Below are 72089 nucleotides of genomic sequence, written 5' to 3' on the forward strand. Positions count from 1 at the left end.
TTAAAACCATACATATAGACATAATCTGAATTCCCAACTACTGACTGGTTTGCAGTTGAACATTCGCGAATAATCGACTGGAAATGGTCGAAAATCCGACTGGCAAATATACGATAAACGGTAATTTTATACAGTGTTTGTCGCAAAGATACATATGTGTAGATGCATAAAGAAACATTGTGCGATTAATTTTCCCATATGTGACCTTTAAAACCATACATATAGACATAATCTGAATCCCCAACTACTGACTGGTTTGCAGTTGAACATTCGCGAATAACCGACTGGAAATGGTCGAATATCCGACTGGCGAATATACGAATAAAAGTAAATGAAAACAGTGTTTGTCGCAAAGATACATATGTGTACATGCATAAAGAAACATTTGGCGATTAATTTTCCCATATGTGACCTTTAAAACCATACATATAGACATAATCTGAATCCCCAACTACTGACTGGTTTGCAGTTGAACATTCGCGAATAATCGACTGGAAATGGTCGAATATCCGACTGGCAAATATACGAATAAAAGTAAATAAAAACAGTGTTTGTCGCAAAGAAACATATGTGTAGATGCATAAAGAAACATTTTGCGATTAATTTTCCCACATGTGACCTTTAAAACCATACATAAAGACATAAACTGAATCCCCAACTACTGACTGGTTTGCAGTTGAACATTCGCGAATAATCGACTGGAAATGGTCGAATATCCGACTGGCGAATATACGAATGAAAGTGAATTAAAACAGTGTTTGTCGAATCCCCAACTGGCAACTAGCAGGTAGTTGAATATTTGAATACCCAACTGGCAACTGGTAAGTAGTTGATTATTCGAATCCCCAACTACCAACTACCAACTACCTTCCAACTTTACCGTCATAATATAAACCACTTTCATCCTGTCACCCGCATACGAATAAGTCTAATAACAAGGTGCCGTGTAAATTCTGGCTAATTAGGATAGTTGCCCACATGACGTTTATGTACAGTCAGTTTGCCATGTGACCGCGAAAACGGTCTTCTATTCTAAGCTGAAATGTCAGAGAGGAAAGGCACACAAATAATTCAAAACTGAATCAATACACCGCCAACAACCGTTCTTAAGAATCACTTGCCAAAAAAGTTCCATCATTCTGCATGACAATGACACTGGCAAAGACACTAGCGAATAAAATCGGCCAGACAATCTAAATGTGCCCTTTCCCCACCCACAAATACTGAAAATGTGCAGCATTTAACGATAGCTTATTCCATTCCTGTGGTGAATGACCAAATCTCACAGCACAAATAAGTTCTCTCTTTGCCGCTGCAATTCTTAACATTATATTCTTTAACATCAAAATGAAATAAATATTTTGAACAAGAAGCGACTGTTTGTGAGCTTGAACCGTTGTTGACTGTGCAATCATTATTAATCAGTTGAAATGTCTTTGTTTTGTGCTGATTTTCATTTTTCTGTTTGCTACATATTCTATTAATGATTAGTATTTAAGTTGTAATACAATTTAATCATAATTCACGAATGGCTATACTTTTAATATTAAACTCCCTTTTATGTAGTGCAATAAAATATGTTGTGTGTCTGTTTTTACTTAAAGGACATCAACAGCATGTTGTACATTACTCTGCATGAGTCAATAAAACAAAATAATACTGCCACTCTTTAATTTTATGAAACTACAGCAGAACTGCTAGTTATATACAATAGACGAAATGCTTCAAATTTACACATCAGGCTAGAAGCATACGTTTACAGGTAATATACACTAAATAAGAAAAACACTGCTTCATAAAGCAATAACGACATACTATACTTACATCAAAACATATTAAGAATTAAATTTACAATTTATAATCAAGCGAAAAAACAAAGTTATGTGCATTTTCGTCCTGTGCGTACATACGTCTTAATTGTCTCATTCGATCCTTCAAAAAGTCATTCTCGTCAGTGTCGCCCACGTGCACAAGATGGCTGTTGTTATGACGACAGTTTTCCTGCTATAGCGGTTGTGATAAAAAATATATATATTTGAACCTTTTGTAATGAAAATCAACAAACAACAATTAGTTACCACAATTCAACCTGTTTAAGTCATACAGACAAAATTAATAACATAATAATAACGTCAAAACTATAGTATCAAGAACTGCAAAAATAATTAACTGTGAACTTCTTTCGAGGCATAAGGAACATGTCACCGACAATCAGAGACATACACTAAATGAAAGACAGATCACACGAATGATATGATATCGTGTATCAATGCATGTTAAGGTTACAGGCTTATGGCCAAAGAACGGTGAATGAAATCATACGCTTCTTTAAGCTACACGTCACAACTCGTTAACCATTTGTCAATAAAGAAAATTTAAATTTGTGCTATGTATATGCATGAACCTCAATATATGGCTATTACTTACCCCAGCCATTGGGTTATGAATTAGTCTGAATCAGTAGCAAGACCCTTGTTTGGTAGCAATCCATCGTGGCTTAGTGTATACCTTGAACCTAGTACACCACATAGGATATGTCCATCAAAATGTCCTAGTTTGGGAATTTTAACACACATTTTACTATTTCAGCCAATGCTATTTCATGACACCATTTTATGGCATTTTTAAAAACTGCCCAATTTTCATTCAAAGCTTTTTGTTTGTTTTCCCTTCACTTATACGAATTCGTTCGACATGGCTTAAGATTTTGCAACATTGAACTAGGACAGTATATAGTTATACGTCTGTTTAATTGCGTTAAGCTAAAAAAATAAGTTTAGAAGTATATTTACGATTATAAATACTGGCATAAATATATTTCAGAGGCACAAAATCATTACAGATGGTTCATTACTTTGTTTAGGGTCTCTATTGATGGAAATGGTAAATGAGTGTTTACCATGTTGACCAACGCCTCATTAACACCGGCTACGTACGCGGTATTTTATCAACAATCAGGAGTTAAGGAACAGCCAAAATGCAAATGTAAGTCTGATGGATCGAAGCACAAACTAGATTATAAAACATCACGTTTATGTTGTTGTTGTTGTTTGACAGATTTTAGTTCAATACGCATTTGTGCATTCAAACGCATAAGTACGACACGATAATAATTAGCTTTTGGTGCCCGAAATAATCCAATCAAGAATGCTTGTTGCTTTGCATTGATTCCTTCAATCTTAAGAACGCTGCTTGTGAATTAAGGTCACTGTTACTTCAAAACCTTGATCTAAATATAATAGGTATCATTAAGAGCCACAAGACAATTATTTTGGATAGTCTTTAACATAAACAAAATCGCTGATAAAATATCACTTCGTAAAATTTGCTGAATTCCTTATCACACCATAACATATCGCAAAGGACCAACGTGTTATTAATGTTTTAGCCGTAACTTTAATTTCTTTAAATATGGTGTATTCCTTGATTACATTCAATGCGCTTGTTTATAGTCTTAAAAACCAGGATGACCATTCTCTATCCTGGACATACTGCAATAATGTCTTGAAGAGTAACAAAAATTTGGCCTCTTCTTTCCCTACCGCCGAGAGACCATTTCATGAAAAAGGCATGACATATCTAGCCTTCCCCACCCATTTTTGAAATGATATTTGTTTTGGTTGGCACTTAAAATAATGAATTGTGTCAGGTAATTTGTAACAACATGTGAATGAATAGCAGTTTTTTTTTTACCTTGTGTATTTTGTACTCCAATAATATACGCAATCATAAGTAATTGTCACTTAGTTTGTGCTTATTGCGCGTCAATTTACGAACACTGTTTGATGCAAAGTTAAACGGCTATTACTTATAAAAAAATCAGGCAGTACCGTGTTAAGCCTGGTTCCAATTTCAAATAAATTCGAGTTTGAGGCGATAAGGAACAACAAGTTATTCCAGTTCGAATCTATATGGGTTACCATATGAAGCATACCCACCGTTAAGAAAATAAGTGTAGGAGTATTTTATAAACCATAAAATGATTTAAGGGAAAATAATTGACTTTAATTTTAATTTTGTCCATATCAACGCATGTCAACAAACTGAACGGCTGATTTAACTAAAACGATGAACGGGAATGGTGCAGAAGGGGTGTCCGAGTAAACGCAAACGTGACATTTGACATACTGATCTCAAAACCAATACGGGTATCTGCTTATCATGACCTACCTTCTTCCACGTCTGAAGACCATAAGACTAGTTAACAGAATCTGGGATATCTGTTGTCCTACAAAATTCGTACTTGAAGCGATGTGGAACTTAACTAAACCACGTACATTTTACACAGTATAAAACTAATAAAAATAGTATAAAACCGTAGCGTACCAGGTAAAAAAGACGCACCTAAATTGTATTAAACAAATTATTTTATATCCGAGGGCGGACTTAAACAAATTAATCGTTCACTATTTTCATTCAAATTAATTCACGTTATCGATCGATTCACTACTATACAACCAATCCATTGCAATTGTCTGGAATGTGCTTAAATTGGCAAATAAAGTGGTGAAGTAAAAACATGTTTAAGCTGTCTTATGTTTTCAAGTTATTGCACTAAAAATTGGCAGATTTGGTGAAAATAAAGTAAAAGCCATACGGAATTGTATTCAACACAACAGGAACTTCACGAATCAACATGGTTTATTTCATTAATACAAAGTATTTTGATATCGTCATTTCATTCACCCAACAATAGCAACCTCTGGATCACTCCATCCCCTGTAAAATAATAGAAGAAACCTTCTTTTTTTCGGCCATTTTTTTGTTATATGGTGAATGGTGAAGTAGAATAAATAGATGATTAATATTAGTTTCAGTGTGAGATCGTACTATAGTTAACCGAGTGAGTTCCAAAAGCTATATTTCTCGAGTGATTTCGCCAGGAGTGAAATATAACATTTTGTATTAGGCAAAATATATTGCGATCACCCCTCTAAAAGAAAAAATGTTTGTTTTTTTTAAATATGCCCAAAAGGATATAAAATGACAGAAAGGTATATTTCTTTCATTTCACTTTGAAAATAAATTTGAAATTATGTCCATGTCATGTGCGCGCTGACGTTTGATTTTGAAGTGGGCATAGAGTTGGCTAACATGTCAAACAGTAAACACAGTATAAATATTGTTTCCCTGTTTGAAATAATATATTTATTTCACTGATCTCTATCAATCACTTGAAACAAATAATAAATATCGGCTCCATCTTACACTGAAACCAACATTTTGTTTTCTTTTATAATATGCCTTAAATGAATATAAAATTGCAAAGGGCTTTCAGAAGAGCGCGCACAATTGCTTACGAATTTTACGTCATTTTGGAAATTATGTGTTTGAAAATATGATGCAGCACTATGCGCACTGACGTTGGATTTTGAAGTGAGAGCCGGCTAAATTTCCAAACAGTGTAAAGTATAGAGGCTAATTGTTTCTTTTTAGTGTAAGAGCGTAATATATTTCACTGTGTGAGCACCAAAAGCTTTATTTCATTAGTGGCAATACCACGAGTAAAATAGTTACTTTTGATGTTTACGAGGTGAAATAAATAGAGGGCAATTGTTTGTCTCAGTGTAAGATCGTAATTTAATTCACCAAATGATCAGCACCGAAAGCTCTAGTTCGCGAGTTATGTAGCCACGAGTGAAATATTAACTTTTGGTGTTCACGAAGTGATTTATTATTGCGATCTTACACTGAAACTACCATTTTTTTCTTTTTATAATATGCGTGACAAGGATATAAAATGAAAGTAAATTGTTTTGTTGTTTTTTTCAGAAAAGCGCACCAAATTGTATGTGAACGTTACGTCATTTCATACATGAAATTGAAATTGAAACATTGTGTCCAAGCTTAGTGCGCGCTGACGTTTGGGTTAGAATTCAGAGCATGGTTACATTCAAAACCAACAAAAATATCAAACAGTTATGTCACTGTTCAAATGTTCAAAACACTGAAATATCATTTGGAATTCACTGATAAATCTCCATGGATGAAACAATTCAAATATTTGAAACTTAATCAAAATATACATTTCACTTAACTAATCAATATCATCAAATTATCAGAAAACATATAATAGAGAGGGCTATCTGAAGGAAAGATTTTATGTAGAAGTATTTATCTATTTGCTCTACTCAAAACCAACAAGAATTAAAATAATAAACAGAAGAGACTAAATAAGTTCTAAAACGTTAATAATGCGTTGTCATTCAAACAAATTTAAATAGTTAGGAATATAAATATAATTTAATCGGATTATTTATTCTAGTCTATAAAACTAAAAGATAATATTGATTTAGTTTTGTCAGTTAGTTGATCACCTAAGTTCATGCACCGTGAACAAATACAAACCCAAAGATCTACTGAAAGATGTAATATTTCATATCTTATAAGAAATGATATTTTTGTTAATAAAAAAACAAAAACATTAAGAATCATTTGGCGTTTGCTTGTTTTGAGATGAAAAATGAATGTCGTAAAAAATACAAATTAATTCAATATTCAATATCTCTCGTATGACGAAATATCAAAGCAGACATGGCTCTTTAGATACTCACGGCATCTCGCACAAGGGTGCAACTCTGTTACTGCATTCATAATCAGCCCATGTATAGTCGTAATTCCTAGCAAAGATGACACAATCTTCTGTGCTGTGTGCTTGTTCTGAAGGGTTAAAGTCTGAAATGTATGCATATACATTTGATAAATGTGTAAATGTGTAATGAGGTTGATGACTGCTGAATAGCTTCGGACAGTCTATCAGATTTAGGCTTGAACAAAGCAAGTTTAAACGGTAACTTTGATAATAAAATTGCTAAATTACATCTAAGTTCTTCAAGAATAGTCGAAGGTTTGATGGCAGTTGATAACAGTTGTGGATTTTAAAGATCATGGAGAAGAAACATTTCGTGTACGTCTACAAGTGATCAATTTATTTGAGACTGAGAGCCGAGTCATCTAAGGAATGTTTCCAAAGCGCCTTGTCGATCTTAATGTCACATTTAAAAACGTTTGATGTATGTCGCAGTAAATTTATGTTCGAATGATATTTGCTCGTAGTAACAGCCATGATGAAATGTACAAATTCATTGGGAAAGTGTTTGTATGGGTGTCATTGAGCCTTTACAATCAGTGAGAGATGTTATAAGTAACTGGGTTAGTAGGTGACCCGATATGGGATATACGATGCAAAGGAAACCATATCGGGTGAGAGCGAACCTCGAACACGAATATGGTTTCCTGCGCCCAGTAACGTATATATTACGTCGACAACCTATTAAAATGTTTAAATGTTTCATTTATCCATCGGAATATTTATGGGAGTCGGAAAATAGACGCCATGCTGGTACGATATAAATTTGATGACCAAATATGCAAAAATATGGGGTCACCACGTGACTAGTCCTGGACCAATGGCGTTGCGTCATTTATGCTGGAGGCGTGATATATTTAAATCAAACGACTTCAACTCAAGTTGCAAATTTTGTGACGAGTTTAGATGCTAACCGATATATTTAGTATATTGTTCTCACTTGACGCTTGCCTCCCTTAGTTAGTATTATTCATTTCTGTCTGATCATACATATAGATTTCTACGGATGGGTGTATTGTGGTGAATTTAGTAGGTAAACACAAATGTTAGGTTGAACGCATTGGTTTACAGCAGTTACGATTAATGTGGTTTTGATTGATCGATTAGTTGTGTGAACAAATGCGGTAGAAACGGACAGTTAAGATCCGCCTTTTAAGACGGATGCTTTCACCAATTTTATATTTAAACTACTATTATAAGAATTTAACATATCAGATAAGCCTATATTTAAATGATTCCCAGTTGTAACTCGGTTTGACGTGATGAGATTTTGCTACAATTATGTTGCATATATTGACGAAAATAAAGTACCCAAATCACTATTCCTTATTCTACAGATCCAATGTTTGATCCAATAATTTATTTACCAATGATAACCTGAGCTTTTATAAATACTCGGTTCAGCTCAATATAATGTCAGTCAAGCGCTGGCGGGTCGTCTAAGCGGTAGTCTGGAAAGAAATGTCCGACATTTCACATCGCTGGGACGAAAGTGGCATTGACTTGTGAAGCAACTATTCTTAGTTCTCACACTGTGGCTTTTGGGTATATCCTTTCTATTGGCGTTAATGGCTAAAGTTTATTATGGAAGGAACTATGGACAATTTACATCGCTAGGACTAAAGTGACACTCACATTTTAAGTAATAATTTATTGTAGCTATCTAATCTCGCATGTGTGTTGGTGTTGGGAGTCAGTCCCTGAATACATAATTGGTCCTTAGACGACGGTTTTGTGCTAAAATCAAAATGTTCAGCGTCGGAAGCTAGTCCCTGTACATTTCAGGTGTTAATATGTTGCTGTTCCTACGAACTATTCATTGCCAAGGCCAACGTGTTTTCAGAATTCTTCGAAGTACTGTATTTAAGACTTTTTAGACTGAAAATTAATCTAAGAGGCGTAAATGCATATTGAGTTTTGGTCTTCGTTCCACGTCCATCGAGATAAAATAGGCGTTTAGATGATGAAAAGTCCTATCAGTGTTGATTCAAAGGGGCAGTTACTGTAACTATTGAATTGATGTGCTTGAGGGTTACTGGTCTGCACCTCTTGTTTGGGAATGTAGGTTTTGGGCTGTGAAGGGACACTCAAGAAAAGCATATTGGTTTGAGAACTTTGCAAAATCCTTAACGATAAACAGGTGTTCAGTTTAAGGAAGTTCCTAACGTAACAGGGGGCTATGAAGCAGTCACTTTAACTGTTGAAGTTATGAATTTATAGGTTTGGACCTCGTGTTTAAAAAGGTAGGATTTTGTAAGTAAGTGTCAGTTAAGATACTTCTTGAACTTTTTTTTTTGAGATTTGCTAGAGTTTGAAGTTGTGTTAAATCTGCCCAGAAGGGCAATTTAATGTATTTTATTGGAGCATTTGGAGTTTACATATTTTTTTTGTTCATGACTTGATTGATCTTTTTGCCAATCATTGGTTTCTAAGGTCAAGAATTTAAAGGTAAATTAAAAAAACAACAACACTTTGTTGTTTTCCGGTAATCATCGAGTAGAAGAACAGGTACTGTCTCTTATAATATACATATGATGGCGTGAAAATTGAAAAATAATCAGACGATTTTCAACTGATAAGCATTTATAACACACAATCTGCTTTCATCATAATACTTGTTTATACATGTAATCAGAGTTCCAACTGCATAATAACCCAGTTTTATTCACTCATTTATTGAAATGTTTTAATCCTTCATTATCCACTTATTTTTAATCAACCGTAATGACAAATTCAATATATTAGCAAATTTTAAAGTGACACTCTTATACAAAATAAATACATACGCATGTATAACAAACACAGATTTTGATTGATAAGCCTGTAACTGCTTACTAAAAATGCATTTTTGAAAAACATTTATTACTGATAACACGATTGTATTGGGAGAAAGAGTGCATCTTTAAGGCTCATATACAATTCAAAAGTACGCGGGAAAATTTTCGACATATAATATAGCTTATATTTAAAGCACAATACTACAAAACGGAAAAAACAGTTTTTTAAAAGGTTGCTCATTTTGTACGAGGGAAAATTATATATGTATTTGTTCAAAATACATTTACATACAACGTAGTAGTCCTTTAACATTTCGAATTCATGTTTGAGACAAAAATGTTAGTCCATATCATACTAAGAGAATAATGTGGCCTTTCGTGAACATATTTTGTTATTGAAAACATTCGGTTACTTACACACGTCACAAAAACATAACGCGGGCCTCGGCAAATGATTCACCCTATTCATTGGTATACTATCCTTCCATATTAAAATTATAGATATATCATTGCAACGTACTTAGGAATGGCGCCGTCGTATCTGTGTCAGACCACACCCAATGTCCCTCCGTTAACTCGTCCGTCAATCCCATCCAGAAGTGAGAGGCTGTTGAAGTATTAATTATAAATACATTAGTTTGAGCTTTTGGTATGTAACAGTGTTAGAAATGTAATGGAAAATACAGGGATTAAACCAGTAGACATTCAAATGACTTAGACTATGTTTAGAGACACAAGTTTTACGGCTAACATAAACTTAAAGAGATACTCACGTCAGACTAAACACACATAGATATTGATATCTATATATACATGTCTATTTTTTTTTTTAAATCCGGTGACAATACAATGTTTATTGGACGGAAGTTTCTTGCATGACGGACATGCAGTTCCGAGTTTTGCCAGGCCTTGAAATTTATCTCATACCCATCACGGATTCAACGACTCACATGAATCTACGTGCCATTTCAAAATCGTGTTTTCATGGATTATGATACTAAATTGAAAATACGTCATGGCTTTGGTGTCAATAAACAACTTTTGGTATGCAAGAAAAAGTATCGTTCACGTATATGCGGGGCGGATTGAAATATTTCCGCCCCTATGACACACTTAGAGGCCGAACTCGGCAAGCCTCGGATTTTTCAATTCTCCCTGTATACATGTGAAAGATACTTATAATCTACATCAACATTCTTTCAATACGTACGTCTCAATTGCCTCAGTCGATCCTTCAGAAAGTCATTCTCATCAGAGTTGTTCACGTGCACAAGATGGCTGCTATGATGACGACAGTATTCCTGAAATGGCCGATGTGAAATAAAATTTCAGAATCAAAATCGGCACACAGAAGAAATAATAACGAACATTATAAGGCAAATATCCATATTGTAACTTCCAAATAGCCGATTGGCGATCATTTTTCGAAATGGCCGCAAAAGACTACCGAAACTTAAAAGAAAGTATCAAGCAACTGCATTTAAATTATGTTTTAACCATTTATTATCCGAATCATGTTATATACTTAATTGGGTTTAACATGTCGATGCAGAAAATAAGGAAAGGAAGATATGTATTTATAAATATATACATAAACATTCATTTAAGTCTAGAACATACCTCAGCCGTTGTAAAATCCATTGGGGTTTCAATATGTCCAAACCAGTAGCAAGAACCCCGGTTTGCCAGCCATCCGTCGGGGCATAACGTGAATGTTCTTCCTGGTAAAATGACAAAAACCAAAATTAGTTGTCCGCACAGAATTGCTAAATCGGCAATTATTTTCTCAATTTTTACTATTTCACTCAATAGTATTTTACAACATCATTGAATGGCCTTTTAAACAAATCCCCACTATTTATTGAAAGCTATGTGTGTATCCATCTATTACCCAATGCATACGATTTTGAACTGGCCTATGATTTTGCGACCTTGACCTTGGATGACCGTGCAAGAACGCATAGCGGTCGAGACGGATGCACATTTATACACCGAACAAGACGTGATACAGATTGTCAGAAAAGCGTCATATCGTAATATTCCTATTATTATATGTCTCAATTGATTATTGTCATGTTTACATGCACCGCCTTTAGTTTTAACCAATTAAACAGCACTAAGAATTTACATGACATTTCTCGGAAAACCAATGTCATCAATCGTATTTAAGTTATTGATTCAGTGCATTTCCTTGAACACAAATTGGCATAAATATTGAACATATTCGAAATCATTTCTTTAGAAAATATAGTACTTTGCTGATTTTTGTTCATGATTACTGAGCCTATATTTTACATTCTTATATACCAGAATGAAGATGCTATGCATACCAGATTTATCATTATCAAACCTCTGATAAATGAGAATGATATTATATAAAGAAACTTGCATAAACACCAGTCTATAAAAAGTAGCACTCAACACATACTACTTAATGCTAATACGGGTTTTGAAAACGACAGTAGTTCGATCGGGATTTGACATTTAGCGAATGACAATTGTTGTATTGATCTTCGACCACTTTGTTGTAGTATCTAGTATTCTATGGTGCCTTTAACCGCCCAGATATATTTTAGATAAAACGGAACTGGAGCATATTTAATTAGTGAAAAAATCAACTTAGTGCAGAAAAAGGCTTTTTTTCAAAATAAATTTGGTATAAAGAAAGCTAAGAATGTTTTTTATACCAAATATATTCAAATAACCAAGAAAATATAAAAATAAATCCGTTGTCAAATAGAGGGTATTCAAAATATTGAGTGTTAAAAATTCAGCGCCTCATTGTGGTCTTTAGTCACTACCGTTACTAGTTCATTTAAATAAATCTTAAGGAGATGAACCCGAAAATGCAAAGGTCTTAAATATGTATAAACATAAAACACATTTCAAAATCTAGCCACCCCCTGCGCCTTTTTATGGCTTGTTTTATTTACACTGTAACAATATGTTATTGGTTAAAGTAGTTCGTAACAATATTTGGATGTAGATCACTTACCTTGTGTATTCTGCACTCCAATATAACATGCAATTATAAGTAATTGCCACATAGTAGGTGCTTATTTATTGTCAGTTTACGTACAATGTTTGATGTGAGTGTTGAACAACCGTTACTGATAAAAGAAATCAGACCTGTGGTTAAGGCTTCAAATTAGTACGCGATTTAAGGCGATAAGGAACCACATGGCATGTCAAAATGATTCTACATGTGGTGTAAAAGATTGTAGGTTAAAGGTCATTGAACTAAAACAATTAATTACAAATTAACTCCAATTCTGAAGCAAGTATAGTAATAAGAAAACAAGTGTTAAGGGTGTTTTACAAACCGTAAACTGATTCAATGTAATTGATTGTAGGTGTTTGTTTTGACATTAATGGTTGCGTGCTATATATATCTTTATCAACGGGGATGAATAAATAAAAAATGAGCTTTTTGTGTGCGAGACCTTTGTAACCAAACATAATTCAGTTTTAATGTATTATTCAGCCTCTATATTGTTTCTAAAAGTGACTTATACAGCTGTTATGATGGAGTTCGCAGCATTCGTCTGTCGATATGCAAATATGGTATCATTTTAAACAATAATGTTTTTGCCAGAGTGGTCCAATTGTATAGCATCTGGGTAGGTAGCAAACGAAAACATGCATATTGATGTTATGCTTTACTAATGCTTTATTTGTTGTCTGTTGTCGTTTTGATGTGTACGTTTTTTATACGGCATCATATTGTTTTGTTAACAGTGTACTAAATTTACAGACATAGAGGTGTATGTACATTCTGTTTCAATGTTTCGATTTATTTCAGTACAACCTAGAACTTAAATATACTTTAATACATTTTATCCGTATATCAAAATATAATTATTTTGTTTAGAAAGCTATAATTTCAAGCAATCATTTAAATTTGGAATGATGCTACTACTTAATAATACGATGCCTTCTATTTTTGCTGTATCCTATGACGAATGAATTATTTATAACGGTTTTTAAATATTTATCATTTCAAGGCATGCAGCCCTGATTTAATTAATCCAGGACCACTTAAAGAACTGGCAGATGTATTACCTGAACCACCTTCTTATTTCTACAACAAGTCAGTGGTCAACTTGTACCTTTCCTTCGTCTTGGATACTTTCAAATGCTGCACCAATCTTTAAAAACTCATATCCATCAATTTCTCCGACCTGTTATCCACGTAAATAAGCTATTTACCGCTGCGGTGTTAAAGCATTTACCTAATTGACCTAATTGGCAAGCTAGACTCACTAACACTGGTAGCAATGTTAATAGGTATTGGATTTTTTTATTTACTTCATTGAATCTGTTGTATATATTAAGTGATTGAATAATGCATTTACTAGTTTCACACAATGGTTCAGTTTACGGATTGTATTGTTTTCCTTAACAACATCGTTGTTCAGTTAAACTGCGGTCGCTCGAGGCCGCCGGAACCGAGCTTAACCTCGAGTGATCCCATGTTTTGAATTCCTGTGATATTTTCTAAAATATTAAGCTATATTTTCTATGATTGAATACATGCATTTAGGAGGACATTTAACAAGTTTTTTATTGTTTTTACTTGTTGTATTAAGTTTTTGTAATCAAAATGACCATAAGAAAGGTTTTATCATTTTATTTTCAAATGTTACAGTATTTTGTGGATCTCATCCGATAGGTTCAGTTTCTCCAGGACTGAAATGTAATCATTCAAAGCGTCATGAGTGATTTATTGCAAACATATTTGAATATCTCACGTGTCTGTGTTAATCCAAATACCTTAGTTCGAAACAGATCCCCACCCAAAAGAATTGATCTACAACAATAAACACTCAATGTATGATGCCGCTGACTCGGTTAATTAACTTGTTCCATTTGTTGCAACACAGTCTACGTCCCTAGTAATCCCTGAAGCGGTATTCTTTTAAATTTCAAATAGTCATTACTCACGTTGATGACTCTAGCTTAACGTTTAATATCTGTTTAGCGTTCACCTAGTGTATGTAGCCTCATCGTAAATAGTATGGCTTTTATCCTTGTCACCACCAGCACCTTTTATTTAAGTATTAAAGGGGTTCTTTTTAATTTCTCTTCGCCTTTATATACATCACTCAACGGCTTTAAAATGCTATGCTCTACACTAAATGGTATTGTTGACGGGAGGCCGGCTATGCAATGCAATCAATGCAAGCAATGAGCATCGGCATACTTTAACAACCATAAAACAAACACAACTGATTCAAAGACGAACCTCGCTTCACATATCGGGTAGATGCTAGACATGTCACAGGGAAAGTCCCCCCAGTGGAAGTCAACACCCTTCTCCAGAGCCACACAATCTTCCGAACCTCCACCCGGCTGGTTGTATGCCCAGTCTTAAATAAGAATTATCATTTCTTAGTAATTGGAAAAAAACAAGAACATCTAGATTCTTGTCCCAACCCTTATGACCACCGCACACATGTTCGAAAACGTTAAATATATGTGATAGATAAAATCGGCATTGGCAAGACGATTTTAAAATTGAGGAAACTGCGCCGACATTAAACGTAACAGACGTTTATATTTAGAATTATTTGCCAGCCCGCTCTATACTTTTCAAAACCCGGATGCATTTCGAAAAAAAAAATATGATTTTGACCAATGGTGCATGTACTATCTTTAAGAGTGCTACCTGTGTTTACGCCTATACATTAGTTAACTTAACCATTCAGTAAGTAAGGAGCGGATATATTACAACGCTTTTCACTGATACCGAAAGCTATTTATTGAACGTTGTCCTTGACAAAATGTTACAAAACAGTTGTTTTAACGAATTTTCTATTTATTACAAATTATCTATAATGATATGCATTCGCCCGGGCAAAACATTTGAGAAAAAAAACATATATACATAGAATTCAATCAAGTGTAAAACGTATTACTAAAATAAAAAGCTGTGTCATAACTCATCATTTGCAACACACCAGTGACGTTTCAGAATAATGGTATAGTTAAGATAGCACTGAATCATGTTTCCAACCTGTGAATGTTGCTTCTTCTCCATTTTCGCTCCAAAGATAGTGTCCCTCAGCTAACTCATCGGTGAGACCGATCCACCAATAATGTGCTGTAATATCAGAACCAAATGATTATTTATGAAAAAAACTGTTTGACCTATTCATATACATTGGTCAAGACAGCCATCAACAAAACAAATGTATATCATATTCACTGGGGTTTTGTCAAAAACATGATCTAATTATAGAATGTCATTCTATTGATGAATGCAATGGTTTTCCGGGTGGTTTAGTTTACTCCTCATATTCGTATTGGTTTGCAAATACAACGGAAAAAAATCACTTCAAAATATCTTTTCGGTTTTGTTCCTAGTTTTTTGTTATCACCACATTGTTTGTACGTGAAGTTAAACGGGAACAAATCTATTAAAATTTCCGCAATCAAAATGGCTGCCTACAAAAAAAAAACGCTTGTTTAATAGTTATCGAGAAACTGACAGCGAAAAAGAGAAAAACAAACTAATTTTTACAACTTATTAAATTGATATAAACATTTCTTCTTTCACATGACCAATTTTCAACAATGTCACATATCATTGTATTAGTATCTAAAAGGTATACGTACAATTCATCTCCATGATGGTTCCTTATGAAGTCGTTTTCTAGTGAGGTTTCTTTGTGCACAAGGCGTCCGCCTTTTTGTTGACAATAGTGCTGAAGTGAGCAATTGATTAATCGGGTACAGTACCTAATGTGAAAACATAAGAGTGTATACTCAGTTGACATGATAATATTCATATCATTCTACTGTTAAGCATAGCCAAAGGCAAATGTCAATAAGGAGGCTCTCAAATTACTTAATTAACGGTCGTTTACCAATTGGGCCATTTTATCAAAGTGACAAAATTTAGTGACTCTATATGAAATATTACTTAAGATATTTAGAACTCATTTAAAGCATGTAAGCCTCGATATTGAATGTTTGTAGCGAGTAAAAAGACAAATATGATTTAATGATCAGTATGTAGCGATGTTATCTTTTTTTTAAAGTTTCTTTACGTGAGAAAAAATCAAAAGAAACAACAACAAAGGGAAGCAATTTTTCAATAAATCAACTATTCAGATTGTCCTTCATGCGGTTCTAGAATCCAATATGGCCGCTTATCTATATATTTATATTATCTTAAAATTGTTATGTTTTGCAACTAGTTAGTAAATTAGGGTCATGATCCAATACCCTTTTGCATGTTTTTTTCTCAGATGACAGTATACTTCGTAATACAAATGGCTGCCTTAGCCTAGGTCATTGCAAAGTCACAGTTAGAACTCGTTGCAACGAGAGTTATTTGTGTAAACCTGGGCCTCAGTGAAGTCGGACGGTCTGTGACCAAAGTGGTAACAGGATCCATGGAATACCAGGTAGTCATCTCTGCAGCCAGTGGCTGCAGCAACTGTATAACGTGTAAGAATCTTCATTATCAGCTTTATTGGAAATGAAAAAGTGATTTTTTCAAAGAAGTAAAATGGCAATTAATGGCACAATGGCCGGTGCATTGTTATTGTTTTTTACCACTTTCTTATATTGTAAAAAACATATTTGTGCATAGTTTTTGAAATAGTTAAGAGTTACAACTTATCGCATTAATCATATGTCTATTTTAAATATTTGGATACATTTTAAGTTTGGTTACATAACAAAATCAGTTTATGTGTCTTATTATTACACAACATTTGTTTCTATTTTATAAGAAATGTTACCTGCAAAAAGATGTAAAAGTAACAACATCGACATTGTGATCCCTCTCATGGCATCGGTGTTTTAAAATATTCATATAGAACAACAGACATATGTGTCACTGATAAGATATATGGGCCTTTGTGAAATAATTAAGATTGTAGTGTGTTTCTAAATTTAAACATTGTGAAGTCGTGCAAAACAATAAGAGTACATACAATGCCTACCAGTTGTTCATACCACTCAGAAAAATCTCAAAAAAATATTTCTATGCTTGAGAGAATGCAAATTAGGAATACATTCAACACGTTTTACTTTTTTATTGGTATTATTTTATATTTGTAACCCAAAATAAACATATTGAATGGACAAGAAATATGATTTTATACTCTTTTCAGTATCAAATGTTACAGTTTTTCGTATATCTCATCCGATAAGTTCGATTTCTCCAGGACTGAAATGTAAACATTCATGAGCATTGTATTGCAAGCATATTTGAATATTTCAAATGTAAGCGTAAGACAGCAACCATGTTTTATAAAACACAGCGCAAAATGTCAATCAATACTTCAACAAAACACCATTACTTATTAATGCAAACACCTTTGTTTTATTTGACTTCAAAACGATCATCCCAAAAACAAAAACAATAAAAACTTATGTTTGATACAGTCAACTCGTTTCATAACTTTTTAGTATCAGTTGTTGCAACGTAGTCAACGTCCCTAGCAACATCGCAAGCGATATTCCATTAAATTTGAAATAGTCACTACTCACGCTGATGGCTCTAGTTTTACGTTTAATGTTTGTTTGGGTTATACATTGTGCATTTAAAAAGATCCATCGCTGATTGTTTGGCTACTATATGCTTTTTCCCACCTGCACCTTTCATTTAAGTTTATAAGTGGGGTTCTTTTAAATTTCTCTTCGGCTTTTTATATACATCACCCAACAGTGAGGGTAGTTCCCTCCTTTAGCCTTTGAAATGTTATTCTATACACTAAATGGGGATGTGGACGAAAGTCAGGCCTTGCAATGCATACAATAGGCATTGGGAGACCTTAACAATCCTAAAACAACACAAATATTAAATCCTTTATGAATATAGTACATTTAGTACATAATAGGTCACCTTTCTAATTTAGGCGAAACGTCAAAGTATGGCGCGACGTGGTACATCGCCGCCCACGTAAATTTGACGTGATTACTGTGACGTCATTTTGTCACCCTTTACATGTATGTAATGACTAGTTCAAATCATTGTCAGAAACGCTTTTAACATGGATGTCCGGAAATGCTTATAGATGGTATGTTGAAATGAAAACATTTATTTTAATACTAAATTAAATAAACCTTTACGATTAAACGATATTAGTTAAGATTAAAATATAATATTTTAATACTAATTTGTATATTAATGATAATTATATCATTAAAATGAAGACTATTTGTTTACATAAATATTCGTTAGTTTCATGATTTATCTGAATAATTGTTGTATTGTTTGTTATGCATTGTATTATTCATTCTGTTTTAGAGAACCGTCGTTTACGTCTTTTACAACCTGATTAAATGAAAAAAGAACAGACGCATACTCAATTTATCCGTCAGTCCCAACGCCTGTTAAAACAACTGATCCTCAAAAACAAACCTCGCTTCGCATATCGGATAGATGCTAGACCTGGCACAGGGAAAGTCCCCCCAGTGAAAGTCAATAGTCTTTTCCAGAGCCACACAGTCTTCTGAACCTCCCTGTGGCTGATTGTATGCCCAATCTTCAAGAAAGATAATAGTTTCTTAGTAATTCGCTAAAACAATGAGAAAATTGAGATGCTTGTCCCAACCCTTATGACCACCGCATACATTTTCGAAAACTCGGTCAAAACGTTAAATATGCGTGATTCATAAAATCGGCATTGGCAAGGAAGATTTTGAAAATCGAGGGAAATCAAGGGAAATGCGCCGAAATTTTACGTAACGAACGTATATATTTAAAAATATTTACCAGCACGCCCTATACTTTTCAAAACCCGGATGCATTTCTAAAACTTATTTTCCGAAACCCAAAGTGTGCTTGTACTATGTTTAAACGTGTTACCTATGTTAACGTCTATATATTCATTTATATATCGGAACGGTAACAATTAGGTGGACCTTAACCGTTCAGTAACTAAGAAGCAGATACATTGCAACGTTATTCACTGATACCGATACCGAGCACACCAGTTACGTTTCAGAATAATGTTATTGTTCAGAAAGCACTGAATCATGTTTCCAACCTGTGAATGTTGCTTCTTTTCCATTTTCGCTCCAAAGATAGTGTCCCTCAGCTAACTCATCGGTGAGCCCGATCCACCAATCATGTGCTGTAATATCAGAACCAAATGATTATTTATGAACACATTAGATGACCTATAAATAAACAGTCTCTGTTTTGTCCAGACAGCCATCGACGAAAAAAATATATATCATATTCACTGCGGTTTTCTCATGAACATGATCTAAATATAGAATGTCATTCTATTGATGAATTCAATCTTTTTTCCTGGTTGGTTCATAGTTTACTCCTTATATTTTATTGGTTTGCAAATACAACGGAAACCAATCACTTTAACGTACTTTTATCGGTTTTGTTAATAATTTTTCATCACCGTCTTGTTTGTACGTTAAGTTAAACGTGAACCAATCTATTGAAATTTCCGGAATCAAAATGGCTGCCTATAGTAAAACACTTGTTTAATAGTGATCGAGCCTTTGACAGCGAAAAGAGGAAAAAAAAACTAATTTCTACAACGTATAAAAAAATAAAAACATTTCTTCTTCCACATGACTCATTTTCAACAACGTCACATATCATTGTATTAGTATCTAAGTATACGTACAATTCATCTCCATGACATGGTTCCTTATGAAGTCGTTTTCTAGTGAGGTTTCTATGTGCACAAGGCGTCCGCCTTTTTGTTGGCAATAGTGCTGAAGTAGGTAATTAATCGGGTACAGTACATAACGTAAAACATATGAGTGTATACTCAGTTACCATGATAATATACATATCATGATCATTCTACTGTTAAGCATATTCAAAGACAAACGTCACTTTAGAGGTTCTTAAATTACCTCAAAAACGGTCGTATTAGCAAATGAGCCATTATATGAAAGTGACTGCATATGAAATATCACTTAACCTATTTAGAACTCATGTAGTTATGCCTTGATATTGAATGTTTATAGCGAGTAAAAAGACAAATATGATTTAATGATCAGTATGTATAGTTGTTGTCTTCTTTGAATTTCTTTACGTGAGAAAAAAACACACAAAAAGACATCAACAAAGGGAAACAACTTTTTATCAAATTAACTATTCAGATTGTTTTTCATGCGGTTATAAAATCCAATACTGCCCCTTATATATGTATAAAAAACAAGGACTTCATTATCTTAGAAATGCAATTAGTTAATAATGTAATACCCTGTTGCATGTTTTTTGGAACTCGTCGCAATATTAGGTATTAATGTATACCTGGGCCTCAGTGAAGTCGGACGGTCTGTGACCAAAGTGGTAACAGGACCCATGGAATACCAGGTAGTCATCCCCGCAGTCAGTGGCAGCCGCAACTGCATTAAAGGTTCATGTCTTGATATGTTCCATTTCGCATTTGGAACAACTCTTTCAACTTTCGCGGGTGTTTACTGACGGCGTTTAATGTCTTGTGGCGGATTTGGCTGCCAGATAATTCACCAGCATATAAACGAATCGATGTCCAATGTTACAAGTCATCACAAAATACAGCTGTGTTTTTATGCTGCATGAACCTTCTGCGTTGTTCTGTCATAGTGTTGTAGTGGTTTTAGTCCCCGCATGCAGACCAAACAGGAGGCGCAGGTGCAATTACTACTTCCAGCGTAACCTCTTATAATATGTTCTTTTTTGTATTTTTTTAAATATTTTATGAAATAATTAGTACGTGTTACAACATATCACATGTTGTTTTTTTTTGTCATTTTTTATTTAAATATATCTTTATATGATTACATTATATGGCAGCTTATGTGCCTAAAAAGCAATATAACACATGTTTTTCTATCTAATAAGAAATGTTACCTGCAAACAGATGTATAAGTAACAGCATCGACATTGTGATCCCTCTCATGCCACTTGTATGGTAAAATGTTCATATAAAGAAACAGTCATAAATGTCACTGATAAGACATATGCACCTTTGTGAAATCATTTACATCGTAGTATGTTTCCAAATTTAATCATATTGAAGTCTTGCAAATATAAATAACAGAACATGAGTCATGAGTCTAATTTTCCCACTCAATGTCAGGAAAATGAATTTTTAAATGTTTCAAAATATCTTTAATGTTACTAAGTTTGATAAAAGGTGTTTGCTTTACACTGTAAAACAGATTATTTGTGACAAATTCAGTATGTTTTATCATTTAGCATTTTTACAACAAAACTAATACATTGTTTGTTTAGTCCGAATCAAAGTCGGGGAAAGTAACAAGATAATATTTTAAATACTATTTACATTTTTTTAACAAAAGCGTCACTGTTTTCAACAACATATCATCATAATAATCGTATCGATCGTTATAACGGCTATCTCCGGCAAGCTTCGTCATATAATTTCGATAATGACTGAGATGTTCCGATTGTAAATGCATCAGCCATATCAACAATTTGCAAGTGACCTCTGTATGTCAATATCGAGAATGCACAATATGAGAAATTAACCAAACTTTTCTAGGTATAGACATCACCACACCCCATATCACATTTGATACCAATTGTTTCCGGCTTCTGTGAAAGAAAACGCGTCCTAAATATACTTACATATTTAAAGTTGTTGTGAGGCCTAAGTAATATTGAATAGTATACCAACTAACTGGGCTAGTTACTGTTTATATAAAATGCTTCACATTATCAAAATCAATTACGGCTAACTGATGATTAACTGAAATCGATGTATTTAAAAACTGGAGAAATACTGCATGACTTCTCACTGGATAAAATATAACGTTTAACACTTAATAAGGTCGAAGGAAATAGTTTGGCTGCTCGGTTAGTTAAGTTTACGCTAATGTATTTCAGATCGATTGTGAAAATAGCTAGACACTGGTTTAAGTCATTCGCGAATCTGCACTGGTGTCCTTTTTGAGATACTAAGAAAATGTAACCCTGGTGGGGTTATTGTCATACACTAGATTTAAAATGGGTGCCTATTTGTCCCTGTAGTTTCGCTGTATTCTTCTTCTGATGAATGTTGTTAATTTTGTTTATGAAAACATGAATGTTTTACTCATTGTGAAATGTGATAATGTCTATGTCAGGTAATATATCTCGACCGAAATCCACGTAACTGGGTTTTCCCATGCAGGTAGAAATAAAAGGTGAATTTCGAGCTATTGAAATTCATGTAACAGACCAATGCTATTGAGTACTGTTTCTGAAGTGACGTGGGTACATTAAAACTATATAATTTTGTTTGTAACGGAGGATTAGCTTGGGAAAACCAGAATATCTATAATTCCGGGCTTAAACTAGTTGGGAAATATCCAATAAAGCGGTTACTTCCCTTTTCTGTATATATATATATATATATATAGTGTCACATATTACGTGATGGTGATCAAACACAGGTGACCGAATAAGTTTGCTTTCAAAATCTCATTTTTTTTTATAATTATTGGCTTTCAAATTAATATTATTAACTACTTAGACATGAGAGCATCGATATTTTTAAGGATTAAAGGTATACAATCATGATTACAGCTTTTCACTTTTTAAGAAATTTTATTTGATCTCATTTATTATATTTCTTAAAAAAGAAAAGCTATAATCAATCTAAAACAAATGTGTACATGAGATCACTGCATGCGTAGCTCTGAAATAGCCAACCAGTTTTTTCGGTCATACATTCGTCGAAGTGTCATGCTGTCCATTCCATTGGTGTTGTGATTCGACCGGTAAAGTCTCTCTTCTTTCATGGTTCGAAACAGCTCTTGGAAAATTTATGTCCCAAATATATACATGCTTATAATGTAATTGTGTTCTGTCTCCGTCCTGCATTAGAGAAAAAAACACTGCTGGTATATACACATAATATGATTACATGTATACTTAACAACGATTACTCCATGGACTTGCAAGATGGGCAATATCTAAGACTGGTGTTTACTAAGGGTAGTGGATTTTTTTTATAAATCAAGTACGCAGGTACATGAACAACTTTATATAAATAAACTTTTTTGTTTATCTCTTCTTCAAAATTTTAAAGCTGCGCTCTCACAGATATACAGTTTTTACAACTTTAAAAAAAATTGGAATGAACAAGTTTTTGCGTGATATCTGCAAACCAATCATTTAACACTGCTGACAAAAGGTCAGATCGCAGATTTTCCGTTCGAAAATAAAGGTTTCATGGCTTAACGCGTTACTAACGGTTTAAGAGAAACACATGAAACAATTTTGAACTTAAACATAAAAATCTGCCATCTAAATTTTTGTCAGCAGTCTTATATGATTGGTTTCCATGCGTTTTCGCATAAATTGGCTCGTTCCAAGATAAAAATAGAAAAAGTTGTCAAAACGTTCAATCTGTGAGAGTGCAGCTTTTAAGACTTTGATTGGATATACGAGTAATCAGTAGAGAGTCGATGGAGTTGAAATACTGTAAAATTTAAGCTATATAATAATAATGTTCCAATTGTAATAAAAACAAAGCGATTCAATTTGGGGTAATTGTTTTAGAATAGGGATATAACCAGGAGCTATCTATTAGCAGGATTCAAGTTCAAATAAATCTGACAGTTCTATGCCAAAAAATATCATTATTATGTCATTATAGACGACCGTGACACAAGATACGTTTTTGATAATAATATATAATTTGAAGAAGTATTTACAAAATCCGTTTCTAATTAATATATTTATGCAGACAATTACAAAGAGCAATATGGATTAGAGAAATGTAGCCAATAATAGTATCTACTGGTTGTCTCGGCTGCACGGCCGATCCACACGCGCGCAGTTCCACTAGTAGACGTATACGTACCATACCACTGTTATTAGTCATATATATGTCTCTCAAGGGTATAAGTTAGTGGATATTTAACAGAATACTGTACATTTTAAACAAAAAAGTTGAAAGTGGCATTACAGGGACTTACAGCATGGTGTAGTTATGTGTAGTTGGTAAAAATTATTTGGTTTGATTTTACTTTAGCTTGCTTGAATATTCGTAATTTATTTTTAATGTCGACGAACGACAACTCTGGACGGACTTTTTCCGCCGATGGATTTTCTTTGAGTTTAAAAGGTTTCGAAAATTCCAAGATGGCAGCGTCCATGAGCCCATATGAGACTTGGCTCTCGAAAAAGCTGCTTTCACTCAACCCAGACACTGATACAGAGATTTTTGTTTCGTACATAACCGGGATAATTGAGGAAGATAGCCCTGAAGATGAAAAACGCGAGTCAGTTCTCGATTTAATAGAACAAGTGGTGGTAAATATGTTAGTTTTTAACCATTCCCCACCCATCAGTGGTTAGGATTAAGGTTTTTTAATTGACTCCACCGGTGTGGGTTCGCTCCTCACTGAAACCATTCTTTTTATAAATTAAATGTGTTTTTCCTGCAATTTCGGAATAAAAGAGAAACTAATTATCAAATAAGTGTTTTCAGATATATTTTCACAACATTTAATATTTGGTCCAAAAATATGAGTGAGTCCCTTTAAGTTTTAAATAATGTCAGGAAAATGTACATGCATCTTTCCTGTTTTAGGAGGAAAACCAGACAAATGTTGTGGATGAAATTTTCAAGAAATGGGAAGAAATCAATGGTCAGATGTCCGAGACACCGAGCCAACAGAAATCAAGTTTGTTGTTTCAGATACATTAATCATGAAGTTACATACTAACGTTCTCCTCGTCTAAAGTTTATATCTATTCCACTAATTAAAAACTCATCATTGAAAATGACTTGCTCCTACAATGGATATTTTATTACTTCAAATTGTTAACTAATGATGATAATCTCATTTGGATAAAGAAAATCAAATACTTATACCTACTTTATAATTAAATTGATTTGATTTTGAATTTCATATTTCCAATTAAATAAAACCAGTAAATTAGTTACATGTAGTCTTTGTCCAAACATTATCAGTGTTTATTGTTAAATTATTTGTGTATACTTTGATATCATACAGTAAAATAATGATAAAATGAGTGTTTTCAGATGCATGCATAACTGGCAAAACTAAAATTTGGTCCATAAACATGGGGGAGTCACTTTAACTAAAACATTTTAATGATCATTCGGAACTCCTCGGCCATTTTTTTCAAAAACAACCTCGGATGTATGCCGGTACATCAGTTGAAGTTAAGTTCGCATTTTTCTAAATTATATTGTTAATTAAATTTAGTGTTTTAGAGTTTTATTAATTGATCTAAGTTTAAATTGATTACCAGTGAAGTGTATTACTGCAAACATAATTAAGATTTTCAAGAGTAAAGACATAAAGTTTAACTGCTCAATAAAATTACTACGCGATCTACTTGCAGCGGACTTAAACGTACCTCTTTTTGAGTATGTAAACCGTCCAAATACATCCAGAGTTGTTTTTGAAAAAAATGGCCGAGGAGCTCCGAATGTTTAATGATTAATGGTTATATATGCTATATTTACAGATGAACTAACTGAACATCTGGCATGTATTCTGGAGAAACAAAAAATAGAAGGTGTAAAACAACATGAGAAAACGGAGGAAGAAATAGCTAGGAAGAAAGCCATACTAGCACAGTATGGTCATGTATCTAGTGGCGACGAGTATCCTTTTCAACAGTGCTGACCATAATATCTGTCATATTTATATGGGAAACGTTTTGGAAAATTATCTTGTTTCAGTGGGTTTATTTCAAAGTTTGATAGATTCTACAAAAAAGTAATACAGTACACTCAATGAGTTAGATCCACTTTCCTTGATCACTCAGAGGGAAAAAGTCGAGGATCCCGGATTTCCTCTGAGGGTTTAACTGTTTCCCTATCAATATAATGTAGAATATATTATTTAATATTGGTGGTTAAAAATAGCTTTACGTTTTAGGGAATTTTCCACAGAAAACAAGGCAAGAAGGCCTTCAACCATGCGCTGTGAACCTTGAATGCTTGTTTGATCTCCTGATTTTCCGAAAATGTGTAATTTAAGTAACCTCGCCTTTTTCGGGTGAAATGTCTTTATCAATGTATTCAGTCATTAGCTAAAACATCTTTATAAGATGCCGGTGCAAATAATGAAATATGACTTCATTCTTGTGATAAGCTAAATGCATGCAAACCGGGCAGAGGAAAAAGAATAAATGCAATTTGCTGTAGCTGTCATAATCGGTTGATTTTTTTAATAAAAGAAACTTAAGTGTAGATTCTTATCAAGTGTCCACAGAGTTTTGCGGAGTTCACCCCTTCGAGAAACGCTGCGTTCGTAATCCTTTGGTCGACTGATCACCCGCTGAGGGCCTTAAATTCAAACTCTTGAGGAATGAGGACATGCGATAAATTCATTGTGTTGGCTGCGATAGAGCAAGTCCATGGAGGGAAACGGAAAGTTGGTCTAACTCGTTGAGTGTACTGTATCAATACAAAAAACTGATAGTTCTGTAGGCGGTTATCTGTAAGGAAAACCGCAATAACATCTGTTCAAGTCAACTTGTTTTGTGCAAAAGATTTGCTTTAATAATGCAAGCCCTTATAATTATGTTGGCAATATTGGTGTCTATTGGTCTGTCTTGTTGTTCCGTAGACAATGTCAAGTACAAATTTGAATGTCTGCAAAATTACTAAAAAAAAATGTTGACTTGGAAACCATGAAAATTCAGTGGTAGGTTACCCCATCCCCAAGAGATAGCCCCCTTTATTTTATTATTTGGTCAGTTGGTCAGAGGTAACAGTCAACAGTCTTATCAAACATTTGTCCACAAAATTACTTATGAATGATTCAATGTCCGACTCTGACATTGTCGCACTATGAAACTTCAGAGGTAGGTTACCTTTGATTTGTCGACAGCTCATATTTTTGGGGGTCAGTAAGTCACATTAATAAGTCTAATCAAAACATTGAGGTTAAAACTGCACTCTCACAGATTGACATTTTTTATCAGCCGATATTTGCATCAATGCCTTCAATTTAGTCATATTTAAGATAACTCACAATACTGATCTCATTTGTTCAAAAACAGCTGAAAACTTCAAAACCACGACCATAAATATAAAAATCTCTTACCTGTGGTCAGCCTTCTTATTGCACATGTTCAAGACATTAATGCACAAAATGGCTCATTTCAAGACCCCCCCCCCCCCCAAAAAAAACCCGGTCAAAATATACAATCTGTGAGAGTGCTTTAAAGCTTTTGAAACCTATTTCAACCATTAAATGATCATTAATGAACAGTTTTATTCAATCTTCCACATGTTCCTAACAAAGCAGCTCTCAGGGGTATAATATTTGACAAACATCTTGTATCAAAATCAATTCAATGAGATTTTAAAATTAAGTTATTCTATTACTTGTTTCAGGAAAAGGTTTGTTTTAACTTTTTTTGAGTACTAATTCCCATGCGTTAGCATACTATTTTCCATGAGTTCTATATTGTTTTTAAAATATTATGTAGACATTTGTGTAGTGATAAAAAGATGCTGTTGTATTGGTTATATAATGCCAGTTTATTTCCTTAACCTGCCATCAGAGCTGAGAGTGAAGAAGAATATGTTGACCATACAGGCACAGGCGACTGTATCCTTTAACACGATGGAAGAGTTTTAGGTTAGGCAATTCATTTAAGGTTGATTCAAAGCATATGTGATTACAACATCAAATCTGATTTTTTAAATGGTCATATGGTGGTCGAGTCAAATTCTGGTGGCCACAGCAGGTGGATCGAACCGAATACTACCTATATAGATATAGTGGTTAAATGTGGAAACCTACGAAATACTATACCACCCATAGTCTTTCCCTTGATCTTCATGCATGGAACGACTTCTTTAATGATACAAGTAGGCTGTTTTCTAGGCATCCCACAGGTCAGATATTTTGACCCATTCCTGCTTCCAACAGCAATGTTTTCAAAAATCTAACAAAGTTCCCAATTCGACTAGATATTTCTGAAATATATACACCCAATTGAAAAATTCAATCGATAAATTACCCATTTTATGTGCACATCTTCAGTTCTAAAATGCTTAGGATGTTGGCTTTTCAGTTTAACTTAATTGGTCAACACAGAAACAAATCTTATTGTTCATATACATCAGTTGACCAATATAACAAATAATCTTTATATACATTTAGAATAAAGTCATCAATTTATGGTCAATAGCTTAGAAATGTACAGAATAGTTGCCCTTATTTAAATCAATTTATGGTCAATAGCTTGGAAATGTACAGAATAATTGCCGTTATTTAAATCAATTTATGGTCAATAGCTTGGAAATGTACAGAATAATTGCCCTTATTTAAATCAATTTATGGTCAATAGCTTGGAAATGTACAGAATAATTGCCCTTATTTAAATCAATTTATGGTCAATAGCTTGGAAATGTACAGAATAATTGCCCTTATTTAAATCAATTAATGGTCAATAGCTTGGAAATGTACAGAATAATTGCCCTTATTTAAATCAATTAATGGTCAATAGCTTAGAAATGTACAGAATAATTGCCCTTATTTAAATCAATTAATGGTCAATAGCTTAGAAATGTACAGAATAATTGCCCTTATTTAAATCAATTTTATGGTCAATAGCTTAGAAATGTACAGAATAATTGCCCTTATTTAAATCAATTTATGGTCAATAGCTTGGAAATGTACAAAATAATTGCCCTTATTTAAATCAATTTATGGTCAATAGCTTGGAAATGTACAGAATAATTGCCCTTATTTAAATCAATTTATGGTCAATAGCTTGGAAATGTACAGAATAATTGCCCTTATTTAAATCAATTAATGGTCAATAGCTTAGAAATGTACAGAATAATTGCCCTTATTTAAATCAATTAATGGTCAATAGCTTAGAAATGTACAGAATAATTGCCCTTATTTAAATCAATTAATGGTCAATAGCTTAGAAATGTACAGAATAATTGCCCTTATTTAAATCAATTTTATGGTCAATAGCTTAGAAATGTACAGAATAATTGCCCTTATTTAAATCAATTAATGGTCTGACAATAGCTTAGAAATGTACAGAATAATTGCCCTTATTTAAATCAATTTATGGTCAATAGCTTAGAAATGTACAGAATAGTTGCCCTTATTTAAATCAGTTTATGGTCAATAGCTTAGAAACTGATACTAGTATCCCTGCATAATTTCCCTGAATTTAAATCTATTAATAATGGCCAGTAGCTTAGAAATATACTGAATATATAGTTTCCCTGTTTTAAATCAGTTTATGGTCTATTGCTAAGAAAGATACTGAACAGTTTCCATGATTTAAATCAATTTATGATCAATTGCTTCGATTCAGAATAGTTTCCCTAAACCAGATTTCAACCAGATTATGGCCATAGCTTCTAGATAGAAACTGAATAGGTTTCAGGATAATTAAACCAGTTTATTGGCAAGAGCTTAGAAAGATACTGAATAGTTTCCGTGATTTAAACCAGTTCATGGTCAATAGTTAAGAAATATACTACGGTAAATAGTTTCCCAAAAATGAAATCAGTCAATGGCCATTATAGCCTAGAAAAAATACCAAATAGTTTTCCTGAAAATCAATTTGTAACCAATCACTTTAATAGAAGAATACTGAATGTAACTATTATTTCTGGTATGTTTTTGACATTAACCATTATACAATCTTTAACTCTAGTTAGTACTTGAATTCAAAAACGTTAATTCCGAACAAGTGAAAATGAACGAAATCGAGATGCGAGAAAAATCGAAGCAGGAATCGGATAGCAAACGTGAAAAAGACAAACAGGATCGGGAGGCGCAAAAACAAAAGTCCAAGGATCGAAAAGAGGGAGAGAAAAAACGAACACAGAAAGGCGAGCGACGAAGATGACATGGTTAACACAGCCGATTTAGTTTTGAATTGCTATCCAATTAATCATGCACTTATTTTGTATTGCTATGGATTGTTCTGTAAGGGTTTATTTTTTGTAATTGTTGGTGAATATATGAGTAAGCTAATTTGAAACATGGATAAAAAGTGATGCTATTGTGTGACATTGATAAAGTAATGGTGATGCAAATTAAAGATGGGGGGAGGGGAAGGATTCAGCCAAAACCAGAAAACTTTTGTACAAAAAAGTAGAGACAAAAATAAAATGATCTACAGTTCTCCTTTAGAATATGATGTACATATGTCTATTATTTTGTAATCTTATTTTTTTTTGGCAAAAATAAATGTCCTTGATCAGAAATCATAATTTGTTTGATATCAGTGCTTGATTTATAAATTAGGCCATACCAAATCATTTGTATGTTTATCGGATAGGTTTGAGGATGTCTGATTGTAAAAACAACCCATATTTCTTATCATCAACGATCTTGCCCAATATTTTTTATTCCTGTGAACTATAATTACGACTACAGAAAAGAAGTGTTAACAACATGCTCCATCCATGCTCTAGATTTCTTGACATTTTTGGTTTTAGAAAATGATGCATTCCGTGTGATTCCCATGACCAACACATGTAAAAATGAGGTTTATTTGACCTTGTTTTGCTGCAGAAATCTATCTTATGTTGAATGGAATGAGGGTTATTCCAGTAAAACATATTATTTCCCCTGGGGGGGAGGCAATGTTAATAGTATATGGGTGGGTGTCTTTTTTCGCTAATTTGGACCCAAAAAGGGTAAATTTGCTTCTGTTGGGGGGGGGGGGTGGCATAATTCAAAAGTGCCTCCCCCCAGGGGTTATATGTTTCATAGCCCTAAGGAGGCTCTGGTGTTTATTCTACAATATTAGTATGTCGCTGATTTGGTACCATATTTGATTTTTTTCATTGGTTTCAATTATTTTTTCAGGACAGCTAGATTTAGGTTTTAGTACAAAGGGATAACACTTAACATAAAAATAAATTGGTATGGCCTAAGCTGTATAAAAACACGTACTGGTAATGTCATCTGATCCACCTTGTGCAATATGAACATGCATATTTATACGGACATGCATAGTTTGTGACATAATTTTTTTATATACTAGCTGCAGTGCTCCAGTCAGGATTTGAAAAGAGCAGGGAACTAGGTCTGAAAGGGCACTTTCGATTCACATTGAATCAGCACTTGCAACGACCAATGTTCAATTCTTATTTTGTATGTGTTGTAACTTTTTACTACTTTCTGTACTAATAGTTTGTTATATACATGTATACCTTAGCTGTTATATTGACTTAAGTGGCAAAATTAATATAATGTATATTTATTATCTTTATACTTTTTTCTTAACATTGACTACCGGGTATGTGAAACAAAAGGGCAGGTTGTAGTAAAAATGCAGTAGTGTGCTGAAAAAAAAAAGCAGCAGGGTGCCCCACCCTGCTTTAAAGGCCAAGCTGAAGCACTGTAGCAGGAAAAAAGAAACTTCATGATGAAAAACTCCTCCAAATACGATTTAAGACAACAGTTGCTAATATAATTTGTTTAAAAAAAAAAATAACCTTAATTATGTATTTACTGTGTTCAATACAATCATGAGACATAGGGAATATTATGTTAGTCGGCTGATCTGTTGGGTAGTATCGCTTCAAGTTGCATGCATTAAGTTAATATCGGATGTATCTAAACGCAAGCAATGAGAATTCCAGTACACTCCCACACATCAACTGAATTTTGTAGTATTTCTTAAGTTTATCCCCCAAAACAAAATTCTATAGATTGTAAAAATCATCGTTTTCTTTATAAAAGCATTTAATTTCGACTGAAAAATGTCCTACTTCTTTTGTGTATTAATGTGGAAATAGATTTGCACATGGACACTTAAGGCTACTGTACATAACAGAATCAGATTACACATTGTGATGTGGAAATCAATTCAGTGTCTATATGTTTAAATCATGCAATATTTTAAATGGACATTTAAGTTTAAATTTAGTATGAATTGCAGAGGAATACTTTCTAATAATATGTGAGAACTGTCAAAATTATATCATCAATGTTTCTACTTTTAATGGTTCTTTAAGGCGAAGCTCTGTAAGCGGTGTAGACTGCGCTATGTTTCATTTAAAATGGTGAAGAAATAGGAAAGTTATCTTTGATAAGTTAACTTTGTTTAATGTCTTTATTCGAAGCAAAATATTGCCTTCCGACTTAGCATTTATGACGCAATTTATCATGTGGTATACACACATTGACATGTAATGTCTAATGATACGTGATTTATGTCCCATGGATATATATAATACAATATACATTTTCCAAAATAGAATGCTTGGCTTGCCTTTTAAGCTTCTTATCATATGTTTCCAATTTATCACCTTAAAGCTGCACTCTCACAGATTGACAGTTTAGACAATTTTTATTTTTTTGGGGAGGGGGTTGCCTCAGAATCAACTAATCTTGATTTCAATGCCCTCAATTCAGTCGTAATAGTCATAATAAAACATCTCTCAATTGTTTGGATAATAAAGTTTTTCCTAAAGTGTTGCTTACGCTTATAGCTATAAATCATCAACTTTTAAACTTAAATATCATAAATTGCGATCTGATCTTTTGTCAGTTGTCTTATATCATTGGTTACCAGACATTTACGCAAAAATTGGCTCATTAATAAACAAACAAAAAAATTGTCAAAACGATCAACCAGTAAGACTGCAGCTTTAACTATTTATTGCCCAATCATGTGTTATGCCACAACTGCATCAAGATACAGCTGGCTAATACTTAGTGTTAAAGGGTAATTCCTAGAAGTGGACAAAGCTTGTTCCATTTAAATTGTAATGGTAAACTACAGTTGGTTCGATTATGGTGTGGGCCTGATGTCAGACGACACATTAAATCCACTGAATTATAGTTATTTTTGGATCTATTAACATTTTAATTTGCATCTGTTAAATTATAAGTACTGTGTAACTATAATATTTTTGTACCAATATTTTGTTCCGAAATATATTTTGGAATATTTGCGATTCAATAATGGTTGTCAGTTTTATTTTGATAATCGATTATGAATTGTTACTATTTATCCAACACTATTTCAAATCATAAACATTGTCCTAGAACCTGGTTTATATGTTTTTCTGTCCATTTATGATATTGAGTATAAAAAAATTGTTATTCTATGGTGCTGTGTCGTTGGTTGTTTATGCAATAGAAGCTGATTATAGCGCTTGATAGAAAACAGTTCAAACAAGTCCACCTCTATATACTAACAATAGTATTAGCTGTAACTGAGTGTCAAATATTCACAGCATTATAATGGAAAGCAGACTCTCTGAACAGTTAATTAAAGTTATGGTTAATGTCAATTTTGTGGCTTCATTTCCAACATATTCAATTCGGCAAATTGACTGCTATGTTATTTTTAGTCAGCAGTATGAGAAACCAAATGTATAGGAGCATTGAAAGTATTGACTTTGATATGGCAAGGAAATCTCCAGCAACCAATCAAAACACACTGGTTAATGTTAATTGATTGGTCAATATTTATCCAATATTTACTATCAACCAATCAGATCATTTAAATATTCAAACCTACCAAAATATAACCCTTGCTCAAATTATCAAGGTTATTTACAATTAGCTGCAGCAGATAATCTTCCAAAAACTGAAGAAATTATGTTAAAAGAAATGTGACCGAAATTGCCATGATTCATCAAAATTTTATATGCAATATTAATTAATGTATTAATTAATGTTCTGAATTGTTTAACACTGTTATTAGTCAGACTTGAATTGTTTAACACTGTAATAGTCAGACTTGACTTGTTTAACACTGTAGTAGTCAGACTTGACTTGTTTAACACTGTAGTAGTCAGACTTGACTTGTTTAACACTGTGATAGTCAGACTATGTGTTTGAAATGCATACCAGTCATGTCAGTTATATATTTATTCTTTATAGAATTTCGATCAACTGTTAAATATGGACTGAAAATGCAATGTTGAACATTAAAACTTCTCTTGGACTCTTTCTGAATCGTTTTTGCCCTATTACAGAAAGGTTTTCTCAGGTCTTGTCTGTCTGAATAGTAGACCCGGTGCGAGTTGCATCTACAGAAAGTCGTAAAGAGCGCTCTACAGTCAAAACCTGTTAGCTTGGTCACCAATTTACTTGTTGGTTAAACTTGAAGGAATATTTCTTTTTACTCTAAGTAAGCATACCTTCCTTGCTTGATATTTGCGAGCCTCAAAGTAATTTGGCTTGTCCTTCAAGCCAGTGGGTTTCGACTGTAGTTATATCAACGAACAACCGAAATTAACATAAAGCGCAAAGTTATGGTTTATAAAAGAAAAAGATGATAGAGCAGCAAAGTTTTAAAGCTTTGCCCACAGAAAAGCCATATGTTTTTTCACAAGTATAACCTGAATCTATATACCGCACAACATGGGTGTGGCTTAATGCTATGACTAACTCAATGCTTGAGTCCAGGGATGTGATTGACCTGGCAGCTGGAGGTCTGAAACCATTTCGCCCATGGGTTCTTGGGGCGCTCTTTGGTTTAAAAGCACACTTCCGTAGAAGAAAAACTGGCTTTTTAGAAGCTCTTTTGAAGGTTCTTCTGACTTCAAATTTAAAGCAAACTGGAACATCAACTATAACAACCAGAAGCACCCTAATAACTTTTTTTTATCAGCTAAAAAAAATGTTTTAATTATTTTTAATTATTTGGGGGAGGGGAGGGGTCCCTGTGGCCATTAGATCACCACAAATCACATCCTCGAGGCTTCATAGGATTTGGTTGTAGAGCACTCCATGGAAAACAGTTAAAGCTGCACTCTCACAGATATACCATTTTTACAACTTTTTTATTTTTTGTCTTGGAAAGAGGAAATATTTGCGTAAATATCTGCAAACCAATGATATATGATTGCTGACAAAATATAAGATCGTAAATTTTCATATTTCCGTTCGAAAATTAATGTTTTATGGCTTAAACCGTTACTAACGGTTCAAGAAAAATCCATAAAATATCAATTTTTGAACTTGTAAAGAAATCTGCGATCTATTTTTTGTCACCAGTCTTATATAACAGGTTTCCATGGATTTTCACAAAAATTGGCTCATTCCAAGACAAAAAATAAAAAAAAGTTGTCAAAACATTCAATCTGTGAGAGTGCAGCTTTAAAAGTGAACACCCAAAGTTTTGTCCACACAATACTTACTCGAGATGTCGATCCTAAACTCTTTTAAGATCCTGTGGTTGGTGAATTTTGACCATGACCTTTCTTATTTAGGGGTCATAGGTGAACGTCATGACCAACAGTGTTTTGAAAACTTTGTCCACACAGTTACAAATGACCTATATTGGTTTGGAGGTCAGTAGATCCAAGGTCAAAAACCTTGCACACGTTTTGTATAACTCTTGTCCCAACATCAAGAGAATCGTTCAACCATGAAACTGGTGACTTTTGGACTTACAATAGTCAGATTCCGATTGCAATGTGTGAAATATGCATGACAACGTCCAAAGCTGAGAGTATGGCTTTAACAACTGTTTTAACTACCAGGTATGTCTATTACCATAAATGCTCTTTGTTAGTTTCCATTGACCAGTAGAAGAAAACAGCGAATAGAGTAGAAACTGGCTTTGTCGAACTCTGTTATTTTGTTGTTCTGGTTATATCATTTTTTTTAAAAAAAAATTATGGTTTAGTCATACACTATTTGTATTTGGGTTATATCAAATATTCGTTATCTCGATGTATTTTCCAAGGTCCCAACGATTCGTTATCTCGATGTATTTTCCAAGGTCCCAACGATTTCGACATAGCGAGTTTTGACTGTGCAAAGGTATGGTTTTTTAACAAAATAACTGTCTTAAAACAGTTTATTTTCAACACATCATTTAAAATCATACAGTTTTCAATTTTAATGTTATTCTACAGACTAAAATACAGTCATACTTGTTCGATATAAAGATTTTAATCTTGCACAATATCTGTAATTATTAAATTGTCATAAATACAAATCTTTAACAATCGTAAGTATCTGTTGATCAGGCCCTTATTTCTCGAAACTTCTTAAGCTTAAAGTGACACTCATATTCAAGATCAATACATACACATGTATAACAAACATTAAATTTGACTGATAAACCTTCAACTACTTACTAAATAATGCATTTAAAGAAAATATTAATTACTGATAAGAAGATTGTAACCGTGTAATTAATAGCTGAAAACGCAAAAATATTAAATGATTGGTGAGTGCTAAAAGATTTACTGTGATCTACTATCGTCTCCCTTTCAAATATTCCTTTAAAACAACCATTGTTTCCGACAGGTATTCATCCTTTTTAGTATATTAAAACAATTGTATTAATATTGGCAAATCTTATTTGGGAGTAAGAGTGCATCTTTAACAGGCTGAAGTAGCTTATTTCAATTTAATAGCCAAAATACATACCTAAATTGAATTTGATTAATGAAAAATAGTTTATTGTGATTATCATAAAAATAATTGCTTTATTAAGTATAACAAAACTCTAAAAGCAGTAAAGAGTATGCAAATTATTGAAAAACAAAAATAGTGAGCTAATAGCTTAATTCTGTTATAAGGGGCTCGAGATCAAGAAATTGGTGCCAGACCTTCAATCCAGTAATACAGACAAACAAATATGGCTAATCATATTATTATCATCTTCAACTGTAAAACAAACGTTCAACAAAGTCTTTGTGAATATATTAAAACTGAGAAAAAGTAAAATAGTTTGATTGTTCAAGAACAAACAAGTTTAATACAATATATAGTTGATCCACACAGCTGTGTGCGTGTCATCTTTCAGCTAGACACTGTTTAATCCTTCTGGATGAATTGTGTAACTCTTTTCCCTCAGATAAACATATTTATAAACACACATCATTGGGTCTCCCAGGTACACTCAGCGCTTCATCTTGTACCAAAGAGTAATTAACTGACAAAATCTCATTTATTTCTGCAAGCAAATTGTTTCTGAGATTTAGTGTAAGAAGTTAAAACAAACTTTTCGAAACACAAGTTAAATTAACCTTGATACTAAGCTAAGTTGTAAATGTCCCTGAATACAGGTTGCAAGGAACACAAAATTTCATCAATGTCAGTTACATAAAAGATCGTTAACGAAGGTTTTAGCAGCCTTTCCCTTGATACTTGTGTTGTCTAATGGAATGAATTCTGTGAGTGTCACAACACAGATATAAGCACTGCCTGCAGTTGAAAATTGAGGTTGGAGTGATGAGGATAATTATTATCATGTTCTTCAAAGCAATTGAGAATGTCATATCATGCTTTTGTTTATCTCCAAGATGGTGCGTATTCGGTCTTTCTTTACAGCACAATATATCACGTTATCCTCATGACATTATCATAGTGTTAAACTCACAGAACAAGTTATTAAGCCCTAAACGCTATCACGTTTTCCTCATGACTATCATGGTGTTTATTTCCCAGATGATTGTGCGTATCTTGTCTATTACTTCTTTCATCTCATGGTTCTTCAACTGGATTTGCTGAAATAAAAAAAATACATGCTTAATGCTATACTGGGAGATTATATCAATTCGATGGCTTAAAAATTCCAGTTAATTTTCACCCTTTTGGGAATGTGATCATGGCGTTCCTCATTGGAGAAATTTCTGTTTTCATGAAAGACATTCTTTAAACATATGTCACCTAAATATCTGTAATTTTACTAAACAGAAAATGACATGAACATTTTACAAATTATGACATCATCTAACCATGTGTGACATCACAGAAAGAAAAAAATTCAATTAACAATTTACGAATTATGACATCATCTAACCATGTGTGACATCACAGAAAGAAAAAATTTCAATCTTCATTTTCACTTATAAACAGAATAAAAGAAACTGATATATTTTGTTTTAAATTCCTCCGAGCTACAATTCTGTGATGAATGTAGAACGGGAAATGGCACTGATATGTGGTATTTGTCTCATTATCAGAACTGGTAAAACAGGCATTTTTTTTGGTATTTTTTTTTATAAAATAGGTAAACTGCTTGTGATTAAAAGAATCTGACACTCGTCGTCACATAATAAACAATTTATTTTATATTGTCCATAAAATATTTTAGAAAGCTCACCAAAGGCTCGCTTGCTTATTTATTTTCTGAACTTCTTAAATAAAACTGTCATGAGGACTTGTTACAGATCCTATAAATATAACACCTACATTTTGCAATCTGTACCAGTAAGTCAGACTCACAAAGAACTTGTTGTATATCAGACCAAAAACTCTTTTGGTCAGACTGGTTTTATATGGTGGGTCAGACTGGTTTTATGTCGTGGGTCAGACTGGTTTCATGTGGGGGGTCAGACTGGTTTCATGTGGTGGGTCAGACTGGTATCATGTGGTGGGTCAGACTGGTATCATGTGGTGGGTCAGACTGGTTTCCTAACCTCTGATAAGTAAACTAATGTACATGAACTGCATACCTCGATCAGTTGTCCATGTTCATCGGAAGCTAATTTGAAGGCGTCTGTGTTGGTGTTCTTCTCAACTAATGGGTCTCCTTTTAACGGCACCAGAACCTGAAGAGAGTCGAGTGTATGGTTAATATATTTAATTAGGATTGTGAAGACACCTATAAGTTTATATAAATCAATCTTGGGTCAGTTTCCCAGGTAGATTTTAACCTCAGGGGCCATGATAATGAACAATCTGAAATCTGAGTTTGAGACTAAATAGACTGGGAAAAGCAAAAAAATTTGTTGTAAAACTGAATTGTTGGAGCAAAGATGGTAAAATTGCAGTGTCTGTTACAAATAATTAGTGCTACAATCAGGCACACATCTTTAAAATTTGTCAAAACTAGTTATATCATAGATATTTTTTAAAATTGAAGAATTAAGATTTCTGGGCCCGAACATGGACTCAAGACATTAGACTATATGGACCCTTTACCATACTGGGTAATTATGAACAGTCTCAAGACCAAGTCCAGACCCTGACTCATAAAAACACTTTATTAAATTACAAAGAATCACCTTTATTGAATATTTCATTGGTGTTACAAAAATAAATGTGTATAATTGTACAACTTTAATTGTTATAGAATTCAACAAATTTCATAATTAACACTCCACTAGAAAGAAAGTTACATTGAAAGTTTTGCCACTTGAGTCTGACTTAAGACTGAGCTTAATCATGGCCCCCTGAGTCTCAAACCCAAAACATTAATTAGTGAATATAAACCTAAGCCTTAAAAAAAAATTGGTTCAGGTCACCTGAAAAAGGTGCAGACCCTACTAATTTTTAAAGTCTGTTGTTAAAAAAAATACAGAAAGAAAAAAAATTAAGTGTGTGTTTTCAAAATAATGTAGTTTAAAACCTTAAAAGCTTTAAACAGAAGATTACTTCAACACCATTCTCCAATGATGACAATAACGTTCTTATATAAAGCTGAATGAAAACCTTAAATAAAAAATATAAAAAAAGCCTACCTACCCTACCTGTTTTGAAAAGGATGTAACCCTAACCAAATATTTTTTATGGGCCCTAGAATGATGAATTCCAAACTACATGTAAGAGTATAACAACACACTTCAATGCCTCACCTCTTCTGGGTTTTCATCTGGGTCGGGAACCATTTGGTTGGTCTTGTCATAGATAAATCTCAGCTTCTTGAAGGTCATCTGAAGTGCCCTTAAATTATCATCAATTTTTGTCCTTCTTTCGTGATATTGTGCATTGTTCGTTCCATTTGGCAACTAAAAATACATTGAGCATTGTTAAGTACTTTCTTTGCAATTAAAAGTATTTTTTAATGTTTTTACTGCCCTGATATAAAAGTTACAATTCATTAAAGTTAATACAGCAGGTTGAAAATTTAAGCATTGAAGGTTGTTAAGCGCAGGAATGTGACATAGTTCAGTGGTATTTGGTAGGTGGAGGTCATTTCTACTGAGACTGTTCTCGAGACAACATCAAGTTTCATTAATTTTTTGTGTGTGTCATTTACCCCTCTTCATAAAATGTTTTGTTTAAATTTTACAATAGTCTGATATAATTTCATATTTTGCTAAATGGAGCATGTTGGGATGTTTTCTTTGTCTTATATTTGGAGATTTTATCTGAGAATAGATACCATGTGTTTAACCCATGTTACGAACAATTAAAAAAGATAAACAAATGTTTTCCTGGACGGCCAGTATTCCAGAGAATAATTTTCGATCTAATCTTTGAACAAATCGATGTTGTTCTGGTTTACATTCAGATGCATGTGTTTTCTGATAAGGTTGTGACATGCTCAGTTTGGGGGTGATCTATGTATATATTACATGTTTTAAATGGAATATATTTATACTGAAATATTTAAAATAGTGAAAAGGCATTATATAAATGACTTAATGTCACCCTCTTTTATCTGTTATAAAATAAACTAGTCTCGTCAGTGCTAACGGAGTTGCTTGTATTTGGTAAGGGTGCGTTGAGACCATTATGTTACTGTCATATGACCTAAAAATTACAGTCTTATTATTTCTTGCATACTGGACGTGTGTTTCCGGTCATGTGACCGGTGCTGGAAAAACTCATCGTACACCCCCATGTAAGATGAGTCACACGCAACAACGCGCCACTTCTTATTTCTTTTATTGTAGGGTTTATGAAAAGTATATTATGCAATTTCTATAACGTGGAATATAAAATATAATTATACAATACTTTTAAGTGAAATTGAAAAAATGTGATTTATAAAGGAACTATTTAATGTTGATAGTGATTTAAAATTACTGCGCTTTATGACGTAGGTACACAACGTCGCATGCACTTTTTGGTGAAATGTACAAAAGTGCGTTTTCTACGTCAATTTTTCCACAAATTCATAACTTTAGGTATGCAAGAAAAAATATCAATCATGTGTTTCCGGTATGGATCGAAAAATCCGACCCTCGGGCACGCTGCGTGACCGGTAACTCGGCAAGCCTCGTTACTGTCTTACGCGCCTGCCCTCGGGTCAGAATTTTCGATCCGTACCGGAAACACATGATAGATACTTATAAACTCTACGATTACTGACTTAACAATCACCCCTATGTAACCGTCTTATGAAACAATGATATTGTTTACTATTCAAATATTGTTTTTTCTTTTACATTTTCGCATTTAGTATAAGGCAGCATTTGAACACATGAACCATTATCCCAAGGCAATATATAATTGGTATGACAAATTCAAACTTTGAAAATACATTGTAAGGGATTTCCTAACTGACTACAATGGTAACTTTGGTCGCTCAAAACATCAGATCACTCAAGGTTCAAGCTCGATTCTCAGCGTCCTCGAGCGGTCGCAGTTTTACTGTTATCCTTATGATTCAATGTTACCATCTAATGACCATCATGTTACGACCTTATGACCAATTTGGGGGGCCAACACTAAAAACAGTTAAAATACTGAAGAAATATGATGCAGCACATACTTAGCTTGCTGTGCTTTGAATGCAGCCTTTCTCTGAAGGAAGATTGAACTAAACTCTAACATAGACCAAGAGGGTACACAGTGTACCTGCATTGATTTGAAGAGTCTGAAGACGTCCAGCAGTTTAGTAACAAGCTCCTGGTTAGACTCCTGGCCCATCTTACACAGAGAAACCGGGTTCACTTGCTTGGTTGGCGACATCATCTGTGGAATCATTGAATATTCTAAATAATAGTTGAATTAATTTTTACCAATTCTATATGGCTCCATTTTGGACGAAATAGATTGCCTTCAAGTAAAATTTACTTTTGAAAGGGTTCATGAAGATCTATGTTTCCTCACTCTCTCTGTCTCTTTCTCTAATATAGATACATGTAGATGAAAAAAAAGGTTTAAATTTTCTAGAACCTTGCCATATTTCGACAACCATTAGAGCCACAACACTGTCCAAAACTTTCATCATTATTTTAAATATAATTAACCCTTAAGCTATTGTCTACACATTGTTTTGCTGACACTGTTGACGACCCCACCATCAACGCCAAAATAATATCTATATGTCCCCGTTCCAATCAAAACTTAACATTCAAAGTGCTTTATTGTCAAGGCTATAATACTAAATGTGTAAAAGCTTCATTACTTTTTTAAGCTTTCAATTATTCACAATGATTACCTGAGGTTTGAATATTTATAACTGATTATAACGCAAATGTAAATCAGAGAATTTTCTTTTTGTAAAACATCACGTTCCTTATTAATATTTAAATATTACAGGCATATATATCTATGTACATCAGTAAAACAGCAGCACATTTTGATCAATTTACAAACAAGGGCCGGTATTCAGAAAACATCTTAAAGGGGCTGTACACCGTATGATGAAACAGCGAATTTTTTTTTTCGAAAACTGACATAAACTTGGTATCGATGTGTACAATGCATTGTAACTTACTAACTGAAGTACCACATAGTTTACAATTAATTTATTTTTCACAGTTTTTTTTCGTATTTTCCATTAAAAAAGATTACTAGGTATCATCCTTCTGCGTGATTGGCTAGTCGATGCTATCACGTGATATGACCATGTTAGGTATATAGCTTAAATATTCCAACTGTTGAGGGAAAGCCTTCGTAACAGAGTGGATACAACACTGGACTGCAATTTTGGCGACACCGGTGCGTACCCAGTCTCCGACTCGATATTTATTTTTACATTTTTGTATGCTTTTTTTACAATTATGATATCAAAGAGTAAAATATTTTATTAAATAATTGTCCCGAGATTTGTTACAGAAAAAAAATAATTCTGGTGCCAATCTAGTGTACAGTCTCTTTAAGTCATTTCTTAACTCAGTCATTTACTAAAGTTAAGTATCTCACTTGTCATATATCATATAATGCCTTGATAATATCTAAAATATTTTACTTCCATTAATTTTATGTAATATACAAACTTTTATGTTAATACACACTTGTATATAAATTTCTTTTAATTTGACTAAGAACATTTTAGGAAATCGACCTCAGAAAAGAAATGACTTAAGATGTTTTATGACCACCTGCAAAGAGGTTTACTATATATATATATATACATATGTATTTCAAAATTAAATAAACAGTCCTCACAATGTTTGTAATTAAATAAAAAGCTTGTATTATGATGATGCTTATATTCAAATTTACATAAACTTTATCTAGATGTATATTATGTTAAAGGTGTTTTTTTGTACATACAATAACATGACACAATTTCAACTTCAACTTTGAGTTCATCTTATGGATATAAAGTCCAGTGATCAACTGTCCAATTTTCAATGAATTACAATTTACCGGTGGCTGTGGTGGCTGGGAAGATCCAGAGGCTCCGGGAAATGACTGTTGATGTGGAAGCCCACTTTCGTGAGACCCAGGACCTTGTTGCGATGAAAACATTTGGCCCTAGAAGTAGAGTCATATGCTGTTAGAAGGTATCAGACCCACAAATAAATTAGTTTTCTGATAACTACATTAACCTTCACAGTGATTTTTTTTGGTGCAATTTGCTGCCTTCTAAAGGCTGTTTCCCCTTGCGAAACACTGTTCATTTTTCCCAAAATTTTATCATTTTTTCCCAATTTGACAAATGCAGATTACATTGATGAATAAAAAAGCAATGAATTTGTTGAAATAAAAACAAAATCTTGACAAGAATGACTCATTCACAGCATAATATATGCATTAAAAAGTTAAAACATGTATATTTGCTTTTATATAAGCTGTTTTGGCCTGATTTTGTATTTTTCCCAAAGTCGACTTTTTTTCCCAATTTGCAAGGAACAGGCGTTAAAAATAATTCAAAAAAAAATCACTGCGTTATATATTAAATTTTGATGCATGGTTGCCCCATACAGTTTCAGTGTTCCAGCTATGTCTAAATTGGAGGTTGGGGCACCAAGCTGCCATTTACAAACACCCTGCTGCCTTTAACTACACCCTGCTGTGCCATTTTCTTTGACAGAGCCAAATTTCAGAAATTATTATGAAGATAATAACTATACTACATTTTGACACCAAAGAGGAGATAACAGCTATGGTACTCATTTCAAAGTTTTAAGAACACATGTACACAATAAGAATTGAACATTTGCCATTGCATGTACTCCATTAAGACTCATTCAATGCCCATAAAAAGTGCCATTTCTGACCAAACAACCTGCCTTTTAGATCCTGGCTGGAGCATTGCAGTTGTGGTATGATTTGAACAGTATTTAATATTTGCTTAAAAATAAAATAAATGACCAAAAGTATACCACTCATAAAGTAAAATTTTACAGTTTGTGTTTTTGCTAAATTTAAACTAGAGTCTGACAATATTAAAAGGCATCATTTGAAATCTTTGAATGCCAAAAAAACTGTTTGATTATTTTCATGCACATAATGTGTTTTAATTTTGTTTTTTTACACACTTTGTCACTTTCTTTGAACTTACCTTCATGCTCATTTGTCGGTAAAATGTGTGAAAAATATCAATTCATCAATTAAAAGCTATCATTCATAAGACCAAACAAATCCATATGAATACAATGAATGAAACAAAAGAACCCTCCCCGACTCGTTAAACACAACAATAGGCCAATAGATCAATTATCGGGTGATTGACGATGACCTCGACGACACACGTACCAATTAACGGATTAGTGTCAACATGTCCTGTGTTTTACGACCAGTGTCCCGGACAGGCAAAATAGCTGACTTACATTGGTAAAATTAAGATAATCAATTCCGAGATTATTTCTTCTCGTTTTTTTTTTATGACTTTCCGGGACAAACATGCACCCTCCGTGACTCCGTGACAGAGATACGATTTCCGGGATAATCCCGGACGTCCGGGACGTTATCACATGTATGTGCACATATAAGACTGCAATTTTCCTTTCAATTGTATACAGTCTGTAGGTATCTGTTCAAAAATGCCTGTTCAAAATAAAACTCGAGGATATTTATAAGAATGCCATATTTTCACCATCCCTAAATTATCAAATGCCTGAAGGACCACATTCCACTTTTAAATCAATGTGACATACAACCTTTGGCTTATTCAGTTATATAACGTATATATGGCTTTTGTTAAATCTATTATTTCAAAACAAACCTGTGAGCCAATTTGGCTTCCAGCTATCATTTCGGAAGGCAGCGAAGCAGGCACGGACATCGGGTAATGCTGACCAGGGCCTGCCATCTGGAATAAAACTGGAAGTTTGACTCTTTTTGTGTCATAGGATGCTTCTCATGGTTGTCAGGCTTGTAATACTTCCCAAATTAGGCATTATAGAGAATACTCATTTTTTGTAAAATGCACTTTTTTAATGACAATGTAAATTGACTGTTAAAACCATGGACCTATAAACCATGGACTGGCAACTGCCCCATATTGGTGAAACGATGAGAAATAATAATTAACCCACAATCTTAAGCGCACGCTCGGCAAATATCGGAAAATTCCGCCGAATCTCTGATCAGTGATTAATGGCGATCTTCGGTTATTCCCGCCAACTCTGTTAAAATGCCTTGTTCGTTATAGATTTAATTATAATTAGTAACTGTGATTTGAATCAGATTCAATTGGACTATTATCAACTCAAATGAAATACCGTGCATTTGAGTAAATTTCTTTTAATGTTTTCCTACATGTATTGCCAATCCATGGTTTATAGGTCCATGTTAAAACTAAGATACTGATGGCTGGAAACATCAAATGTTGATATTTATGCTCAAATATTGTCTTTAAAGTCCATAATCTTGAATAGCGTTTAAAAAGTAACGCTTTTTAACAAAAGGCTTAATTATCCCTCAACTGAAGTAAGAGTCCTTTTGGGCAAGCTGTTTTTTGTCTGTATTTTACTTCCTAGACTGGAATGGCTCAGGTTAGCTCATAACTAAAACCAGGGTTTATTTTATAGTTTAATTTATTATTTTCTGCATTTTTTTATCAGAGTAAAATAATGATAATATAAGTGTTTTCAGATGCATAAGCGTGCAAAACAAATTTGGTCTAAAAACATGAGCGAGTGACTTTTAAGTCTTAAACGTTTTTATGTGTGGTTAAGGTTACATCTTGCCCAATAACAGATAAGAGTTGCTAGGCCTTATTTTTATTCTATTCTTATCTAAGAATGTTATTGTCATTAATGGGGAAGGGCATTAAATATCTTTAGCATAAAACTTTAAAGGCTCTTAAACTTCATATTAAAACACTTGTACAAAAAAATAATAATCTTTTTTCGACAGACTAAAACCGGTAGGGTGGCAGGCAGAGTTGGGTAACCTAAAACAGAGTTATTTGTTATAGACTCAACTGTGCTAGAACCTGTACACACATTATGCAATTCTTTCTGAATGTTTCAACATAATGCATGCATCAAGGGTCGGCCAACACCTACTGCGATGGATGTCATAGTGTCTTGACGATCACTGAATCCTTCGTGGGTGAAGGATCATTCTAATGACTAGGGTTCCCCAGTACCTGCAGTTTGTTGCTTGTTGGAAAATAATGCATAATCAATCACTTGTTTTGGGCAAGATGCAAGTAGGTTTACTTTACTTAAGTCGTGTATCCGAATTGAAATTCCGAAATATGTGACAATTATCAATCTTTAAACATCTTTTGAACGAAACTTACATACCAACGTATTACAAATGCATTTAAACGACTTAATAAAGTAAATCAAATAAAACAACATATAAATATTACTTTTATGCGTAAATATGTCACCTTTTTCAGTTAGTTTGTTCTTTGTGTTTATTGTGTTTCGATATGGGTGTTGCAGTCAACAGTTTTAAAAGTGATAGGAAACAAATCACAAGAGTTATCACGCGTTGATTGTTAGTTTTTTTCTTGCAGTCCATTCGGAGCTCCTTGGCCATTTTTATCGAAAACAATAAAATTTTCGATAAAAATGGCCGATGAGTTCCGAATGCTTGCAGTCCTGCTAAAAGCAACTTAGGTCTACTAAGAGATACTTTAAAAGCTCTTTAAAATGTCATAATGTATTTCAGAAAGGAGGTTTATTCTGAAATTATTCAAAGTATTTTATTTTTAGAAAACTGTTCATGAGATTTTTTATGATAGATCAATTTTCATTCATTGCCAACTTTGGAGGAATCCGCTGAAGCGAAAGTGCCTATAGAGTTATATAGGGAACGTATGGTTAAACAGTTCTCACGACTTAGTCTTTCAACAGATCAACTTACTTCCTACATATATGCATATGGTCATTAAAAATTAAAAATTACATTGAAATAAGAAGGAGCTAAACATTGTTTTGCTATATAAAGTTATAATATTATAGACATCCGATCGCTTAGCTTCCAACGGATTACGTTGCAGAATATTTTTCTCTTTCAAATGCACTTTTCGAAATAATGAATATTTAAATATCTTTTGGTCCTATTTGAACATTTATGTAAAATTTGTAGAAAATCGATGCCCCAAAATTGTGTATTCAATTGTACGATAATGGTTTTATGGCCCACCCCACGGCGTATTAACAGCAGGATAGAAATAATCCATCGGAAAGGTTATGACACTGGTAATGACATGTGTATCGAAGTTTGTCATTTACAGCAATAAAATAATTCCATAACCATTTCGGATTTTTTTCCCTTTTATCATTATTATATAAGTGAAATTATATATAATTCTCGATTATTCATTTACATTAGTAGTTAAGAAATGTCATATATTGTTCTTGTGTAAAAAAGAAAGCAATATATTTGGCAAAAATTATTCCCATTTTGAACCTCAACACTTTTACAGACCGTTAAAACCACGGACCATAAACCATAGGTCCATGTTAAAACGTAACACTTTTCTTATAAAATATTAATGTTTCAAGTTTCATTGACAATTTTGGAAATACATATGGCTATGAAAAATGATAAATAAGGGTATTCAAAGATGATTATTTACATATCTACATCGATTCAACATGTTCATTAGTAATGCTTAAGTTCTAATTCTTAATGGTAAACATTTTGGTCTACCATTTTGCAATACAACCAAACATGTTTATAAATTTAGCGTAAGTATAATTCTTTTAATTAGGCAAGAAATGTGTTATATGGAATTTTCATTTTTTAAATTACGGGTGCACTAGGTTTGCATATCGTGTCGAAATGCCATTATATCAACGTGTTGTTATGGAATAAAAGGGTATACCTGTCTTATTGTCAATACAACATTAATGACATTTTAACTTGTGTTGTTAAAGACCTGTACTAAATGATAGCAACTACAATTAATATTTCATTTAAGCTGTTCCTTTCCGAAATTTCACATTTTGTGTTACAATGCTATTAGAAAAAAATACCAAACTGTTAGAATAGAGGTGTGGAAATGTCCCCAATTAAATGTCTTGATAAACGATCAAATATAGACTTCAACAAAAAGACACAGCACTACCTAATTATGGCTAAATCTAAATTCGTCCAAAACTGAAATTTTCTATCGCAACTTATAATAAAAGGACGGGTCAACTTTATGACCCTCATAAATTCTGTATTTCTTATCTGCCTTAATCTTACACTGCGTCCAGTAGATAAATAAAAGCTAAACTAGCGTATCTTAACGCTACTATTGCACTGAGAGGAGAAATCGATAGAAACCGTCGTTACCCTGATAAGCTCCAAAGTTGGCAATGTCTGATTGTTCAAAATAAGGGGTATCGTTCAAGGCATAATCATACAGACATACATGTAAACATGAATTTAAAGGACCTGTTGTAATAAGCGTCAAAAATAAGCTGCAAATATATTATTCTATTGCTATGACTTCTTCTGTATATGTTGTGTAATTCATAAGTTGGAGTGTTAAAGTAAACATGATTTCATCAGGTTATGTACTTTGAAATTCGTATTTAAAAGCGCGAGGGATATCAGCAACGAACAACTGAACTTCAGACACGAACAAAATCACAGTGCACAAAATATTCCCCCATATGTTATGCATATTTTTAAGCTTAATAAATGAAAGAAAAAAAAAAGATGCATTTTTTAAAGTTTTTACTTTAAGAGACCATCGCAGAAATGTATACATTTCATTTTTTTCTTCATAAATTTGGCTTATTTCTTCCCCTTCAATGCCGAGTCCTCTATAGTTTGTATGTTTCAATGTTCAGACTATATTTTCCTGACATATGTACATGTAAGGATGTAATATTAAATTGTAACCAAATACTGATTAATAAGACCTGTATTTTTTCTTTCTTTGAAGAGTTGTTTTATGTATGGAATACATTATGAAATAATGATTAATCGATGAAAACGTTAGCCTACTTGAACATTTTAAGGCAAAAAATTTCGACAAGGTTGCAACACGAATACGAGATGTGAGCAGGACCTTGGGGCGAAACTCCCCCTTTGGCTTCAAACGTTTGTTTAAGTCACACTTGGGGATGTGACTGGGTCAAGCATTATATGGTGCGGACAGACCTTTATAATCTCAACAACAATATTGAATCGGTATCATATAAATTCATGTTACAGATACTTAGTTTAAGAAGAATTAATGGGCGTTTCTACGCCAATCGTAATGCTAACCGCTATTAATACAAAGCAGAAATTATATCAAAGTTATTACAAAAAAACACATACACACACACGCACGCACCCCCCCACACACACACAACAAAATCATGTCGTCTAGTTGAATACATTTTTTTGTGAAGTTCACTCATCCAATAAAAAACACTATTCATATTTCAAGAGCCATACCCAAACTTGTTGTAGAACCATTAGTTTAACACGTACTACCGATCTGCAGTTTCACACTTTATTTCATTCATGAACATTGTTTGCACCTTTTATTGTAATGGCCCAATGCGCTGCAGTAAAGCATTGTTATTATAATATAACGTATATCTATAGATTATTTATAAAGTTTATCAATGATCTAAATAGACTGAAGAACACGAAACCGGAAGGCATAAAAAGTAATACTAAATCGCTAAAATAGGACAAAATCTTCAATTTTAAAGAATTATCGCCCAAGAATATAATTCTTAAAATATGGTATTATAACATGTAGGTTTTCTAGTCACCACTGCAAACATTTATACAAATAGCATTTTCACGGAAATGGATAAAGAAATCTGCCATTTAAACCTCTAAAATATAATATGACACAATCTCCAAGGATTTCAAATCTTGGATGAATTTATGCGGGAACTAGCGGTGCTGGTTTCCGAGCCTGGCTCTCACAGCCACCACTCGTACGTGTGGTCGTGCATGGTACGAGATCTGTCTTCCTTTCTATCTTTCCACTGACTCTCCGAGTCACCATCGTACATGCGTATGTGGTCGCGCATGTTACGAGAACTTACCATTACTTCTCCCCTTTATCATCTTTCGTCTCTCATCCCTTTTTTCTCCTAACCCTGTCTCTAAGCTCTGCTTTAATTTTTTATCTCCCTCCTTTACTTCATTTCACTCTAATACTTTTCTTCTATCCCCCTTCGTCTCATCCTCTGCAATCCTTTCATTTCTTCCCCTCTTCTATCTTGAATTTTTCACCTCTCGTCTTCTACTCTTTTTCATCTTACCCCAATGCTTAACCCTCTTCTCCTGTTCTGATCCATTCTTTCTTCATTTACTTTCCCCTTCTTCTCTACTACTCTCCTCTATCTTTAGCCTCCCCCATTCTCTCTCTCTCTCTCTCTCTCTCTCTCTCTCTCTCTCTCTCTCTCTCTCTCCCGCCATCTCTTCTAAAGTCATCTCCTGTCCCATCTTACCCCAGTTTGGTACCCTGTATATCCTTATTTATTTTGACACCATTCTTCCCTCCTATGTCATTCCTTCCCCCACTTCTGATCCATTCTTCCCCTCCCATATTCTCCTCTTCTATCTTCACCACCACCCTCTCTCTGTGACTCTCTCTCTCTCATCCTCTTTTCTATCTAAGTCCTCTCCTATTACCCTAGTTATTCAACCTGTTCAATCTTGTCCAATCCTCCCTTCTGACGACGCGGACGATGATGTCGATAATAATGATAATAATAAGACATTTTATAATTATTTGTACTATGATATGTTAATGAGTCGAAAAATTGAATATTGATCAGTAAAGGGTGATTAGAACTGAAAAATGATCGTGTTAGGCAGAAAACAGTGACAATAAAAAGGTGTTTTTAAAAATGCAGCGGATAGGGTCAAATTGGTCAAAGTTTAAAAGTTAAATTAAGGACCCTGTCTTAAAGGTCAGAATATATATCACTGCTAGTAGTTTAAAGTAGCTAATATAATAGCTCAAAGTGCTTTAAAGTAGATCTGAGTAGTTCTTAGTAGCTCTTGTAAAATATAGTTCTTAGTAGTTCCTGGAAGCCAGATATTCTAAAATCGCTTTTAGTAGTTCTTAGTAGCCCTTGAAATACTATTCTAAGTAGTTCTTAGTAGCTCTCAATAGTTCTTAGTAGCTCTTGTAAAATACTGTTCTTCGTAGTTCTTGGTAGCTAGCTCTTTGAATATTGATCAAACAAGTTCATAGTAGGCTTTGTAATATCGTTTTTAGTAGTTCTTAGTAGCTCTTGTAATTTCGTTCTTGGTAGCTCTTGTAATATCGTTCTTGGTAGTTCTTAGTAGTTCTTGTAATATCGTTTTTTGGTAGTTCTGTGTAGCTCTTGTAATATAAGTTTAGTAGTTCTTAATAGCTCTTGTAATATCGTTTTAAGTAGTTCTTAGTAGCTCTTGTGAAGTAGTATTCTTAGTTGTTATTGGTAACTTGCTCTTTGAATATAGATTCTACAAGTTAATAGTAGCTCTTAGTCTATTGTTCCTGGTAGTTCTTAGCAGCTGTTGTAATACCGTTATTGGAAGTTCTAAGTAGCTCTTGTAATATCGTTTTAGTAGTTCTTAGTAGCTCTTGTAATATCGTTTTTAGTAGTTCTTAGTAGCTCTTGTAATATCGGTCTTGGTAGTTCTTAGTAGCTCTTGTAATATCGGTCTTGGTAGTTCTTAGTAGCTATTGTAATATCGTTTTAGTAGTTCTTAGTAGCTCTTGTAATATCGTTCTTGGTAGTTCTTAGTAGCTCTTGTAATATCGGTCTTGGTAGTTCTTAGTAGCTCTTGTAATATCGTTTTTAGTAGTTCTTAGTAGCTCTTGTAATATCGTTCTTGGTTGTTCTGAGTAGCTCTTGTACTTGTAATATCGGTCTTGGTAGTTCTTAGTAGCTCTTGTAATATCGTTTTTAGTAGTTCTTAGTAGCTCTTGTAATATCGTTCTTGGTTGTTCTGAGTAGCTCTTGTAATATCGTTCTTGGTTGTTCTTAGTAGCTCTTGTAATAACATATTTAGTAGTTCTAAGTAGCTCTTGTAATATCATATTTAGTAGTTCTTAGTAGCTCTTGTAATATCATTCTAAGTAGTTCTTAGTAGCTCCTGTAATATCGTTCTTGGTAGTCTTAGTAGCTCTTGTAATATCGTTCTTAGTAGTTAGTTCTTAGTAGCATTTATAATATAAATATCGTTTTTAGTAGTTCTTAGTAGCTCTTAAAATATTTCTTAATAGCTTTTGTAACATCGTTTTAATAGTTTTATTCGTAGTTCTTATCATCTTAACATATATTGTTAAGTGAAGGCTTAATAGCTTGTAGTAAATATTATTATTATTATTATTATTATTTTATTTTTTATTTTAATTATCATTCTTTTTCTTCTTCTTCTTCTTCTTCTTCTTCTTCTTCTTCTTCTTCTTCTTCTTCTTCTTCTTCTTCTTCTTCTTCTTCTTCTTCTTCTTCTTCTTCTTCTTCTTCTTCTTCTTCTTCTCATTCTTCTTCTTCTTATTATTATTATTACAATTATTATAATTATCATTTTTCTTCTTCTAGAATTTTGTCTGAAAGGGGAAAACATGTCAAAAAAGCAAGTCATATAAACTTAAGAATTTACGTAGGAGTTTAGAATGTTATTCGCTAAGCAGAGTCGCGTTTAAAATTCAGTCCAATCGTCCAATTGTTTGACCTACATGATAAGACTGTCCTGTACAATTTTGAAATAACTCACAAATGTATTACTCGTTGAAAATGGAAACTGGACATTCTTTTGCTGTAATTTATTTGCTTTTAGCGTTCTATGCGTGTTATGACGTCAGGGGTATGTTGCTAGGTGAGACGTGCGCGGGTGATTTCAACTGCACGTACAATGGAATGGTGTTCTGCGGACACATCCCATGTCCGCTGGAGCCTTGTGCTGTACAGCTGGTACACAGGAAAGGAGACTGCTGTGCTCACTGTCCTTCTGGCCCAGCAGGTAAGTAAGCTGATGCTTTATTATTAATATACAGGCACAAGTGTTTGTTTTCGTTAGCATTTACAATAAAACAGTTTATTTACACGAAACATCATGTATCACAATATAAACTATTGACAATGTCACCAATGATACATGACATAAGCACAAAATGTGAAAACAATAAAACAAAAAGAAACTATTAAAGAAAACATAAAACGACACGAATGTGCTTTAATTTATGGACGAAATAAAAACCCTTGATTGCTCAAAGGAATGATTGAATGATAACCAACGTCGCTTTAATTGGTCGGATGTCGGCATCCAACGTTGCTCCTACTATTATTGGCACTGAAAAGACACTGCTGTTTTCATACTTTGCAAACGTTGAATTAACTCGTGCTTTTGAAGGACTTTCCTTGCAGACTGTTTATATGTACTAGTACTCATATGCCGTTTTTTGTTTTTTACCAGCTGATGATCCAATGGGAAACCCTTGCCCCTACAACTGCACCCAGGCCGGTGTCCACTACTGTTTCCCGATACCCTGTGCCCAAATCCCGTGCGTTGACGGGAGGATCAAACAAGGGGAGTGCTGCCCTTCATGTCCTAACGGTAAACATTAATGACCAATCGCAACTTCTCGCGAACTCACGTATTGTTTAAAATACGTTTAAATGTATCCTTAAACACTATGAAGTTTATGTGAAATAAAACATGTCCTGTTCTGTTTTGTTCTGTAAATTTGCACCGACTGCTTAATGACGCGGCATCTTTGTGAAAACGTATAGAACCATGCTCTGCTTATCTCATTCAAATCATATCGTCATGTTTGATTCATTTCATTACGCTGTGAAGCGGTCTCGGGTTTTAATGAGATCGCTTCTCTACAGGCAATCCAATAAACATTCATCATAACTGTAACCAGTTGTATTAAACCTGGATACGTTTTCGGTTATTTATATATACAGTAGTAACTACTTACCAATCAAATCGTTTAAATAAGTCAACTTACCAAAGGATATCTTGTGGACAACCTAACAAATTTATACCTTTATGCAGATGTCCATTCAAAGGCAATAATTTAGCCAAAATGCTAGGTGCACAACAGTACCATGTTTGGGCTAAGAGCAACTTTTGAAAATGTTAAATCACTTTATAATGAAGCTTTGTACATTGATACTGATATAAATATAGCATTAGAAGACACTCTATATACTCCAGGTCCTAACTGCAGCGCCCCAGACGGTCACGTGATTTCTTATAACCATTGGCAAATCATCGACGGCAAGAACTGCACGTGTATCACACCGCCTGGTTATGTCAATTGTATCTAAACAATTTGAATACATGTGGCTGAAACCACTAATAGTTCTGTTGGTCGTTGCACTATTTGCATACCAAAAATAAAAGCGCTGAAAGCGTTGAAAGGCTAGGATATATGAGTATTCCTTTCATCTCGCAAGTTTATTGCTAATGCAATGTTAATAAGATGAAACCCGATATTGGCTGAGGATGTATTGACTATTTGTAATATGTAAATTTAAGCAGGTTCTTTTACTGAACAATAAAGTTGCTTTATTAAAAGTAAACTCACCTATTCCCCTCGCTTCCTCAACAATATCTATTTAAGTTTCTTCGGCATGCCAAGTTGCTGTCATGTGTTTATATAAGATCAATATTTCATTCAAATCGACCAGAAACACAATGTTACGCTTAATGACAGTCAAACTTCAGACCCGTTACCATGATACGCTAGATCAGAGTTAAAACCAGACACAAAGCTTTAGCCCTGTTATCAAACGTAAATTGCTCAGAAAAGTCGTACCCTAAGCTTACACCAAAGTATTGCTTATGAAAAAGTAAGGCAACCGATGACAGGCAATAATCAAAACTAACGTAAATAGCAACATCAAAAGTATATTCATGTTGATAAAAACTGTCCATTCTTATTTATGAACTGCTATTGGTAAGCACACCAAAATGTTTATGTTTAAATTTTGGCTACTGAGCCTGTTTCTGTAGTTTTTCACATAAGTATTGAAATGCGAAAACAAAGTCCTTAATTGTAATGTAATATCTCTTAGGGGTTGAGATTCATTCATTTAGTGAGACATCTTCCTATGCATTTTTAAATTGCGTATTGAATCCTCAAAACGATCGCAGGCAGGTGACTAAATAAATGATATCGTAGCCAAATAAAAGCATGGATTGGCAAACCTTTACCCTTCTTAAATTCCATGAACACCTCTTGTATTCCCGCCAATATCCTTCCGCGCAACGACTAACCACTCAAGCAGTCGAAAACTCGGGGTGCGCGGAGACCTTTTTATTTTTGGCGAAAAATAAAGTAGAGTTATTCTTTAATATCAAACTTGGGTTGAAACAAGTATAATGTTATTATACTTTATTAAAAAGTATAATATCACTCTTTTTGTTAACGGAAATAATTTTAAGAACTCTTCTTAGATGCATATCATCTGCACAGCTTTGTCAATCTAGTCTAAATGAGTTCTTCCGGTTTTTAACACTGTTCATTCTGGTGTTTGTATATTTATGCTGAATGGAATGTCAGGATTGACAGTATTAATAGTTTTTTCATAGTCTCTGTGACGGTATTTTATTTAACCAAGTCAGAGAAAATGATAGTAAACGTACATCTTAGTACTCAGTTATATTTGTATTCCTTACATATATTTCGGGTAGAAATAACAGAAAAAAAGGAACTTACGAATATCAAAATTAACATATCTATCTGAATGCGCATCCTTCGGATTAAATAGGACAAGTTCAGTATCTGAAGAATGCTTTACTTCTGTGCCGGACACAGAATTAAAACAAAATCTACCAAACACGTTTACAAATATACAGAACACATCTCAAAATCTACGAAACATTTCTCAACGTCTACAAACCATTGTTAAAAACCTACCAAATACATCTCTTCGTGCTTATTGGGGGTTTTTGACACGTGTAGCGGATGATGCAACCAATTTTCATTAACCGGAATGTTAAGACCGTACAAAGTCGGTTATATACTTACTGAAATGGAGATAATTCGGAACATGAAACAAACACAATAGCAGTTTCTGTAGCTCGATTGAACTGTTTATTATGGAAATAAAATACTGTCTAGACAAACTAATAAGCAGCGTTTTGATGCGTGGTAAAAGGAAGCACGTTTTTAGTCACAATTTTCCATTACAGTAAATTTTGATAAGTAAGGCACGTATAACAATGGGTGTGAGTCTTGCAAAACGGGATTCTACGGTAGGGGTAACTTCTGTAAAACAATTGGGCACCAATAATGTCAGGATGGTAATAGTAAAGGCGATGGTAGTTGCAATTGTCGCCTAAGATATGTTGGTTCCTTTTGCACCGAATGTTTAACTGGATACTATGGGGAAACTAAACACGATATGGCCTAGCGGATACATTGGCGGTATTTGTATTAGAAATGGAACATGCATTCAATGCTCTGCTCTCCTATATATTCTGGGCAGATATGCAACACTAGGTGTAGTGCAACATGCATCGATAATGAATGTTGAAGCAAGCAATGTGTAATGTCTAAGAGGATGCATTCATGTTTACTGGGGTATTCTGTGTGGAAATAAGTGTCAAGGGGGCTACATGTGATCAGCCCGGTAGGTGATTAAGATCTTCAAAATGTCGAATGTACATTACGGTAATGTTTTCGCTATTCGTTTAACACTTGAAAATATATTTACAAAATAGAAATGATTGTGGATTAGCATTGCAGGATATATGTTTCATTTTATAATTATTTGCCGATGTTATGCTTGTACGTAGCGAAAGCCAATAAAATGTACAAATCTCACTAGATAGATTCCATAATTACTGCAATAGTTTGGGTTTAGAGTAAAACATTGCTAATAGAAAAAAAATGAAAAAATGTTTCGGTGGTAAAAAACGGAATGAGAACTGGGTATATGGAAACGAGCAAGCGGCAGTTGTTAACGATTTTAACTATTTAGGTGTTACAATGAATTGCACTGGTTACTTTAATCTTAATATCATAACTTTGTATGGTAAGGGTGTAAAATCACTGAACAGATTGTCGTGAAATTAAATAAAAACGTGATTATAAACCTAGGTTTAATACAACATACGGGGTAGAAATATGGGGATTTACAAAATCTACAAAGTTGAAAATAAATACACGTGGAATTTTGCAAAGCTGCACTTGATGGTAGACAATCAACTTCAATCGCTGCTGACTTTGGAGATACCCGTTACATACACATTTTGAATAGATACGTACGCATTTTAAAATAATGGTTTAAACTTAAGAAAATTGATAATAATCAATCGGTCATAGAAGATGCTATGTTAGATATTGATTATGATTAATCAAACTGGTCAAATAATGCTAAGAACCTACTAACACAATATGATTTTTATTATATGTTATGTATGGTGTGATGATGCACAGATTTAGGAAATCCATGTTATATGTGTTTTCAAAACGTCTTATAGACGAATATTTACAATTATGGTAAGGAAATGTATTCGGAAATGGTATTTTAACTGTGTATAGAGAATTGTAAACCTCATTTGAACTTGAATCTTTTTCAGACAATATCGCATCCAGAAATCTTATGATTGCTATTTCAAAATTGCGTATTTGTTATCAAAAATATTAAGAATACATACTGGTAGATATGATAGGCTAGAAAGAAACTTGCGTCATGCTGAAATGTGGGATTGTAATGAATTAGAAAACCAGTTTTACTTTATGTTTACCATATGTTCTGTTAAGAAAAAATATATGTAACGTTTTTTTAGAGTTTGACATAGTATGTTTAAACTTGTACAGCTGTTTTATACACAAAATAAAAGTAAATGTCAGGCAAATATTTGAAATATTTAAGATTCGATATACTTTATCAATGAATATTATTTTATAAACCAGATTGGTGCATCGTAATAAGTACTTTTTACATTAACATTTAGAATATATAGGTAATGCTTTATCCTTATTTTCAGATATATTTTTTTTCGTGTTTGTATTACATATATTGAAAATGGTTGTTGAAACATGTATATTGATGCAAAAATGTCAAATGATAATGTACTAATTTCGATGAATCGCAACTGAACTATTTTCAGTTCATCTTTTATATTTTGCCAATAATATAGGTCGCTCACTGCGTAGTAAGTTGTTATGTTGATATATTTATATGTAAATTTAAAATATAAAAAAACGGTAAAACATATGGGTAATAAAAATGTTATGTAAAAAATGGCATCTCTTCTGTTACGCAAAAAGTTCGTATCGTATCCTTAATATATTTATTACGGTTTCCAATGAACTATAAATGGTGTAATTTTTATGCTAAATACTTAAACACTGCCGTTTTATGTAGGAAATCACGGTGCATGTTAGATACTAGTACCCAAATTTACCAAAATGAGTATAAGTTTTACAAAAAATGAAATTACCCAAGTTCTTCAACAGGTCATTTCACCACTGATTCATACCTTTAGGCAAACTAGTATGACTTTGAACAGTTTTCTTCCATTTATTGAAACCCTAATATTTATGTAACTGTGCTGAATTGATTATCCAAAATAAGTCTCATTTTGAAAATAATGATAACAAGAAGAAAATATAAGTATAGTCAGAGGACCTGAATTAAAAGCCTAATTTTAGAGATTGGCGGAGTGAGCGTACCGAGCGAGCCCATCTGAATAATTGATATTTTAATGGTAGCAATCTGACTGACTTAGAATTCAACTTTATTTGCTTAAACACATCGTCGGTAACCACGGTATATTTTCCGTTAACCTATATAATGATACCACGTTACACATAGCTTTGTAGTGTATCGGGATATCCGACGATGGCTGATACATTGTCAACACAAAATCTGACGCGGAAAGTGTGTATCGGATGAGTGGCAGTTGGTGGACATTAAAAACACACGCGGAAGTTGAAATTCTTAACAATTTAGCCTAGGACTTAATGTTTGCCTATCTGCAGTTTCATTGTATGTATTGTATGTGTGTATCACCACCACCATCTTCATCATCAACTCATTAATTCTTCTTTCTTTGAATGTTTTTAGACAATTTGTATATAGTGCACAATTTCATTGTTGTTCTAGTAATTATTAAAAAAAAGTCATTATCTTTGTTATTGTCACTTTATGTTTTATCAAACGCGCTAAATAAGAACATATCCCTTTAATTTAAGATGACGATTAAACATTGATAAAAGTACATGCAGATCTGTTTTCGATTAGCACACTTATTGTGTTTCTTTAAATAATGAAATAGGCATATACAGACAAATCTTGAAACTATTCTTCCAAGTATAAATAAAAAAATGATATCGAATTACTCCTGCTAATGATTTTGTTTAATAGTGATTGAAAGCTGAAAGCTTTAAGATCAGACTTAGTATAAGAGCACGCGATAATAGTATTATGTTTCAAATACTAGACCTTTCTTTGTACATTGATGTACTATAATGTTTAACTGCGAGTTTGCATGGCTTTATCTTTCTACTTTGTTTGATATTTTATGCAAACTACATGTGGATATTGAATGGCCAGTTTAAGAGCTCTGGAATGTTTATGAACAAAACGACTCTTTCTATGGTACTGCAAAGGTTGGTAATATATTGATTTATCTTTCGTTACGATGGACATGAAATATTTGGAAATATGTGATCGGAAAATACGGATTAAAATATGCGAGCTAAATAACTTTCTTTAAATTGACGCGTCATGAGACTTTTGGCCCGAAACCGATAGCCTCGATTAAAAAAATAAGAAAGTAATGAAGTTTTTATCGTTAAAACAACCATTAAACAATTTGTCACCCTAGATTGTTCAGTCAAATATATTCTTTAAAATGTAATCTTCATAGAAATAGTGTTTTTTTAACCACTTTCTTTCGTATTGTTTATTACTTTTGGTGTTATCTCCCGTAGTTGTCATGAGCTATTTTTTAACCCAAATTTGAGGATGTAGGTCAAGCTGAACCAAACGCGTGTGTGTAACCGTACGTGACGCCATTTCTTTTGATTGCCATGATTAAATAAGCTACGTCCGTTACTAAGTATTACATGCATAAGCGTAATGAAAAATGTAAAATACAATGATAATGTATTTTCATTTTTTAAAGAAAGTACTTCATTATACCCGTTTTTAAACACATACAAAAGTAATATTCGTCTTAAACTTTACCTCGGAAGTTATTACGTTATATGATCCATAGGTTTCAATGAAGTTAACAATGATTCCAGTTGATTAAATTACATCGTCTCTGATAAGATGTGAATGCAATTACTTGATCCCATGCATTCGGGAGCGACGAAACTGAGAGCTCAGTAGGTCGTGGAATTCACATGTGATTCAGTTGTTTAAAAGTAATAACGTGAAGCAGGAAACAACATTTTATATTTTTGCATTAGTTTCAGGTAATATGAGAATATAACATGAAGTGTTCCCGACAAAAATGCCCGATTGTGAGAAGCCTTATACTTGTTTTACTGTGGACAAAATCATGCGCTTCAGGTAAACAAATACATTAGAATTAGAAATAAAGAATTTAGTATTATTTAGAATAAACTTAAACAATATGTTTAAAGCGTTTGTGATACTGGAATGAATTAAAACAACGAAACATACGGTCATCTGTTTGTGTCTTAGTAACAGAAAAGTGTCTGTTTTCCAGTGACGGTGATTATTGATGGGGTTGAAGTTGACTGCACTCCGAACTGTGCGTGCTGTAAAGGAGGATTAGCGCGGTGTGGAATTCGGTCTGAAGGAGTTGAAAATGCTTGTCTTGATGGATGTGTCGATGGCATATATGGCCTCAGATGCCATAACTTATGTCCCAGGAACTGCTCTACATGCGATCAAATTAATGGCAGAACATGCTACACCTGCAAGGATACATTTTATGGTTCAGATAGTTTGTGTACCAAGAGCTGCTCAGTCGGGTGTTATGGTCAATCATGTAATATGAATGGAACATGTCAATGTAATGCAAATTTTGACGGCCATATGTGCGACACTTGCATACAAGGAAAACATGGAGCAGACTGTTTAAACGATTGCGATTATCAAAACTGCAAATGCACGGCTGGTTCTGATTGTGATTCTTGTAAAACGGGATTCTATGACAAGAATACCTTTTGTCAAACTCCCTGCTCCACAGGATGCCTGAATGACGTTTGCAATGACAATGGAAGTTGCCCTTGCCGTTCAGGATTTACTGGCTTTTCTTGCACGGAGTGTATTTCTGGGTATCATGGAGTAGAGTGTAATATGAGATGCCCTAGCGGATGTAGTGGCGGAATTTGTTCAAGAAATGGTACATGTTATACATGTCTCTCTGGATATCACGGGGAACAATGCAACAACACCTGTTCTGCTGGGTGCAGCAATAAATTGTGCACGAGAGAAGGTATATGTATATGCAAAGAATTTTTTATTGGTACATTTTGTGACCAATGTGTTGCAGGGAAGTACGGCTACGATTGCCAGCAATATTGCAGTGTCGGCTGTTTAACATCGCACTGTGCCAGAAATGACGGGTCGTGTGAATGTCGTCCCAACTTTACAGGACTAAAATGCGAATCATGCAAACACGGACAGTATGGATTGTCATGTGACTTACCTTGCTCATATACATGTGTCGAAGGTACATGTTCACGCTCTGATGGAACGTGTTTTAGTGGTTGTGTTGACGGATATTCTGGTTACACTTGTGAAACTTATTGTGATTCGAACTGTGCGGCATGTCAGCAGAATGATAAATCCTATTGCATCTCGTGCTTTAATAACAAATCTGGATCAACATGTGGATGCCCTTCGAACTGCGCCTGTAACGGAGGAGATGATGAATGTACTGCCTGTGTCAATAACTACTCTTATCCAGAGTACCAATGCAAATGTCACACAAACTACTGTGCTAACAATTGTAATACTTGTATAAATGATACATATTTTGTTCACGAGGGACTTAACAGATGTTGCCAATGTCCAAGTTCATGTAAAGACGCGATGTGTTCATCACAATACAATTGTTTACATGGCTGTGAAGATGGATTGTATGGATATAGTTGTTCCAACAACTGTTCGGATACTGATGACATGTGTTTAATATGCCTTCAAGACAACGGAGCATGCACAAAGTGCAAAAATGGTTTTTATCCAGGTACAGGTGGGACTTGTACAGCATGTAGTGAAAAATGCATCGATAATGAATGTGAAGGAAGCGGTGGTCGATGCATTGCAGGATGTGTGGATGGATATTGGGGAAACCAATGTGAGAACCATTGTGGCGCACTTTGCAATACTTGCAATAGGTCAACTGGTGACTGTATTGACTGTATACTTACATTTTTATACGGGCCAAGTTGCAATTTGTCATGCAGCCAGAGTTGTATTAGATCAAGGTGCGATGTGATGGGTGAATGTTTGAATGGATGCAACGAGGGTTACACAGGCATAAGATGTGAACAACAAGGTAAGTTGAGGATATTTAAGTGCTTTACGAAATCGAATATGTTTAACGAACATGACTCATTTTTAATTCCAAACTTTGCTCATGTATGGTAATAGTTATTTGCAAATCAAATGCTTTCGAAAGTATGTATATGCAATTTAGTGAGAATGCTTCCTGCATAAGACTTCACGAGTAATACTTCATAATAATACTTCATAATGTGCATTAATTTCTACTTACAGTTTTGTTTTCAAATGCGTCGGGAATAAGTGAGGGACTAGCCGCAGGATTAAGCGTAATCGGACTTGTTGTAGGACTGGCAGCTGCGATGGTCACAATGTATATCCTCAAAAGACGGTATTTATATACTGTAGGATATTTTATGAATAGTATTTGAGGAAGTCAATTGTTTTTTGACTTAAAACACATAATTAGAAGTGAACTATTATTTTGAAAAAAAAAAATGAAAAAAACAAAGTTGGATAAAAACAACGTTTGAAATTTATTTCATAAATGCTATTTTACCAATCCAGTCAAAGTGAAACGCTACGGAGCATCACTTGTCAGTATGCCATTATTAAATAGTGAATGAAATACAAGTAAATATATAGTTATAAGTAGAACTATGTTCTTAATAATAGGCGAAGGGTAACGGAACTTAAAGCTGAAGTACATGAACGACAAACATCCTTTGGAACTGGTCCTGCGAATACAGGTAACGCAATATATAACGCAAATATATAATCAATGTTACTGCAATTGCAAATCAAAATGTTATGGAATTTTCCGAAAGGAAAAAGTTGCGTTGACGAACAAAAACGTTAAGTCTTCAAAACGATTAACTTTCTCTTGTTTTAAGGTTCACTTTTATGCAAACAGTGACGTTTGTTTCATATATGTTTTGAGTACTAAGCAAAATTTGCAAATTACAAACTTACGAAACAATTAATAAGAGTATGTCCAAAAAGCATTGATGTGTTTCGCAAATGCGTAACTAGACTAGGAGTGGTTTCAGTTTTCATTGTATTTGACATTATCTTATAAACAGTTTGGTTTTGTGATGACTGCTATTATTTGTAAAACATGTTTGCATTGTTGTGACCGTGAAGTGACACTTGTTGCTTTTACTTTATTGTATTTCTTATTTGAAAAATTACCATCATTGAGCTACATTGCATTGTTGAAAAATATAAATATTTTTCATGCGTAGAGTTTGCCCAACAAACTTATTTTACTACAACATGTTGCAAAGGTTGTATGTTGAATTATTAACATATTGTACCTAAAAACTTAATTGTTATGAAGAGTATTAGCTTCGACTAGCTTCGAAAAGACAATATAACACTTTATGGTTGATATATATATATATATATATATCAGCCATAAAGTGTTATATATATATATATATATAAGCTTAAATAATAATATTCATCTGGACAGTCATGTTAGATCTAGTTTAAATAGCCTGTTGTTTTGGTTTATGTAGATGGCAACAATCAATATGAGGAATTAGACAAGAGGGAAAGGGTTACACCACACAATGAAGCATACGAAATGCTCCAAACTTCAACTAATCCAGTTGATAACAAACAAGAAGAAGACAAAGAGAAGGACTACGAGTTTGATGGTGGAAATGTTTATTACAACGAACGTTAAGCTGTTCAAAATCTATGTTTAGCACACAGTTGTTTGTAATACAATTATTAGACCCTCAGTTGGTATATTGACGCTGCACCCTCATATATTGACAGTTTGACATTTCTGTGTCAGGATCAGCGCATTTTGATACCGCGTTTAGTAATGCTTTTACCCATAAACTATCAATTTTCGAACGTTAATATAAAAAAAATGCGATCTGATCTTTTGTCAGCAGTCTTGTATCACTGGTTTTTCAGACATGTACGTAAATATTGGCTCAATCCAAGACAAGAAAAGATAAGAAACTGTTAAAACGCTCAAATCTGTGAAAGTGCGTCTCCGAGTAAAAGTCGATAATTTTATATTTTAATGGTTGGTTTGTTGGTTGAATTTTCTGTGTATTTGTTTAAGGTTTGCAGAGTAAATAAATAACAGTTTAGAGACACTGTTCTAAAACTTGACATAAACACTCTCATGCACGTGTATAGATGTTGATATTTCCATATATTGTGAACACATATCGGGCTTTATAAAAACTATGACCATGACCTGTTAGCGGTATAGCTAGTGCACAAATGGGACTCGGAATTATGTCCAATTCTTTGTTAACGCAGTGTTTTGGTAAAGTGTGTAGTGTTATGCCAGTATCGTATGTTGCACGCCATATATGACAAGCCTTAGTTTATTTCTGAAAAGTTTGTATTGGTTTTGGTATGAGCGTATTTTATTATATGATTTTCGATGATTTATAGAGCTTTATCAGCGAAATAAATAAGATATTTTATCGTTTCAAACACAGTAGAAAAATCCATTAAATTCTACTGTTTAACTATCCCTAAAGAACAAAGATGGTATGTGTATTGTTATATGGATGTTATATTATCGGAGCATCATTTTTTATTAGTATGTCCGGCATTTTTAGATTTGCATTTCCGATATTTATTTTATGTTTAGTTATTTTAGATGGCCCTCTTGACACAGAGTAGTACAAATATAATATCATTAATATCAAGACCGTCTCTAATCAGTTCTTAAATACATATATTTTGCAAAAAAAAACATGACTTGATTATTAGTACAAACTTATGCTTTTTTACATTCTAAAATGCATTTTATCTTACACATATTAAATGATTATGCAAAACCTCGTTTTCTTCCAAAATGTTTTGTAATTGTAGTACCATCCTGTTTGTTATCGCTATAAACTATTGTATTGCATTGTGTTGTATTAATTTCCATTATTTCTTTTACTGCTTACTTCTATAAGGGTTTCAACAAGTAAAAACAAATATAGTGCAGTTCTAGGCAAGCGTTATAAGGTAAAACAGCGCCCATATCTATTATGGTCCTGTGTTCGATACTCTGACATGCGATTCTTTGAATGTAATGAAACATTTCTCTATCATAGTTTTTAGTAAACAATTTACGAAGTTTATGATTGAAACTGGTTGTTGGAATATGTGCATCACTTTGAACCATTAATGCTCTAAAAATAGACCCAGATATACACTTTTGTGTATTTAGATATAAACTAGATACAAAGTTGGGGAATATAGGCCAAGCTAGGTTATATTTAGATGATACCCATCTTTAGAAAATAAGCCTTTAATTACGAAAATAAGCAACACAGAACAAAGAAGTTGATGTCATTCAGCTGAATTCCTTTTATCTGGGATGTTTGAAATTACATTTATGAATGTGTTTTTTTCCATGACAATCTAGTTTTGACTGTATCCATTTATTCAAAGGTCCTATGTCAAAGCAAATTTAAAATTGTTAATTGTTTTGGGAAATCGTAAGGCACCTCAAAGATTTAAGAGTCGACGTAGTTACGAAATATTTTGAAGGTAAACTCTTCATATCTAATATTTTATTAAAGGGTTTTGAGTATCTATCATCTCCTTTTTAGTTCTCTTTTAAGCGCATCAAAACTTAACTCAATTAAACTAAATGATGAAATATCATTGTTTGCAGTATTCCTTGATATTTACCATGTGATTTGTTTATTCTACTTGGTCAGATGTGATTTTTTAATATTGTGTTCTGCTTCTTACTTGTTTGTTAAGTGTAGATGTGTTTTGTGGTAAAAAAAAGAAAAATAAGACCAATATTGGTTGATTGGTGCCTCTGCTCAAGGTGGGAACGTTAACGTTCTTTTTTGTCCGTGAGGAATTGTGTACACTGAATTTTCAAGATGAACATTCCAAATAGCTCGTGTATAATGTATGAAAGCTGAGTATGTTAGTTAAAACATGTCATTTAGTTTAATAACATTCACTTGTTTAACAAAATGGACATATTTAAATCTTTGTGATGACAACAAAATGATTAAATAATGATGGATACGCATTACATAACCATAGTCTTGGTTTTGCTGTGATAATCAATAGCAATGATTTAATAGGGCAGACATGAAAACATCCTATAATAACCTTGTATAATCTACATCAGAAAGAAGATTCGGGTTTAATTATACTACGGTTAGTTGAAACGGATGTTTGTTGCAACGCGATTGATAGATAGAAATGGTTTACATTTATAATATCCGTTTTAAGCTTACTCACTCGAATTTGATTAAGCTGGATAAAATAGCATTGCAGTTAAATAACATACAGTCATTCAATACCGCGATAAATGGAATGCAATTTAATTCAATGCAATGATTAAATTGCCTCCATTAAAGAACATTGGATAGGATACGAAATGATAGTAAAAATTTAAGAAATGATTACAGAGCGTACTATGCCTACCAAATATATTCCAAGATGTAAAAGAACAAGCTATATTTTCAGGAACATCCATTGGTCTTGTTTAATTCATTAAGATACAAACCAAAACAATCAAGGTACATGACAACATACACTTTCGACGGTAATATTATTTATTGTACACTTATACTAGTTTGGGTGTTCCATCGGAAAGATCGGCAAACCACATTATAATTCATTTGTTGGTTGAACCAATGTTCGAGTTTTCAACCTCACAGTCTTTCCAACAATTTCTGCAAACTTATAACCACATTGAAGTAAGCATTACTCAAACGACAAATATATATTTGATTTATATAAGTTAGGTTGTCATAAACACTCATACAAGATTACCAGATACAGGCGATGATTTATCGAATGAATTGAATAAATCTTTCACGTGCATCAACTGGAATGGAATACATTATCACAGTCCAGGAACATGTTCAGTTGGTCAAAATGTGACCTTTGAGTACTGTCTTATATTGCAATCATGGTCTAGTATTGTGATAATTCTAATTGATCACTATAAGAAAAGCATATACTACATTTTCGTATTGAATTACCAAGAGTGTAAACTTGACCAGTTCCTTATCACGATTCGGCCTGATGTTTTTAGTTCTGATATAGAGTTCAGGCCAATGGTCCTGAATAGTTCGACAAAACTGAATGGTCCAACATTCCAGTTTGCGACATTGTTGAATTACCCTTCCATAATTACAACAAGATTGAGTGAATGTAGTTTGAATAAAGATGGCCTTTTATTTCTGAAAGCGGACGTGAAATAACCTGTTTTGCAAAAATGTATTTTATTCTGTTGCCTTCCAGGCTTTATGAATCCGTCAAAAATACTGTTAAACTGACAAAGTCGCGTAATGTTGGTATTCTGAATCCTGTTCTTTTCGTCGCAACTCTTCGTAATGTTCTCCACTAACTGGATTTGCCTGTGAATGAGTCCCTGCAAGGTGAAACAATGCAATTCATTGGCTTAATCAATCAAACTTCACCACATTATAAACTAGAAAATCCCTTTGTACTAGAAGAACAAAGTAATTCTGCAACGCATTGCATTGAATTATATGTTAAAAAACGGAGCATAACAGTATTTGAAATACGAGACGCACAAATAAGGAGTACTTTCGAGTAAACCAGATACCATTATTTCATTTCTAAATTTCACTGAGGTACTTAATGGAGTATGTTAGTAATGATATTGAAACAATTACTTGCGAATAAGAATTCAAAAAAGTGTATATTTCTCGTGCTTCAAACGATCAAAAACTCATCTCGTCGATATCTTATTCCATTTTGAGACTTTAAACATCGGAGGAAGAAGGGCCGATAAAACACTTGAATGCTTGCAGTGTGAGCATGTAACCCTTTTCATTTTTTTCTTCGTTTAATTTATTATTAACAGCTTTTAACGTGTTAAATATTTTATCGAATTCTAACAATATTTAGTACCTGTCACAGAACAGTTTGTGACTAATTAGATAAGAACATAAACAGACGACATTTTAAAGAATGCTTTATAGTAAAGACAAGAACACTTTTAAAGTGCCAACAACACGTTATCAATTAATAGAAAATGTATGAACTATCAGAAAAGTAAAAAAAGAATCCAATCTAATCGATGGGATTTAAATTCGATTTTGTATACAGTAAGGGTTTTCAATTTTCGGCTGTCGTGTTGTTTAAAGTTTCGCTTGATAAGAACGTTAATCACTGTAAAGCACGTCGATCAATCCACATGACGATACGTACAGTACATTCCCAATCTTAATGTTTACAAGTGAATATAAAGCTTTGTATTCTGAACGAAAACAGATACATACTTTGCGATATTATTGTGCAAGGTCTAGGCTTACTTTGATTATATTGAACATTCAAACAATTCATTCTTGCTGACATATGATTGGCAATATATCGGTCGAAAGTCCGGTAATTTTTCAAACGTCATTTGCATTCCTGCAGTTATTTCTACGCTCTTCACGTAAAATGGTGTTCCAATAAACTTAGGTTTAGAAACTAGCTCCTAGCTTAAAGCATTAGTTTATGATTTATAATTGAACGGATTTTGGTATAGTTTAAAATTCTAAGTTAGAACAAATACCCATAACCGTTGATTTCCTCTTGTTCCATAAAAAGCATCCCCCAAGTGTTGCTGACAAAAGTATAAAGCCAAGACAACCAGTAGATATGGCAAGAGCAATCACAATAGAGGACCGTGTGTCATGCAAAGCATCTCTTCTCGATGTCGTCGTTTGATGAGTAGAGACAACATCCGCTGAAATAAAGTGCAAGTTCGCTTTAGAATTGTGATAAACGAACGTGTGAACAGTTATTCGACTAAGCGCCTATCAATAACTAATATACAAGGATTTAACATTGAGTATTAAACGAACTAACAAACCCACCTTTCCCACCATGAAACAACTTAATTTTCCTTTTGAAGATTTTAATACTTCACTACATACGCATCACTCACATTTATCATGAAATCTGAAGTAGCCGCTACTGCCAAATCCATAACTGATTCGCATTGAATTGATTGGAAAATCCAGACGTGTTAACAAAATGATGCTGCTGATATCAATCCTAGTTCCCTTCCCAATCTGGTTGGAAAAATAAAACATTTCACAACGGTTATAAATGTTACATACTTGGCTTTTGACTCAGTACCTTGCATGGATGTGTACCTTTATCCACCAATAAACACTACTTAAAAATAACATATACTTTAAGTATATACATTGGATTGACCTAGTTTGTTTATAAATAATCTATATAGTCGAAAGTCATTTCTTTAAATATTGAATGGCAGTGCACACGTATATGGTTAATCGAGGATGAGGTTTCCTTTTCTAATCGTGCTCCATTGTCGATCACTGTCTGTATTTACTGTATTATAGTTTATGTACTGCGCAATTGAATACCCTTTGTTAGTTTTACTGTTATGTAAGCTAGTCACTCTGAGTTTAATAATGGCTTGTTGGTGTGAACCTACCGCCAAAGTAGTATTCCAAGTTATCCAAAACGGCCTATATTCTTTCGCAGTAAGGATATCTGGGGTCTGAAACGAACAATGTTTAAGTGTAACTGTATGATCAGAAACAGAAATACGCTTATTTGTTTAAATGAAAGAACAAGCTAACGATAGAGAATGCATACCTTAAGGCTACAGAGAACTGTTCCCTGTTGAAGCAACCTCAAATGTGACTCTGTGTTAGAATTTAATCCGAGCACAACTTCATAAACATCGCTTAAATATTTTTCTGGTTCATTTTGCAGTAATATGTGTGCGTCATTTTTTCCTGAACCAGAAATACAAATATGTTTTAGCAACAGTGCTGTGCAGTTTGTTTCCTTCGAAAAATAATATTTGGGTATTTCTAAAAGAAATCTATTCAAGTCGGGATAAAAGCAGCCAAAGTCAAAATGAAAAAAGGTAACTGTATAATTGATACATGGAGAAGTCAAACCAGTGGGGAGGCAAGATTATACGTCGATAGAGCTTGTCGAGCATGTGCGATATTCACTTGCTTCTTCTATGGTATTGCATGAGTTGTATTTCGTGTATCATTCTTTAGGAACCAGTTACATACATTTTTCACTATGCGATTGTTTCTATGTCTGCTGTTTATTGACAGGAAGAATATTAGGGTATAATTATAATTTTATTATCTCTTTTCATGATTACAACAGCAACAAATAAACAACAACAGCAAAAACAACATCGACAACAATAAAAACAACACCGACAACAATATCAACAACAACATTCAGCCAGGCTTAAGACAACCATAAAAAATGAATTTATGTTCAACAACTGTTTTCATAATCTAGCCCCAGAGCACCAAAGGTGTTTAGAAATCCTATTAAGCCCCCGGCCAACATTTATGTCACTGTTTAATGTGATGTTAATTCATATATGTTTCATTGTTTCGTGATATCACATGCAAATTATATGGAATGCCATGATGCAACAAAAAAAACTTGAAACTTGAAACTTGTTTAGAGGCCTGCTGACACCATGCTATTTTTGTATGATTTAAAGGGTTTTGTGTGCATATAAAGAAAATGTAAGCATTTGACCGAGACAACTATAAAAAAACAATTTTGTTTGGCTTGGCAAATTGGTTGTTTTACTTCTGATTTCAGTTGTTAAAATAAAGAGCAAATACACAAACAGTTATATACGTTAAATAGGATGTTAGTAACTGATTTTTCATATCTGTAATCTGCAAGTAAGTAACATTTATACGATACGATATAGGCGGTGACCTGGTATCAACATTGCCCTTCCTGTTGAATAGAGATGTCAGAGAATAAGCTTGTTTTTTATGTTGGAATCCTTAATACACTTACCTTTAGTTTCGAATAAAATTTGCTTCGCACTTGCCACGAAAACCCCTTCCATAACAAGGTCATATCGGGTGTAGTTTAAACATTCTTTACGTGCTAAAATACAGCGTGCAGTATCCGGGCAATACAATTCCTTGCCTGTTGAAGATGTGCATTAGTAAAATGGAACAGTGTTATACTACCTGCATAAGTAACATGAGTATAATTGTTTTTTTCCAAAATGAGGCTAATTCTCCTCTCAAAGGACCCGCTAAAAAGTGATAGACTATTCCTAGATATGGTTACATCGAAAAAAGAAAAACATTTAGTTACAAGCATATTAGCAATAATGAATCTGATGTGTTTTTACCTTTAATACATGATGCCCACAATGAAATCAGTACAACACTTTTAGTGTAC

At 33.5% G+C, this 72089-nt stretch overlaps 7 protein-coding genes and 1 long non-coding RNA gene across 10 annotated transcripts in view; 3 read left to right on the forward strand and 5 right to left on the reverse strand.

Moving 5' to 3' along the window:
* Positions 1 to 4623: 4623 nt before the first annotated feature.
* LOC128206391 (perlucin-like) lies at positions 4624 to 12478 on the reverse strand. Its single transcript, XM_052908798.1, has 6 exons — positions 12362 to 12478; positions 10987 to 11087; positions 10577 to 10667; positions 9887 to 9973; positions 6555 to 6675; positions 4624 to 4719 (listed from the first exon to the last, which is right to left on the reverse strand). The coding sequence occupies exons 1-6, from the start codon at positions 12411 to 12413 to the stop codon at positions 4683 to 4685; spliced, it is 489 nt and encodes a 162-aa protein (XP_052764758.1). The 5' UTR covers positions 12414 to 12478; the 3' UTR covers positions 4624 to 4682.
* A 1502-nt stretch (positions 12479 to 13980) lies between these two features.
* Positions 13981 to 14731, reverse strand: LOC128206393 (uncharacterized). Its single transcript, XR_008256457.1, has 2 exons — positions 14612 to 14731; positions 13981 to 14055 (listed from the first exon to the last, which is right to left on the reverse strand). It is a non-coding gene; the product is annotated as an uncharacterized LOC128206393 (long non-coding RNA).
* A 2419-nt stretch (positions 14732 to 17150) lies between these two features.
* On the reverse strand, positions 17151 to 21258 carry LOC128206392 (perlucin-like). Its single transcript, XM_052908799.1, has 6 exons — positions 21197 to 21258; positions 20615 to 20709; positions 19977 to 20067; positions 19374 to 19460; positions 18746 to 18869; positions 17151 to 17548 (listed from the first exon to the last, which is right to left on the reverse strand). The coding sequence occupies exons 1-6, from the start codon at positions 21243 to 21245 to the stop codon at positions 17521 to 17523; spliced, it is 474 nt and encodes a 157-aa protein (XP_052764759.1). The 5' UTR covers positions 21246 to 21258; the 3' UTR covers positions 17151 to 17520.
* A 3175-nt stretch (positions 21259 to 24433) lies between these two features.
* LOC128206998 (coiled-coil domain-containing protein 43-like) lies at positions 24434 to 34237 on the forward strand. Its single transcript, XM_052909774.1, has 5 exons — positions 24434 to 24610; positions 24891 to 24984; positions 25799 to 25937; positions 27851 to 27897; positions 29982 to 34237. Exons 1-5 carry the CDS (start codon positions 24440 to 24442, stop codon positions 30170 to 30172), a joined length of 642 nt encoding a protein of 213 aa, XP_052765734.1. The 5' UTR covers positions 24434 to 24439; the 3' UTR covers positions 30173 to 34237.
* Positions 34238 to 36129: 1892 nt separating this feature from the next.
* Positions 36130 to 47008, reverse strand: LOC128206100 (mediator of RNA polymerase II transcription subunit 30-like). Of its 2 annotated transcripts, none has more exons than XM_052908271.1 (7): positions 46949 to 47008; positions 45329 to 45415; positions 43528 to 43635; positions 41785 to 41901; positions 39834 to 39986; positions 38712 to 38807; positions 36130 to 37760 (listed from the first exon to the last, which is right to left on the reverse strand). In XM_052908271.1, exons 2-7 carry the CDS (start codon positions 45413 to 45415, stop codon positions 37662 to 37664), a joined length of 660 nt encoding a protein of 219 aa, XP_052764231.1. In that variant the 5' UTR covers positions 46949 to 47008; the 3' UTR covers positions 36130 to 37661. The 2 variants fall into 2 exon arrangements, with proteins under 2 accessions (XP_052764231.1, XP_052764232.1); XM_052908272.1 differs by having other exon boundaries at positions 46928 to 47001.
* Positions 47009 to 53216: 6208 nt separating this feature from the next.
* Positions 53217 to 54819, forward strand: LOC128205078 (kielin/chordin-like protein). Its single transcript, XM_052906493.1, has 3 exons — positions 53217 to 53475; positions 53929 to 54069; positions 54679 to 54819. The coding sequence occupies exons 1-3, from the start codon at positions 53232 to 53234 to the stop codon at positions 54789 to 54791; spliced, it is 498 nt and encodes a 165-aa protein (XP_052762453.1). The 5' UTR covers positions 53217 to 53231; the 3' UTR covers positions 54792 to 54819.
* A 5598-nt stretch (positions 54820 to 60417) lies between these two features.
* Positions 60418 to 65457, forward strand: LOC128206690 (cell death abnormality protein 1-like). The gene is made up of 6 exons (XM_052909303.1): positions 60418 to 60486; positions 60905 to 61001; positions 61162 to 62961; positions 63183 to 63297; positions 63582 to 63655; positions 64427 to 65457. Exons 2-6 carry the CDS (start codon positions 60923 to 60925, stop codon positions 64594 to 64596), a joined length of 2238 nt encoding a protein of 745 aa, XP_052765263.1. The 5' UTR covers positions 60418 to 60486; positions 60905 to 60922; the 3' UTR covers positions 64597 to 65457.
* Positions 65458 to 67393: 1936 nt separating this feature from the next.
* LOC128206263 (uncharacterized) overlaps positions 67394 to 72089 on the reverse strand; it is a 4898-nt gene continuing 202 nt past the window's right edge. Inside the window, exons 1-7 of one of the 2 annotated variants that reach the window (XM_052908618.1) lie at positions 72040 to 72089; positions 71694 to 71828; positions 70497 to 70639; positions 70333 to 70398; positions 69814 to 69940; positions 69439 to 69612; positions 67394 to 68283 (exon numbers count right to left, since the gene is read on the reverse strand). The exon at positions 72040 to 72089 is cut by the window's right edge and continues 202 nt beyond it. In XM_052908618.1, coding sequence (XP_052764578.1) covers positions 68180 to 68283; positions 69439 to 69612; positions 69814 to 69940; positions 70333 to 70398; positions 70497 to 70639; positions 71694 to 71828; positions 72040 to 72089 — 799 coding nt within the window. In that variant the 3' untranslated portion in view covers positions 67394 to 68179. Of the gene's footprint in view, positions 68284 to 69438; positions 69613 to 69813; positions 69941 to 70332; positions 70399 to 70496; positions 70640 to 71693; positions 71873 to 72039 lie in introns of both variants that reach the window. The other variant, XM_052908619.1, reaches the window with a different exon arrangement.

This window comes from Mya arenaria, chromosome 10 (assembly GCF_026914265.1).
Source record: "Mya arenaria isolate MELC-2E11 chromosome 10, ASM2691426v1".
In the NCBI taxonomy this organism is placed as follows: domain Eukaryota; kingdom Metazoa; phylum Mollusca; class Bivalvia; order Myida; family Myidae; genus Mya; species Mya arenaria.

Coding starts and splice junctions, on each gene's coding strand:
- LOC128206391 (XM_052908798.1), bottom strand. CDS start 12,413: ATGTGGCAATTACTTATAATTGCATGTTATATTGGAGTGCAGAATACA. Junction 11,088..12,361: donor TGGAGTGCAGAATACACAAG/GTAAGTGATCTA, acceptor TCATTTTACCAG/GAAGAACATTCACGTTATGC. Junction 4,720..6,554: donor GCACCCTTGTGCGAGATGCC/GTGAGTATCTAA, acceptor ATTATTTTACAG/GGGATGGAGTGATCCAGAGG.
- LOC128206392 (XM_052908799.1), bottom strand. CDS start 21,245: ATGAGAGGGATCACAATGTCGATGCTGTTACTTATACATCTGTTTGCA. Junction 20,068..20,614: donor CCGACTTCACTGAGGCCCAG/GTATACATTAAT, acceptor TACCTACTTCAG/CACTATTGCCAACAAAAAGG. Junction 19,461..19,976: donor CCATGTCATGGAGATGAATT/GTACGTATACTT, acceptor CTGATATTACAG/CACATGATTGGTGGATCGGG.
- LOC128206998 (XM_052909774.1), top strand. CDS start 24,440: ATGGCAGCGTCCATGAGCCCATATGAGACTTGGCTCTCGAAAAAGCTG. Junction 24,611..24,890: donor ATTTAATAGAACAAGTGGTG/GTAAATATGTTA, acceptor TTCCTGTTTTAG/GAGGAAAACCAGACAAATGT. Junction 25,938..27,850: donor CATGTATCTAGTGGCGACGA/GTATCCTTTTCA, acceptor ACCTGCCATCAG/AGCTGAGAGTGAAGAAGAAT.
- LOC128206100 (XM_052908271.1), bottom strand. CDS start 45,415: ATGGCAGGCCCTGGTCAGCATTACCCGATGTCCGTGCCTGCTTCGCTG. Junction 43,636..45,328: donor GAAGCCAAATTGGCTCACAG/GTTTGTTTTGAA, acceptor CTCTACTTCTAG/GGCCAAATGTTTTCATCGCA. Junction 41,902..43,527: donor CCCAGCCACCACAGCCACCG/GTAAATTGTAAT, acceptor ATGATTCCACAG/ATGATGTCGCCAACCAAGCA.
- LOC128205078 (XM_052906493.1), top strand. CDS start 53,232: ATGTATTACTCGTTGAAAATGGAAACTGGACATTCTTTTGCTGTAATT. Junction 53,476..53,928: donor CTGTCCTTCTGGCCCAGCAG/GTAAGTAAGCTG, acceptor GTTTTTTACCAG/CTGATGATCCAATGGGAAAC. Junction 54,070..54,678: donor CTGCCCTTCATGTCCTAACG/GTAAACATTAAT, acceptor TATATACTCCAG/GTCCTAACTGCAGCGCCCCA.
- LOC128206690 (XM_052909303.1), top strand. CDS start 60,923: ATGAAGTGTTCCCGACAAAAATGCCCGATTGTGAGAAGCCTTATACTT. Junction 62,962..63,182: donor CATAAGATGTGAACAACAAG/GTAAGTTGAGGA, acceptor TTCTACTTACAG/TTTTGTTTTCAAATGCGTCG. Junction 63,656..64,426: donor AACTGGTCCTGCGAATACAG/GTAACGCAATAT, acceptor TGGTTTATGTAG/ATGGCAACAATCAATATGAG.